Here is a 72,089-nt window from a genome sequence, read left to right on the forward strand (position 1 = left end):
CTATTTTACATCTGGTGGTGTATATGTCAGTGCTATGCGCTCACTTCGTCCCAGCTTACCCTTCCCCCTCCCCATGTCCTCAAGTCCATTCTCTACGCCTGCATCTTTATTCCTGTCCTGCCCTTAAGTTCAGAACCTTTTTTTAGCTTCCATATATATGTGTTAGCATACGGTGTTGTTTTTTTTTAACATCTTTTCTTTTTTTTTTTTTTTTTTGCCGTACGCGGGCCTCTCACTGCTGCGGCCTCTCCCGCTGCGGAGCACAGGCCCCGGACGCACAGGCCCAGCGGCCACGGCCCACAGGCCCAGCTGCTCCACGGCATGTGGGATCCCCCCAGGCCGGGGCACGAACCCACGTCCCCTGCATCGGCAGGCGGACTCCCAACCACCACGCCACCAGGGAAGGCCTAACATCTTTATTGGAGTATAAGTGCTTTACAATGGTCTGTTAGTCTCTGCTTTATAACAAAGTGAATCAGCTATACATATATATATATATATATATATATATCCCCATATCTCTTCCCTCTTGCATCTCCCTCCCTCCCAACTTTCCTATCCCACCACTCTAGGTGGTCACAAAGCACCAAGCTGATCTCCCTGTGTTATGCTGCTGCTTTCCACTAGCTATCTATTTTACATTTGGTAGTGTATATATGTCCATGCCATTCTCTCACTTGGTCTCAGCTTACCCTTCCCCCTCCCTGTGTCCTCAAGTCCATCCTCTAGTAGGTCTGCGTCTTTATTCCTGTCTTGCCCTTAGGTTCTTCATGACCACTTTTTTTTTTAGATTCCATATATATGTGTTAGTATACGGTATTTGTTTTTCTTTCTGACTTCACTCTGTATGACAGACTCTAGGTCCATCCACCTCACTACAAATAACTAGTTTTGTTTCTTTTTATGGCTGAGTAATATTCCATTGTATATATGTGCCACATCTTCTTTATCCATTCATCTGTCGATGGACACTTAGGTTACTTCCATCTCCTGGCTATTGTAAATAGTGCTGCAATGAACCTTGTGGTACATGACTCTTTTTGAATTATGGTTTTCTCATGGTATATGCCCAGTAGTGGGATTGCTGGGTCATACAGTAGTTCTATTTTTAGTTTTTTAAGGAATCCCCATAATGTTCTCCATAATAACTGTATCAATTTACATTCCCACCAACAGTGCAAGAGGGTTCCCTTTTCTCCACACCCTCTCCAGCATTTATTGTTTGTAGATTTTTTGATGATGACCATTCTGACCAGTGTGAGGTGATACCACATTGTAGTTTTGACTGGCATTTCTCTAATGATTAGTGATGCTGAGCATCTTTTCATGTGTTTTTTGGTAATCTGTATATCTTTTTTTGAGAAATGTCTATTTAGGTCTTCTGCCCATTTTTGGATTGAGTTGTTTGTTTTTTTGATATTGAGCTGCATGAGCTTCTTATATATATTGTAGATTAATCCTTTGTCAGTTGCTTCATTTGCAAATATTTTCTCCCATTCTGAGGGTTGTCTCTTCATCTTGTTTGTGTTTTCCTTTGCTGTGCAAATGCTTTTAAGTTTAATTAGGTCATATTTATTTATTTTTGTTTTTATTTTCATTACTCTAGGAGGTGAATCAAAAAAGATCTTGCTGCTATTTAGGTCAGAGAGTGTTCTCCTATTTTTCTCTAAGAGTTTATAGTATCTAGTCTTACATTTAAGTCTTTAATCCATTTTGAATTTATTTTTGTGTATGGTGTTAGGAAGTGTTCTAATTTCTTTCTTTTACATGTAGCTGTCCAGTTTTCCCAGCACCACTTATTGAAGAGGCTGTCTTTTCTCTGTTGTATATTCTTGCCTCCTTTATCAAAGATAAGGTGACCATATGTCTGTGGGTTCATCCTGGGCTTTCTATCCTGTTCCATTGATCTGTATTTCTGTTTTTGTGCCAGTACCATACTGTCTTGATTACTATAGCTTTATAGTATACTCTGAAGTTCGGGAGCCTGAGTCTTCCAGTTCCATTTTTCTGTCTCAAGACTGCTTTGAATATTCGGGGCCTTTTGTGTTTCCATACATATTGTGAAATTTTTTATCCTAGTTCTGTGAAAAATGCCATTGGTAGTTTGATAGGGATTGCTTTGAATCTGTAGATTGCTTTGGGTAGTATAGTCATTTTCACAATGTTGATTCCAATCCAAGTACATGGTATAGCTCTCCATCTGTTTGTATCATCTTTAAATTCTTTCATTAGTGTCTTATAGTTTTCTGCATACAGGTCTTTTGCCTCCTTAGGTAGGTTTATTACTATTTTATTCTTTTTGTTGCAATGGTAAGTGGGAGTGTTTCCTTAATATCTCTTTCAGATTTTTCATCGTTAGTGTATAGGAATGCAAGAGATTTCTGTGCATTAATTTTGTATCCTGCTACTTTACCACGTTCATTGATTAGCTCTAGTAGTTTTCTGGTAGCATCTTTAGGATTCTCTATGTGTAGTATCACATCATCTGCAAAGAGTGACAGTTCTACTTCTTCTTTTCCAATTTTGATTCCTATCACTTGTTTTTCTTCTCAATTTCTGTGGCTAAAACTTCCAAGACTATGTATAGGGAATAATAGTGGTGAGATCAGGAAACCTTGTCTTGCTTGTGATCTTAGAGGAAATGGTTTCAGTTTTTGACCATGAAATGATGTTGGCTGTGGGTTTGTCATATATGGCCTTTATTATATTGACGTAGGTCCCCTCTATGCCTACTTTCTTGAGAGTTTTTACCATAAATTGAATAAGTTGAATTTTGTCAAAAGTTTCTTCTGCATCTTTTGAGATTATCATATGGTTTTTATCATTCAGTTTGTTAATATGGTGTATCACATTGATTGATTTGCATATATTGAAGAAACCTTCCATTCCTGGAATAAACCCCACTTGATCATAGTTTATGATCCTTTTAATGTGCTGCTGGATTCTGTTTGTTAGTATTTTTTTATTAGTTTCTGCTTTATAACAAAGTGAATCAGTCATACATATACATCTGTTCCCACCACCCTTCCCTCTTGCGTCTCCCTCCCTTGCACCTTCCCTATCCCACCTCTCCAGGTGGTCACAAAGCACAGAGCTGATCTCCCTGTGCTATGCTGCTGCTTCCCACTATCTATCTACCTTACGTTCGGTACTGTATGTATGTCCGCCTCTCTCTCACTTTATCACAGTTTACCCTTCCCCCTCCCCATATCCTCAAGTCCATTCTCAAGTAGGTCTGTGTCTTTATTCCTGTTTTACCCCTGGGTTCTTCATGACATATATTTTTTCTTAAATTCCATATATATGTGTTAGCATACGGCATTTGTCTTTCTCTTTCTGACTTACTTCACTCTGTATGACAGACTCTAGGTCTATCTACCTCATTACAAATAGCTCAGTTTCGTTTCTTTTTATGGCTGAGTAATATTCCATTGTATATATGTGCCACATCTTCTTTACCCATTCATCCGATGATGGACACTTAGGTTGTTTCCATCTCCAGGCTATTGTGAATAGAGCGGCAATGAACATTTTGGTACATGTCTCTTTTTGAATTATGGTTTTCTCAGGGTATATGCCCAGTAGTGGGATTGCTGGGTCATATGGTAGTTCTATTTGTAGTTTTTTAAGGAACCTCCATACTGTTCTCCATAGCGGCTGTACCAATTCACATTCCCACGAGCAGTGCAAGAGTGTTTCCTTTTCTCCACACCCTCTCCAGAATTTATTCTTTCTAGATTTCTTGATGATGGCCATTCTGACTGGTGTGAGATGATATCTCATTGTAGTTTTGATTTGCATTTCTCTAATGATTAATGATGTTGAGAATTCTTTCATGTGTTTGTTGGCAGTCTGTATATCTTCTTTGGAGAAATGCCTATTTAAGTCTTCTGCCCATTTGTGGATTGGGTTGTCTGTTTTTTTTGCTATTGAGCTGCATGAGCTGCTTGTAAATTGTGGAGATTAATCCTTTGTCAGTTGCTTCATTTGCAAATATTTTCTCCCATTCTGAGGGTTGTCTTTTGGTGTTGTTTATGGTTTCCTTTGCTGTGCAAAAGCTTTGAAGTTTCTTTAGGTCCCATTTGTTTATCTTTGTTTTTATTTCCATTTCTCTAGGAGGTGGGTCCAAAAGGATCTTGCTGTGATTTATGTCATAGAGTGTTCTGCCTATGTTTTCCTCTAAGAGTTTGATAGTTTCTGGCCTTACATTTAGGTCTTTAATCCATTTTGAGCTTATTTTTGTGTATGGTGTTAGGGAATGATCTAATCTCATACTTTTACATGTAGCTGTCCAGTTTTCCCAGCACCACTTATTGAAGAGGCTGTCCTTTCTCCACTGTACATTCCTGCCTCCTTTATCAAAGATAAGTTGACCATACGTCCGTGGGTTTATCTCTGGGCTTTCTATCCTGTTCCATTGATCTATCTTTCTGTTTTTGTGCCAGTACCACACAGCCTTGACTGTAGCTTTGTAGTATAGTCTGAAGTCAGGGAGCCTGATTCCTCTAGCTCCGTTTTTCGTTCTCAAGATTGCTTTGGCTATTCGGGGTCTTTGGTTTTTCCAAACAAATTGTGACATTTTTTGCTCTAGTTCTGTGAAAAATGCCAGTGGTAGTTTGATAGGGATTGCATTGAATCTGTAGATTGCTTTGGGTAGTAGAGTCATTTTCACAATGTTGATTCTTCCAATCCAAGAACATGGTACATCTCTCCATCTATTTGTATCATCTTTAATTTCTTTCATCAGTGTCTTATAATTTTCTGCATACAGGTCTTTTGTCTCCTTAGGTAGGTTTATTCCTAGATATTTTATTCTTTTTGTTGCAATGGTAAATGGGAGTGTTTTCTTGATTTCACTTTCAGATTTTTCATCATTAGTGTACAGGAATGCCAGCGATTTCTGTGCATTAATTTTGTATCCTGCTCCTTTACCAAATTTATTGATTAACTCTAGTAGTTTTCTGGTAGCATCTTTAGGATTCTCTATGTGTAGTATCATGTCAGCTGCAAACAGTGACAGCTTTACTTCTTCTTTTCCAATGTGGATTCCTTTTATTTCCTTTTCTTCTCTGATTGCTGTGGCTAAAACTTCCAAAACTAAGTTGAATAAGAGTGGTGAGAGTGGGCAACCTTGTCTTGTTCCTGATCTTAGTGGAAATGGTTTCAGTTTTTCACCATTGAGGACGATGTTGGCTGTGGGTTTGTCATATATGGCCTTTATTATGTTGAGGAAAATTCCCTCTATGCCTACTTTCTGCAGGGTTTTTATCATAAATGGGTGTTGAATTTTTTTGAAAGCTTTATCTGCATCTATTGAGATGATCATATGTTTTTTCTCCTTCAGTTTTTTAGTATGGTGTATCACATTGATTGATTTGTGTATATTGAAGAATCCTTGCATTCCTGGAATAAACCCCACTTGATCATGGCGTATGATCCTTGTAATGTGCTGTTGGATTCTGTTTGCTAGTATTTTGTTGAGGATTTTTGCATCTATGTTCATCAGTGATATTGGCCTGTAGTTTTCTTTCTTTGTGACATCCTTGCCTGGTTTTGGTATCAGGGTGATGGTGGCCTGGTAGAATGAGGTTAGGAGTGGTCCTCCCTCTGCTATATTTTGGAAGAATTTGAGAAGGATAGGTGTTAGCTCTACTCTAAATGTTTGATAGAATTTGCCTGTGAAGACATCTGGTCCTCGGGTTTTTTTCTGTTGTAAGATTTTTATTTATTTTTTTATTTTTTTAATTTTTTTTTTTTTTGCGGTATGCGGGCCTCTCACTGTTGTGGCCTCCCCCGTCACGGAGCACAGGCTCCGGACGCGCAGGCTCCGGACGCGCAGGCTCAGCGGCCATGGCTCACGGGCCCAGCCGCTCCGCGGCATATGGGATCCTCCCAGACCGGGGCACGAACCCGTATCCCCTGTATCGGCAGGCGGACTCTCAACCACTTGCGCCACCAGGGAGGCCCTGTTGGAAGAGTTTTAATCACAGTCTCAATTTCAGTGCTTGTGATTGGTCTGTTTATATATTTATTTCTTCCTGGTTCAGTCTCACAAGGTTGTGCTTTTCTAAGAATTTGTCCATTTTTCCAGGTTGTCCATTTTATTGGAATAGAGTTGCTTGTAGTAATCTCTCATGATCCTTTGTATTGCTGCAGTGTTTGTTGTTACTTCTCCTTTTTCATTTCTAATTCTATTGATTTGAGTCTTCTCCTTTTTTTTCTTGATGAGTCTGGTTTATGGTTTATCAATTTTGTTTATCTTCTCAAAGAACCAGTTTTTAGTTTTATTGGTCTTTGCTATCATTTCCTTCAGTTCTTTTTCATTTCTTTCTGATTTGATTTTTATGATTTTTTTCCTTCTGCTAACTTTGGGGGGTTTTTGTTCTTCTTTCTCTAATTGCTTTAGGTGTAAGGTTACATCATTTATTTTAGATGTTTTTTGTCCCTTGAGTTAGGATTGTAGTGCTGTAAACTTCCCTCTTAGAATTGCTTTTGCTGCATCCCATATGTTTTAGGGCTTCGTGTTTTCATTGTCCTTTGTTTCTAGGTACTTTTTGTTCTCCTCTTTGATTTCTTCAGTGATATCTTGGTTATTTAGTAGTGTATTGTTTAACCTCCATGTGTTTTAATTTTTTACAGTTTTTTTTCCTGTAAGAAAGTGTATTCTGTTGTTTTTGGATGGAATGTTCTATAAATATCAATTAAGTCCATCTTGTTTAATGTGTCATTTAAAGCTTGTTTTTTTTATTTATTGTCATTTTGGTTGATCTGTCCATTGGTGATAGTGGTGTGTTAAAGTCCCCTGCTATGATTGTGTTATTGTTGATTTCCCCTTTTATAGCTGTTAGCATTTGCCTTATGTATTGAGGTGTTCCTATATTGGGTGCATAAATATTTACAATTGTTATATCTTCTTGGATTGATCCCTTGATCATTATGTAGTGTCCTTCTTTGTCTCTTGTAATAGTCTTTATTTTAAAGTCTATTTTGTCTGATATGAGAGTTGTTACTCCAGCTTTCTTTTCATTTCCATTTGCATGGAATATCTTTTTCCATCCTCTGACTTTCAGTCTGTACCTGTCCCTAGGTCTGAAGTGGGTCTCTTGTAGATAGCATATATACGGGTCTTGTTTTTGTATCCATTCAGCCAGTCTATGTCTTTTGGTTGGAGCATTTAATCCATTTTCATTTAAGGTAGTTATCAATGTTTATGTTCCTGTTACCATTTTCTTAATCGTTTTGGGTTTATTTTTGTAGGTCTTTTCCTTTTCTTGTGTTTCCTGCCTAGAGAAGTTCCTTTATCATTTGTTGTAAAGCTGGTTTGGTGGTGCTGAATTCTCTTAGCTTTTGCTTGTCTGTAAAGCTTTTAATTTCTCTGTCAGGTCTGAATGAGATCTTTGCTGGGTAGAGTAATCTTGGTTGTAGGTCTTTCTCTTTCATCACTTCAAATATATCCTGCCACGCTTGCAGAGTTCCTGCTGAAAGATCAGTTGTTATCCTTATGGGGATTCCCTTGTATGTTGTTTGTTGTTTTTCTCTTGCTGCTTTTAATATTTTTTCTTTGTATTTAATTTTTGAAAGTTTCATTAATATGTGTCTTGGTATGTTTCTCCTTGGATTTTATCCTGTATGGGACTCTGCACTTCCTAGATTTGATTGACTATTTCCTTTCCCATGTTAGGGAAGTTTTCAACTATAATCTCTTCAAATATTTTCTCAGTCCCTTTCTTTTTCTCTTCTGCTTTGAGACCCCTAGAATTCAAATGGTGGTGCATGTCATGTTGTCCCAGGAGTCTCTGAGACTGTCCTCAATTCTTTTCATTCTTTTTCTTTATTCTGCTCTGCAGTAGTTATTTCCACTATTTTATCTTCCAGGTCACTTATCTGTTCTTCTGCCTCTGTTATTCTGCTTTTGATTCCTTCTAGAGAATTTTAATTTCATTTATTGTGTTGTTCATCATTGTCTGTTTGCTGTTTAGTTCTTCTAGTTCCTTGTTAAACGTTTCTTGTATTTTCTCCATTCTATTTCCAAGATTTTGTATCATCTTTACTATCATTACTCTGAATTCTTTTTCAGGTAGACTGCCTATTTCCTCTTCATTTGTTTGGTCTGGCGGGTTTTTCCCTTGCTCCTTCACCTGCTGCATATTTCTCTGTCTTCTCATTTTGTTTAACTTACTGTTTTGGGGCTCTCCTTTTTGCAGGTTGCAGGTTCTTAGTTCCCCTTATTTTTGGTGTCTGCCCCCAGTGAGTGAGATTGGTTCAGTGGCTTGTATAGGCTTCCAGGTGGAGGGGATTGGTGCCTCTGTTCTGGTGGGTGGGGCTGGATCTTGTCTTTCTGGTGGGTAGGACCACATCTGGTGGTGTGTATGGGGTGTCTGTGAACTTAGTATGATTTTAGGCAGCCTCTCTGCTAATGGGTGGGGTTGTGTTCCTATCTTGCTACTTGTTTGACATGGGGCATCCAGCACTGGAGCTTGCTGGCTGTTGGGTGGAGCTGGGTCTTAAAGTTGAGATGGAGATCTCTGGGATAGCTCTCGCCAATTGATATTATGTGGGGACGTGAGGTTTCTCATGGTCCAATGTCCTGAACTCGACTCTCCCACCTCTGAGGCTTAGGCCTGACACCCGGCTAGAGTACCAAGACCCTGTCAGTCACACGGAAGTCCTAGAGAGGAGGTGCAGTAGGGCACGCCATGCAGGGCCATGTGGAAAATCACCCAGGTGGCCACAGGCAGAAGACAGGAGTTGAAGGAGAGCTTAGGCCTCTACCTTTATTGGGGTTTCTTTCTTTCACGGTCTCTCTCTCAGGGCGTTTTTGCCTTTGAGCTCCCTGGAGTTCAGGAGTAAAAGCACAGCCACTCTCAGAGCCCCCACCTTGCCTGATGATTTGCCTCTTTTTATAAATGAAGGTGAGTCTAGATTTTTGGAGGAACATGAAGAACATGTTTTTCACGAAGAATAAAACATGAACATGCAGAATAAAACTCAAGGAAGTTAAATCAAACATTCCACATATAGTCCATGCTAAGTTAAGCTACTTGTATTATTTTTCTTCAGTATAATTTTTTTCTTATAGATGTTCTTGATCTTAGCATTAATTTTCAACATATTTCTTGCACTATTTAATTCAATAATTTATAAAATTAATTTGTTTTAGTGACAACTTCTGAGATGCTCAGAACAATGATTAATCTCTCAGCAGTCTAAAATATATAGAGCAATTTTCTTACTAAGATTAAATTTACTACAGTAAAATTCACCCATTTTAGAGTATAGTTCTGTAAGTTTTGACAAATGCATCTATTCATGCAACCAGTGCCACAATCAAGATATAGAGCAGTTCTAAAAAGTCGTCCCTATATATATAGCAATTTAATAAGAGCTACTTTTTAAAAGCCTGATCCATGACAAAAATTTAATATCTCCCTTTGTCTACTTCAGCTCTGATTAATAGAGGGCATTCAACGATAGGATTATTAGACATAAAATCAAATATATTGGAAGACTCAACTCTCTTCTTTCAGAATACAGTACATGTATTATGCATCTCTCCCTCTCTCTCTCTCTCTCTCTCTCTCTCTCTCCTTCACTCCCTCCCTCCCTTTTAAACCACCACCACCACCAAAACATATACCTTCTCTAATTCTTTCCAATATAAATCAGGATGTTATATTTTTATTTTTGTTTTTCTTTGCTTTATACAAACACCCTTCTGATTTGTATTAGCAGGAAAAGAAATCTCTCCAAAACGACATTACCTCACATGAAAGAATGTAGCACTACATTAGTTTTTCAAGATTGGATAAAGCATGTTTAGGCTAGATGTGGACATCAGCAGTTTTAAAACCCAAATCTGAAGCATCTGGCACTCTTTATTGTCTTAGAGGTTTCATCATTGGATGATTAAAATCTTTCTCCTGGCAGCAAAACTCTCCAGTGAGGTTTTTATATGATTTGCTAAGAAATGGCTGGTTTCAGAAGTCATTCCTTTCAATCCCCAGGGAAGGATGGCTGCTAGAGTAACCCTGCCTTGAGCTACCTGCTAGATGATTTCGGAAAATCTTCTTATACAGGAGCAATATTTAAATTAAAAAAGACAGTTTGAAAACCTGTTTTTACTTTGTGCATGGTAAGAGTTCAAACTCCCTCAGTTTTGTTAGCCAATAACTGTTTTTTGGGGTTTTGGGGGTATTTTTTTAACTTTTTAAAATGAGGAATGGTGAAAGAAAGTTAGAGATCCCTTTTTGGAAGTAAAAAAGCATTGCCTTTACCATAATTAGCCTTAGCATGGTTGAAAAGCTGGTTTTCACATCCCCATGATCCCGCAGTGCAGGGTGCTTTTCTAGAGTTGAGGAAGGGTTAATGCAGGGAACTTACAGTGAATCAAACATAGAAGAGAAGGTGTCTGAAACTCTGCACTGTTGCTCAGGATGCATGAATATTGAAGAGGACCAGGGAACTGGACCAGCCATTCAGGTGGTTTGATCTGTATCATACCCCACACCCTATCCATTTTTACACAGAGTGGGTGTATAAAAACTAGAATCATTCACATTGGTTCCTTTTAATGTCTTTTTGTTGTGAGTGCCAACTCATTTTGAGTAACTCAGACACCAGTCTTCCTACTCTTATACTAATACTCCACAAAATGCAAAGTTCAGCTGGCTTGTTTCCTTTTAATTTCTCAGCTCTACCCAGATATTCTTGGACAGAATCTCAGTTATTTTAGCCTCTACTAAGGTTTATAAAGCTTCAAGCATTCTTTACCCTTCCTAGAATCGAAGTAATACTCATGGAATACTCTCTTCAGAAACTTCATACCAGTGGTTCTCAGAACTTAGTGTATTTCAGAAATAACTGGTGAGATTATTAAAACACAGATTTCAAGGTCCCATTCCCAGAGTTTCTGATTCAGTTTGTTTGGAGTGACCCAGGATTTTTCATTTCTAAAAATTCCCAGGTGATGTTGTTGCTGAGGAAGAAACCATACTTCAAGAACCAATTATTTATATGATCCTTTCTGATAATTGATTACACCAATTAGTGAAACAAGGAACATCATTTTTCTTTGTAATTTTTTCCCTTTCCTCCAACACTTAATGTACAGTAACTGCTCAATATAACTGACACTTTATATATTTCTACTTGTTACCTACATTTTGGGTATATTAGATTTTTTTTTTTTTTCCGGTACGCAGGCCTCTCACTGTTGTGGCCTCTCCTGTTGCGGAGCACAGGCTCTGGACGCGCAGGCTCAGCAGCCATGGCTCACGGGCTTAGCCACTCCACGGCATGTGGGACCTTCCTGGACTGGGGCACGAACCCGTGTCCCCTGCATCAGCAGGCAGACTCTCAACCACTGTGCCACCAGCGAAGCTCTATACTAGAAATTTTTTGTTGTTGTCATTCAGATTCTATCTCCATCCTTCCTTCTAAGCTCTCTCCTCGATTGTAGAGCCTTAAAGCCCACAAATATTTTACAGACTCACTTCCCAGCAGGTTTGCTTAGACTTGGCCAATAAGACATGATTTTAAAGACAAAAGACAAGAAAACACCATTATTTCCTGTGGCCATTGTGAAAAGTCACGTGGACACTGGAAGAAGGCAGATTCGCCAGTGCTTTGCCCTCAGTTTGGGGAAACTTCCCGCATAACTTTGGTGCGGGAGTAGCCCACTCTATAGCTGTGGCTTTCTGTTTTCTTTGCACTTGCAAAGACATTGCAGGCAACCTTCCTAACTTTTGCTCCCTTAGGACTCCTAAGGTTGGATATGTTGCTGCTAATTTCATTTTAGACTAATTCCTACTAGAATACCTAGGTGTCTGCTGCTTTACTGAGAAAAACCAGAGTGATACAGTAGAAGGTACTATACCTAGGGGTAAATTGAGATTATAAGAGAGACAGTCCTTGCTATGGCTTCTGTATCCCCTTCCACAAGAGTACAGAGTGTAGAGTAGTGAGACGTGGCCAGTTTTCCTCTCCACAAAAGAAAGATCAGACTTATCCCTGTGGTGCAATTCCTTTTTAAACACAACAGACCCTTAAAGAACTATTTAGATTACTCTAAAAATGAGGGTTAATATTGCCTGAGTATTTTGGAAACTAAAAGTTAATTTATTATCCTTGTAAGTATGAAATGTATTTTTTCAAGTAAATGAAAACTAAAAGTGTTTGTAGTATAATAATACTTTCAGTTGAAAATTTTAAAAACAAACAAAAATTAAAGCAAAAAGCAAGACCCTCCTGTAGTTTAGTCAGTTGGGAAAATGCTCAATACTCTTTTTCATCTTATAGAGTTTCCATGCATGTCAGCATACTAAAATCTCTGAAAATTCTATTAGTACCTGAGCTAGAGCATTTACCCAACTGAGATCCCCCGAGGAATCCTTCTTTCATTTAACACCCAGTAACATTCTTCAGATATATTGTTCAACAAAGTCCCCTGTGGAAGGTTTTAGTCCTTAAAAAAAAGTGTCACTAGGGTTGGACAGGGAGGATGGGGCAATAAAGGGAAGTCCCTAGCTTAATCAAAAGGAATTCTGCAGAAGTATTGATTAAGATCCTTAACAACAAAGATGTAGTAATTATGTGAAAATTATCAGAGCACAGTTTTATTTATTAATATATTTAATAAGTAATAGGGAGAAGTTTTATTAAAGTTCTTGAAAATCTTATCATCTATATCTTCATGTGCCCTGAGGATAAATTATTAGAATATCTACCAAGGAGTCTGCACTAATTTTATGATTAGAAGTGTGAGGATAAAACTGGATTCTATTTCACAGTAAAATGGGGTCGGGAGCTTTCAAAGGAAAATAATCAGTATTTTCCACAGAAAGAAAAGCAGGGAGTTCAGTAGTTGGAAAAAAAGGATATAGCCAAAAGGCTGATTAAAGAAGCAATCCAAGGATTTTATATGAAAGGAGATCTGGATATCCCAATAAATCCTTATTATGCCTCTACTTTTAGTGCCACATGAATTCTCCATGGTTTCTCCTCACCCCTTCTCCCCACCAGTACTGTCCCTGCTAGGAATTTTACCCCAATTATAATAGTACCAGTAGTGATTTGGAGCTGAGAGAATATGTGACTGTAGGATTTCTATATAGAACTCAGAATGACCTTTTAACTCTTTCTCTGAAATTAAGATATGGTTTCAATAAATTCTCTCTTAAAAGCCAAAATTCATAACACAAATCCTTAACCATTAATTAAATCTCTTAAACTTTAAACCTCATTTCTCATATCCCATCATTGTTTGATTTTTTTGTCTAGATTCCAGAAATTGTAAATCAATTTGCAAATCAATCCTGCAGACACTTTGCAAACAATTCAGGGGAGCAAAACACAACAACAAAAAAGAAATCCAAAGGCACTTCATGAAAGATCTTGTTGATTTTCCATAATGAAATACATATTAAAAGACAGCCTCCTGTCACAGTAAATTTAGGGAACGAAAATGAAAGGAACAAAAATGAAAGGAATTGGGTGGTCTACAGTGGTTGGATCCTGGGGGTCATAGTTTTATTACCATTCTTAATAAGAAGACTCTTCCTTTTGAGGCATGTTCCTCTTTGGGGCTAATTAAATTTGGAGGCTATAACCAAAAGTCAGGTAAACAGTTTTCTTTTAACAAATGGTTGGCTAGTTCATCTCTATGGATACCTATCTAAGTACAAAATCAATGTCAAGAGTTAGAAAATACAAAGTATATGTTAACACTAATGAAAGGTTTATGACAGAAGTGTCAAGATCACATATATTTTTGTTATTCTCTCCATCCTTCAGTCATTCATTTAATAAGTATTTACTAAAAACCTATAATGTGCCAGATACTAATTAAACAATAAAAACAGCAATAGTGAAGAGACTATCCCTGTCTTCAGTAAGACAGAGAAATTTAAAAAACAGCTATAAAATAGTGTGATAAGTACTTAGGAAAGAAGAGATTATATGTTGGTAAGAGAGTGAGTGAGGTCAGGGAATGTTTCCTCAGGAGATTTTCCCTAGGTTAGGTCTTGAAAAAGTATTATTGAAAGGAACAAAAAATAGGGTGAAAGACAATTAGACATTGGGAGAAAACTGCAGGACCCCAAGTGGAAGCAAAGATCAGGTGGCTTCTGCTACCGCTCCCAGAAGTCCGCGGCTCCCACTGCCTAACCCCGGTGGAGGAGGTGACCACACATGAAATGTGGAGCCCAGACACCGCACTCACTATCATCAGCCTTGCTTACTAGCTACCACTGCACAAGAAACATGGTCTCCCTCATTCCTATGTTCGGTCTCATGCTAAGACATCTCTGGGTCATATAAATTTATCCCTTCAAATTTGAAATCCAGGAAATATACAAAGAAAGATTGAGAATAAATGCCATGTTCCTAATGGGTTTCTCTGTCAAATGTGGTATCCATTATGTACATGTGGCTATTACACCTTGAAATATGGCTACTTTGAATTAAGATATGCTGTAAGTGTAGAATACACACCAGATTTCAAAGGCTTTGTATATAAAAAATATACAGTATTTTTGAAAATTATTTTTATATTATTATGTATTACATATGTAATCAATCTGTAATACATAATCTGTTAATGCATATAAAATGGTAATATTGAATATAATAGGTTAAATAAAATATTATTAACACTAATGTCAACCATTTCTTTTTACTTTTTTTTAAATGCAGCTACTAGAAAAATCTAAATTCTATATGGGGCTGACATTATATTTCTATTGGACAGGACTGTCATAAACTAATTTTAGCATAGTGGGGATATATGAAGGGTTAGGTTAGGAGTAAAGAGGTACAAGCATTATGGGTGACATTATGATGTGGCAAAAAAAAAATCAATGGTTAAAGGCTTACATTTTAGACATTGATGAAAACAGGGATTGGAAAAGAGTAGATTTAGTCTTAACAGTCTTAGAGGAGGGTGAACCCTAGTGGCAGAGAACTTGATGCACTTGGTTTATTGTTGAAGGGCGCGGAACTTGGAGTTCTGTCAAGCTCTGCAGGCTGATCAAACCCCGGGTTGATTGTGAGATGTGGTTCAGGCCTTACTCAGAGGAGGGACATAGGATTTTTTTGTCTTTTCAAATCAAGGTTTCCTATGCTATAAATGAAAACAAAATATTGTCTTCCTTTTAGTTAACCTTGAATAATTTCCTTCAAGGAAACACACATTAATTTCTGTACAACATGAAGTCCTGAATCTGGGTCTAAACCCTATAGAAACTTGCAAAGTTTAAAATGAGAAAACAGATGCCATTAGAAGAGAAACATAGTCCAGTTAGAATACTAAAGTTTGAATTAAGCCAGGCTCAGTAACTTGCATGGTAGAATTTTCTTCTGAGGAAAAATCTAGAGTCGTCAGAGCAAGCATAGTTTTTAAAAAGTCACAAATTCACTTATTATTTTTTGTTTGTTTGTTTATTTATTTATTTATTTGTTTTTGCTATGTTGGGTCTTCATTTCTGTGTGAGAGCTTTCTCTAGTTGTGGCAAGCAGGGGCCACTCTTCGCGGTGCGTGGGCCTCTCGTTGCGGAGCACAGGCTCCAGACGCGCAGGCTCAGTAGTTGTGGCTCAAGGGCCTAGCTGCTCTGTGGCATGTGGGATCCTCCCAGACCAGGGCTCAAACCCATGTCCCGTGCATTAGCAGGCAGATTCTCAACGACTGAGCCACCAGGGAAGCCCACAAATTCACTTATTCTTAGTCATAATCAGGGATCCAGAAACGTGACAGTTGTTCATGTGGATATATTTCAACACTATTTCTTTTTTTTTTTTAATAAATTTATTTATTTTTGGCTGCGTTGGGTCTTTGTTGCTGCGCGCAGGCTTTCTCTAGTTGCAGCGAGCTGGAGCTACTCTTCTTTGTGGTACACTGTCTTCTCATTGCGGTGGCTTCTCTTGTTGCGAAGCACAGGCTCTAGGTGTGCGGGCTTCAGTAGTTGTGGCACGCAGGCTCACGGGCTCTAGAGTACAGGCTCAGTAGTTGTGGCACACAGGCTTAGTTGCTCTGCCGCATGTAGGATCTTCCTGAACCAGCGCTTGAACCCATGTCCCCTGCATTGGCAGGTGGATTCTTAACCACTGCACCACCAGGGAAGTCCCTCAATACTATTTCAATAATAGTAAAATTGAATAATGTCTGTTTTACACCTGATTCACCCTGCCTCATCATTCTGTTGAAAAACCTAACCAAGAAAAAGCGAAGTTGGGAAAGAGCAAAGTAATTTCCATTAAGATTAACCATACAAGCAAAGATGGATAAAAAGCAAACAAGAGGCTTCCCTGGTGGTGCAGTGGTTGAGAGTCCGCCTGCTGATGCAGGGGACACGGGTTCATGCCCCAGTCTGGGAAGATCCCACATGCTGCAGAGCAGCTGGGCCCGTGAGCCATGGCCATTGAGCCTGCGCGTCCGGAGCCTGTGCTTCGCAACGGGAGAGGCCACAACAGTGAGAAGCCCATATACCACAAAAAAAAAAAAAAAAAAAGCAAACAAAATCTTGAGGGTGATTAAGAATACATACTTATTCCTTCAGATTCTGAACAATAACACTCAGTATGGCAACAAGGAAGTTGCCTCTAGAACGGATCATAGATCAAAGTGCTGACAATATTTGAGGAATATTGAAGGCTATTTTGAGCAAAAAGAGCAAAAAGAAATTGGATTTTGTAAAATTTTCTTTCTTTAATTAAGTCACCCTTACTTGATTGAATTTCCATACACTTTCCTGAATGGAAGAAAAAACAAAGTGGAGTTAAAAAGAAGGAATAATTCAGAATTTGGGGATTATACAAATTGTGCATTACACAATGTATGCTACAAAAATCTCAGTGTTAGATAAAATATATGCAACTATTTACACTGGACTTGAAATAAGAAATCTAAATGGAGCTAAGTATTTCAGAAAATCCCACTTAAAAAGGAAGGAAGGGAGACAGGGAGGGAGAGAGAGGGGAGGGAAGTAGGAGGGGAGGGGAGGGGAAGTGAGGGAGGTTAGGATGGAAAGAAAATATATGGGTGCATTATACTAATTATAACAAGTATAGAACATAGGATTTCCAGTCACACCTAAAAATAATCCCATGATAAAACTATGATAGTCAGGAGTTCTGTATCCCATCTTTAAAATGTGGTTCTACTTGACCCACCATAAATAAGTTTAACTGATTCTAAGTAAAAGTGAAAATAATGCATAACTTTGTAGGTTTCTAATACATAATATTTCTTAAGTAAAACAAGGAGTTTCAATCAAATATATAAGTTGCTTTTCCATAGCAAATAATAAAAGTGTTCACCAAATACTTTTTGTGTTCCAGTTATTAAATGTCATAAAAAATTAAAAATGTTTTATTCATAAACTGAACAATTAATTAATGAACTCTGAAACATTTGCTTAATGGTGTATTTTATATTCTAACATAAATTCTAAATAGACAAAGTAGACAAAAATATTCTAACATAACAAACACAAATGGTGTGTTTTATATTCTAACACAGATAAAGATGCTTTATTTTTTCAAGAAGTGGGGAGAAATATATATTTAAAAAACTAAAATTTTAATACTCTAAAGTATCTGTTTTAAAAAATGCAGTCTCTTAAATTTCCATTATAAACCACTATTCCAAAATTGAGCCTAGGTGTAATTTGAAATAATTTACAACATTTTACTTGAAGCAACATCTGTGTATTACTTTCCATATAAATAGACTATAAATTTTTTTCATTTAATCTCACCTTTCTACATTAACACGTCTGCTAAGTTTTGAATATTTTTACCCATGTCCAAAGAAAAATCTTTCTGTATTAATTATATTGATGTCTTTCCTATTTTTAAAAAGTTCAGCAGTTCATCTTTTCCAAGAGTAATATTTCACTTGCCATCCATAGTACTTAATTATGACTCAGATATTGTATTACTGGTGTCAATTTGCTGCCTCATCAGAATGATTTTGTGTAAAAAGTTTCCTCAGTAGTGGTCGGAGGTGTATGTGGAAGATATCCTACTGTAGGTGCTCTGTTTGTATACCCTCAGACCTCGTGTCTAGTACTTGTACCTGTGACTCTTCATCCAGGGCCTTCTCTCAGCAAGGGGCAGTTCTATAGTGCTAGGGAGTTAACTCCGTCCCAATCCTGGCAGTCTTAGCCATTGATGGTGGGAGTTGAAGAATAAATACCCCAGCTTCCACTCTCCTTGAGTGGGGGTGATTCCAGAAGCGTTCTTTACTGAATGGGCAGTCTCCAAGAGGTCAAAGCTTCATTTGCCCACAAGGGTAGTATCTCATTAATACACTCTATAGTGTATTCTTTCAGTTCTTTGTCTCATTCCCCTTTCTCCTGCTGGGGCTTCCTGGGTTAACTTTCAACAAACTACTTGCACTCACATTGCTGGAGAGAAAAGATGAAAGTTAAGATAAAGGGACTAAGGAATTTTCCTGTCCATCTATAGTGGAGAGCTGTTAGCATCAGAGAAATACTATAGATTCCCTCATACATATGATGATAAATATCAGAAAATATGCTATGAGGTACATGAAATCCAAAAGAGAATGATTTCCCTTATCTTCTGCTATACTGACAGAGAAAAAGACATTCAGGAGTTCAAACTTTTGCCTCTTTACTTCTTCCTCTCTGGTTTCAAGAATATATTAAGAAAATGTGGGTTTTGTTAATTTTTATATAGTTTTCTGATAATTAATTTTGTAATATAAAATATATAGTGTGTGTGCTATGGAAAAGAATTTTATTAAATATAATGTATATATTTCATTTATAATTCATATATATTCATTATTTTTTACTTTATCTCCTTTCTGATTAACAGTGTTTTATACTTTATTAAATGTTGATATTATGGCTTGGTTCAAATATTTCTGTTTTATGTTTACTTATAAAGGCATAAAGGATGTAATTTTTTAGAACCTGAATTCTGTAGATTTCTATTATATTCTTATAATTTTATTCAAAGTAATAGTATTACTTTGGAATTTATATATTAGTTCTTCTTGATCCAATAGCTGTAATTATTTTAACAGCTGGATTAATTCATTTAATTAATTTTTATTATATTTTCATCAGAAAATAGAACCCTAAATTTTTTTTCCTTGTTGTACTTATTGTGAATGTCCTTGTCAGTAAAGATCATCAACCTAAAATATTAAATGGACACCTGAATAGAAAGCATACTCTACACCTGCGAAGGGTGCAACATGATGCATTTTATTCTATCTGTACTCAAATTATCCATTTCTTTATTGATTCTGCTGACTACTTGGTCTGACATACTGATAATAATGTTTAAGATTTTCTAATTAAAATTCTATTGATTATGGTTGTTTAACAATATTTTTCCTGCTGCTATGTTTTTTATACAAAAGATGTAATAATATCACCTTAAATTTTAATATAATCAGTGATTTTCACATTAAATGAAATTTAGAGTTTTCTCAGCTTAAATTCAATGTTTTAAAATTAATATGAAAATCCCTACTTTTATTTGAGTTCAATTAATATATGGCTTTTTCTTATTAGTATTTTAAGTAATATGAATTTTTGCTGCCTCTTGTATTAGCAGATAAATGAATTCTATTTAATAATATTAGATTATTTCTATTTAAAGAAGAATTTAAGTCATTTTCCATCATTGCCAAATTTGCTAAAGTTTATGGGTACATTTTTAGCCTAGTCCCTCTAATTTGTCATACTTGATCTAGGTTTTGTAATATTGTATGCTTTCAAGTTTTTTTCACAAACATTTCTAAAAAGATTTATCTAATGATATCAATGTAACTTTTTAAAAATATATTTTCTACTTATAGTGCAAGATAAATATTTAGCCCTTTATTTAGCCCTTTGCTTCACCCATTTTTAGCCCTTTGCTTCACCTACTTTTCTGTCTTTCCTTTATGTCTTCTGTTTCTTTGACCTTTTAAAGGTCTTTTTTAATGTTTATATTTTGTATTATTTTATTTTCTTCATTACAACTATTTATAGTCATAAATAGCATCCTATTTCCTCCTAAGGAGTAATGTTTTTTATTCACCAGTGATTGCAGACTTTTTTTTAATATAACTTGCTAGTTTAGACTTTAAGTCATTTAGAATTTTTTTAAAGCCATGATTGCCGAAATGTTATATGAAGAGTATATTTTCTTAAATGTTACATATCTAAAAATATATGTACTTTTTCATATCTGTGTATCTTCATGGAAAAGTATGTAATCATTGAATTTCCTTTTCTACTTTAAAGAATTATATTGACAGGTATTTCCTTACTGTCTTTAGTGATTTATAATTAAGAATATCATTTTATAACATTCATAAATAATGTTTTACCTCTAATTCTTGTATAATTAATTTCTTATAGTAAATGTAATTTTCTGGGACCTCTGTTAGCAGCACCTTCATTCACTTTATTTGCTTATACATACTGACTCCTCTAAATCTTCCATCTCATGTCTTATTTTTCAAGTTTGGGAAGTTTCTTCTACTACACTTTTTCTGATCCATTTGTCCTGTATTTGGGAAATGATTACCATTTGTAGGCTGGAAATCTGTTGTTTGCTTCAAAGCCTGCTTTCTTTCTCTTTGTTGTTGCTTTTATTTAAGTGAACTGAATTCTTGGAGCACTTCTCCACATCAGTTCCACCTAACTGATTGAGTTTCCTGTGGTGCCAACTCTGCTTTTGACCACTCTAGTGAAGCTTTAATTCTGTGCATTCATTGTTCATGTCATCGCTCTCCACTGTTAACCACATATGGTTTTCTCTTAAATCGGAACATTCTTCCTGATGTACATAATGCCCTTTTATGGAGAAGCAAACTTTTTCTAAAAACTTCTTGATTCATGAAGTAATAAATTAATCTGTGAGACGTTCCCTCTTCGCTCATATACAGTATCATTGATCAGATCTGACGTTTTTCATTTACTAATTTTTCACAGTGATTTAAACTTTTTTTGCTGTCATTTTGATGTCTCCCCCAATTTTCCATATTTAGTGTAAGGATGAAGAGAAGGGAAATGAGGATATTTCACTCTTACTCTTCTACCTCTTTCCTAGTATTGGCAGATGGCTCTTTCCCAGACCTGAAGGTAAAGTCTGGCATTGTCTGGTATTGCATTAAGCACCCCAGGCTCCAGCTCATAGCTGGTATTCAACAAGTGCAAACCCACTTATACATCCAGTTCTCATTCAAAATCCCTGGGCATTTGATGAGAGACCCACAAACTTGGCAAGATCAAAGTTCAGAAAATCAAAGAAAAATAGAGGAGATTTACAGGATTGAAATTTGACCAGAACATAGCAGTATTAGGCTAGATAGGCCAATAAGCATCTTTTCATTGTGTATCAGAAAAGTCAGTGTGACATTAAACCAGAGAGTGTTACAAAACTTATTAATTAGCAAAAAACCAAAGGTATCATAGTTGGTTAATTATGTTACCTGAGATATCAGGTTGGGAGATACTATTATAAGGTACCAGGAAAAATAAAAAGGTACCAGCCTTCTGAGATAAACAGACAAGAAGACTGTATGGTATATAGTTCTTTCAGAATGTGGACTATGCCCTTTTATAACTTTCTGTTCAAGTTACACTAACATCCTTGTCTTACAGACTTTTCCCTCTCTTCCATGCTTTAACAAAGTTGGATGCCACACATGGAAAACTCTACAAATTAGAAACCATTATAAATGGAAAGTGAAATCAGTTTTCCATTTCTCAGAAACGGATTTTCTTTTAAAGATAAGATGCACAAGGTGAGGAAAGAGAGAATTTAAAAAGGAAATGAACAATCCAAATCCTATGCTTTAGTTTCCACCTGATAAAAAGGGATAGCACATATTGCAGTTCAGGGTGATAAGTAAAAGATTTTCAAAGGGAAAAGAACCCTACGTTTTTAATGTGTTCTTTTGCTCAGTTATTTTTGGAAATTCATGTTGATGTGTTATCTTCATCTTTAGGCTAGCCTAATCTTAAAACCCTCAGCTATCTGTTTAAGATTTTCTATTTATGGTTCACATGAAAAGCAGCTTGAGGAACAAGAACGTGTTTTCCATCATCTAGCTGTTAATTTTGTAGGCTAAGATAATCATGTGGGACTGATGATAAAGCATTGTTTTGACTACTAATGATAAGTCACAAAATTAATAAATGATTATTACTTAATATCAAAATAATATACATGCTCCCAACATATACATTTAACCACATAATAAATACATTTTATACTATCTTATCTGTTTTAAAGTAAAATGTTTTCAGATGGGACAATTCAACTTGAAAGTACTTTAAGCATAAATGACTAAAGACATAAAGATTAAAAGATGGTCAGCTAATAGTATCTTATAATTAAGTTTCCATTGGGTATGCATGCAGCAGTTAATTCAGTCCAGACTAACTAGTCTTAGAGAAAGTAAAAGCAACTTTCATTTTAGTGTGAGTAACATAAATTTTCTTTGCTTTTTTTCTCTAACTGAGCTCTTTTGGATTGCCTACCACTTTGGAAATGCTATTTTTATTCTATGCAAAATTATTGAACAGGATACCTTCTAAGTGTAACTTCTACAGAGATAATTTTCTTAAAATTTAAACTTGCCAGTTCAAGGTAGAATAAGTATTAAGAAGCAAAAACCTTCTCCATACTATCATGCCATTTCCCACCAATCATAAATAATTTTCTCTTTTCTTCTACTCAAGCAGTGCTCACTGTTGTACCATTAAGACCCATACTGGATCACTGTTGGTACAGTGACATATCCAGTTAACCAGACACGCACACAGGTCCAAAAGTGCAAACATAAAAATAATAAAACTTTAACTGTTGAAAGTACTTCTTAGGTCAAAAATGCAAAATAATGGAGAGATTTTTTAAAAATACAGTAAGGAATAATTTCCCTATTTACCCACCTAAAAATAAAATTCTATGTCAGTGAATTTCTGAAACAAATATAGTTTATGGGATATTGATGAATAAGTATTTTAGAAATAGGAAGGTGGTAGGAACTCAAATTTAGATATCTACTCTCTGACTCACTAGTACAGCTCCAGACTGTATGCTTCCAACATATGAATCTGTATTAACCTCATTTCCTTGGTGAGATCATGGTGGCCTGTCTCAAGTCTGTAACCCATTACGATAATTCATGTAGACATTATAACACTCTCCTGTCATCTGACATCATCTCCTGTGTGGTTAAAGGACACAAATAAATCCCGGATCAAAAAATAAGTAAAAGAGAGAGAGATGGAATCTTTAATGATTTTTAAAAATGTTTTAGTACAAAATTCATTTTTTAGAGCTTCTTAATCATTCTGCACCTCTTGCTCTATAATGGCCCCTTTAATTTGGCTTTCCTGCTGTGCATTCTAAATTCAGAGTAAACGATTATTGAAAAAAATAATGAAGTTCAGATTAAAAGTCTACAAACAACAGCATAATTAACTACCTTAATAAAATCTTGGAAATAAGCACCAACCCAGATGCCAAGAAGCATAAGGTAAATCTAATGAAGACCTGAGGAAAATCAGGCATCAGCTCATGGGAAATACAAAACTACCCTGCCTCCCTTCTATTATCCTTGTTTAATCTTCTTCAGAATTAGGTCCCTAGGGTAATTTCAAGTATGTATTCTAAAGTTAACTGCTTTTTTTTTTTAAAGACGATGATTGGAGGGTAGTGGAAAAAATAGAACATTTTAAAATGTGTAGAAAGTATTCAAATTATACACATTTAAAGGTTGTTTTCATGCACATTTAATGGTTTTAGTAAAACCACATTTGAATGACTAAAGTAATCTATAGAATTCAATTTTACTTCCAGAGTCATTACCCGCTACAGTGATAACATTCGAGTTATGGTACATGCTTCTAAATTATAGAATGTTCTAAATTTTTTACAGAATGTTCTAAATTAATACTTAATTTTATCCATGTTAATAATGCAAAACTAGAGAAAGTCCTGGAGAGTGTAATGCATACTGTAAATACTAAAATTTCAATTCAATGAATAAATAATTTAATTGCACAAAGACATACAATCAGGTTAGAGAACAATTTTAATATTGATAGTTTGAAAGAATTTGCTGATCTAAATCATAAATACCAACTTCTATTTTTCTGAATATTTTCTCAGACAAATAACTCAAATTAAAATTAGCACTGAACAATTTGAAAAATGTTTAATTTAGATACACTGAATGAAGCAATTTAGATAGATAAGATCACTGATCACTGTTTGTATCGTATTAGAATGGGAACAAAACTGGATGGAAGTCAAGTGCTGGATTCCAACAGACTCATTTGTCCATTTGAAAATGAAGATTTGAAATAGGTGATTTTGAAGGCCCTTTCTAGCATTGAAAATGTTTAGGTATTAAAGAAAAATTTCCACACCACACCTACCAGATTGCAGACAACAAAACTGCCAAGTGTTTGGAGAAGACTTTAGGAAATAGCTCTAACACACTGCTTATGAAAATGCCAATTTTTAAGACCATGCTGGAGAGAAATTTCTTCATATCTAGTGTATAAATACTGTAGGTATGTTATACATTTTATTTGTGTATATAATTAGTATATATACTATATGTGAATAAATATGTTACATAATTAATACAGTATTAGACTAAATAGACCAAATTATTTATTAAAACTGGGTCCTCTGGAATAGAATTTACTTTGTTAGCAATGAGAAAACTTTCTCTAAATTTAAAAGTATTTTCATAATTATCTACCACTTTGTGACTAAATTTCTTCATCTGTAAAACAGATATTCTTATGCCTGATATAAAAGGTAACACATGTAAAGTGCCTAGCAAACTTGGCTCTCTACAAAAAGAGGCAGCAACTTGTGTGGAAGAAAAAGTACTTTCATGGAAAAAACGTAGGTTCAGAACCACATAGAGTTATCAACAAAGATCTTAAAGCTATCTAACCAGCTAAATCTCATCCATTCTTTTATCTTTATTCTTATCTTTTATCTTACCCTTAAAGATAAGATGTTTCTTATTATTTTCTTCAAAGTAGGAATATCATAGCTAACTTTCCACCAGTGCACACCAGGTCAGCTCACTGTATCACTGGACATCTGGCTCCTGATCTCACAGGTCAGCCAGATGAACACAACCCAGTAAGTGTCTGTTGTGTGATTGGTCAGTGCCTGAGCCCTACTGGTTGTTAAGTATTTAGATATTTTAAATATCATCCATTCTTAATTAATACTGGTATAATCAACTTTTTATTATCTTGGGCAGACTGGTTTATGAATAAGTCAGGTTAAAAAGAAAAATAATAAACCATGCAGATAAACAAAAATTTCTATAAATCTGTGAAAAACATCTACACATTTAAAGGTCTTCACTTGGGGGGCCCACATAATAAAACATAGACATCACATATGGGAATAAGTTACAAAAAGATAAAAATGACAAAATGAATATCATATACCCTTTTGCTATATTCACCTATGGTTAATATTTTACCTCATTTGCTTTTTCATCATCCACCTACCTACCCATGTAAACATATATCTACATGTTATGTGTGTGTGCATGCATGTGTACATTAACATAACTTTTTGAATAATTTTAGAGTAATTTCCATACCGCTGTCCTTTACCCCTGAATATTTCAATGTGTATTCCCTAAGAATAATGATATTATCTTACATAGCCACAGTACCAAACTGCATTTATTTTTGCAATTTAAATTTTATTTAACAATACCAATATAATACTTAGTCTGTATTAGGCACCACAATACAGGCCTGATTCCACCAAATATGACTGTATGACCTTGTGCAAATGACTTAATTCTCTATACCTCACTCGGTTTACTCATGTGTGAAATTAGGATCATGGTACCCACTTCAAGTGGTGCCTAGAGTAGAGTATTATATAAGTTTTGCTAAACACAATTTAAATTCTAAGAATAAATACAGTTTTTACTGTGCTTGCAATTAATAGTTATTTGGGGTTGTCCATGATCTCCTTCACCTGATTATCAGATTCCAAAACTCCTCTCTACTCTCATATTCCATGTCATAAAGTATCACTGGAGAAAATATTCAATATCTCATGTTCCAGGGCTCATTCCACCCACTATGCTTCTGCCTCTAAATTCTGACAGTATTTTTATACTCTTCTGGCATTCATCCCCATGTTTTTATAATGACATGCAATGAATCACATGTCCCTTTTTGAGCAACTTTGGCATAAAACTATATACGTTTGTTAAATATGCATATCATTATAAATAGAGATTGAAATTGGGAAGTCAGCAAGATATGAGGGTTGAGGAAGGCATCCAAAACTTTGATTTTGACTTCTAATGTGTCAAAATATCATTTAACTCATTTAACATTTTAATCATTATTATTTCTATTATTATTATTAGTGCATATGATTTATAGACCCTACTTGCTAGCAAGTGTCCTGAAGGTAAGAAGGGCACCTTATTTACTTGTTAAATCTATCTGAGGTACCAGGTACAACATTCTGTCAGACAAAGATGAGAAAGATATAAGATAGCCTGAAGAATGAACCCAGGCTCAGAGTGACCTTCAAGTAAAGGGATAGATTTGAAGTTTTCTAGAATCTGGAATGCATGGGGTAAGGTGGGGAGTAAGAAATGGAATGAAAGACTTTCATGTCATCTGGCCAGGGTTACTGATGATGTCCCTGAGGTCAGGAAAACAAGTCAGAAATGACATTGCTTGACTAACCTGTGGCTCTTCCAAATGGGCAAGTCCAACAAGGAGTTGGATGTAGATGGAGAAACCAATCATAGTTATATAGATTTAGGAGTCCTCAATATGAAAGAATAATATGAAACCAGGAAGAATAGAAATATCTCAAGGCAAATCTAAAAGAAAAATATCAGTTATTCATATCTGAACACAAGTTAATAAGGAAGTGTCTTAGTTAGAGAAAAGAAGCAAGAAAGAAAGGCAGACTAAAAGGAACAAAGATAAGTTCAAAGACCATTTGGGAGAAAAGTGAGCCAGGGAGAAAAGCTGGCAAGCTGTCAAGGCAGAGGCCACAGTGTCAGGGCCATGGAGGAATAGATCTACCCAGAGACTAGGGCTCCATTGAAAAGAGGTATGCCACACAGGAAACGTGTTTGTGTTTTTATAGTTTAGAGTGTCTGTAAAACATTTCTCATTACATAAATTTCCAGTGGAAAAAGTAATATACCTTTCAAAACACTAGATTTGTAAATGCCCAGGAAAGTCTAATTTCTGCCATCCTCATAATGACCTGTAATAAAAGATGAAAAAGAGGTCTTTACAAGATATTTAGAAGTAGAATAAGCAGTGAGGAGAAAATTTCCTTTTCCTTTTAAACAAATTTGAAAATGGGCACACTTCCAACTAATAAAAGAATGTTTACTTCCATCAGGCCTATCCAGATGACCATGGTTGCAGCCCTTGTCAAGCTTACCAAGCAATCTTTTGTCTTAGAATTATTTCATTTCAACCCATGCTACTGATAAGATACACAGGAAAACAGGCATGCATATAAGCACACAACACTCAAAAATATGACCAAATATGGGTACGCATCCTATATCCATTATTATCCCAAGAAGAGCCATTTCTACTTATAAGAAGTAAATCTATCACAAGCAGCCTGATTAGTATCAGTGATTCATCCACAAATAAGAATTAAGTATGCCATAAAAGAAAAGGGCTAGGCTTACTTTTAATTCATCACCAAATGCATTATAGGTCATCCACCGTATCGCTTAGCATTACCCATGAATTTAGGAAATTAAAAGAGAGATGTGATTGAGTAAGCATAAATGATTGAGCTGTGGTCTAACACATTTTGTTAATTAAAAAGTGGATACCCAAGTGTATTGACTGTATTGTAGGACTAGTTGGGGGAGTTTAAATGACAGGGGACTAGAAAACCAGCCCTCCAGTTCACAGCCTGGTTTTGCTCTAACCTGTGTATAACCCTGAGCTAAACCCTCTTTGGTATACAGTGTTTTTAATGGTGAAGTGAGAAGAATGGAATCATTCATTTTTCTTCTTCTTTAAAAAAACATAGCATTTTTTCCCAAGGAAATCTTATATGGAACCCTAATTACTAAAACAGTGACTCTGCCCTCTTCAGCTTGAGAGGAGGGGGCCCACACACGAGATTTCCTCTCCCTCTCCTTCCCCAAAAGCTCCTCCCAGAATGCAAGTGTTCCTCAAAAAGCAATTCGTACATTTGCTCATTTATTCAAGAAATACTTATGAGCAAACAATTCATTAATCTCAGGGATCATAGTGATAGTGATAACACTCACATTGACCTTAGACATCACTGAGTTATATGATCTCTGAATTCCAGTCGGCTGTTGACTTCTCAGAGTCATTCAGGTACCAGAACAGTCAGAGGCTGGTGTGTGTGATAGGCTCGAAGCATTGTTAACTTCTTCTTCAATATGGGGTAAAACTGCTGTTTAGACAAGTAAGCATTGCTTCTATGAACTTTAATTCTAAATCTCATTCCATTACAGCTAATTCTAAAGTATTGTCCAGATAGTTGTAACTGCGTTAAAATTCTGTTGATTAAATTTGCACTTAGAACTAGTACGCAATTAGCAGTTTCAAGATGCAGGTTTTTCTTCAATTGCCCTTTAACATACTTCTAAATTTTGAGAACCCAGTCCCCAGACAGTGAGACTGCTATTATCGCTCCCCACCTAAGCCTGCCTTTTTGAAATCTTCAATTTTCCTAAACCTGCTTCTAACATGTAGAATGTATGTGTTCTGATTCCTGTTTCCTCTCAACTCTATCATCTCTTTGACAACAGCCAACTAGGCTGACAGACTAATCTAGGCTAATGAATTCATATATAACTCTTCCATGGAAATATGAAAGTATTTTAAAGTGATCTTCAAGAGTCAGATCCTACTCAAAGAGGTGAATAAGAATGACAATTCCAGGAATCTTGAAACTCCAGTTGCAAAGGTACTTTGGGTCCTCAACAACTTTGGGACCTCCTCTAAATTTTGTCACATATTTAATCATCCTTTCTCCTTAAGATCCCCCCCACAAGGGGCATGATTATGTTTATAATATGAAGATTTTTTCTTGGTAATTTTTCTGTAAGAAAATTTGACCTGTCCCATAACAGGCTTTCTTGTTTTCTTGATACTCCAAAATGCATAGAATATGAATTTTCCTCCATAAGTGGACTTTTACATGTCTATAATTCTCTCTTATCTTCTTTATGACAACATACTATTAACAAGGTTTGCCTAATTGCTATTTATAATAAACTATGAGAGGAAACGATTAAGAAGAAATGATATTAATATGGTTTCTAACCAGTGATAAAACATTCATAGTGAAGTCAACCAGGAATTTTAAGTGATCTTCACTATCACATATTATATAATTTATAGGATAAAACAAGATCAGCCATGTTGGTATCTAACTATTGCAAACCTACATAGACTTAGCAAAAATGATTCAGAGCTATTAAATATTAATTATGTTTTAAAATTCCTTGATGGCTATATTATACTAAGATTTCCAATCTCATTGTCATGTAGCTCTTTGCTATATGCTCAAATGTGATCATCTCGTTCTCCTACTTAAAACTCATTAACACAAGTTACAAGAATCTTCATGATCTAGACCCTTCCTATTTCTCCACATTTATGCCCTCCTTCTGCTTCCTTTAGTGACTTGGTCTCTTGTCTCTTGGCCCTCATATATGCTGCCCCTCCTGCTCTGCTTTGCTTCCTCACCTCCTCCTCATCACCAATGTCTTTTGTCAAGTAAGGACGATTCAACCTTGCAGGCCTCAGAGAAGTCTTCTCTGTCTGTGACCTCCGCTGTAGTATAAGTAGCTTGAAAGCAACACCTAGTTTTAATATGCCACTTTGTATCTCAGACAGAGTATCATGACTTAGCATGCATTAGAGAATCAAAAACAAATGTTGAATAAATGAGACAAATTATATTCTACTTATCTGTCTCTGAATTTTAGCCATTTTCATGTATTGATACATACATACCTACACATAGTTACATATATACCTACATATATACACACACATATACACATATAAATAGGTACACACAGAAACATATATATTGATATAAAATATACATCCATAAATATATATGTATATATACACATGCATATGCAATCAAGACATATATATATAGGCACTGATGAGTAATCTGTATATTTATAAGTATGCATAAACACACACTATGAGAAATATCATCTTCTTACCCTAAGTTTTATAAAAGCTTTGGTTTACTTTGCATGTAGCTCTAGACTTTCTGTTTTATAACATATTATAACCAAAGTAAAATGAAACTATAAAACAGGCTTGGATGTATTTTTAAAGGGGAAACATTTTAATTACAAAGCACAAGTTGCCTCAAAGAATGGAAATACAATTTTGTTAACATTTGTCTCCCCAAAATGTATTTTAAATTAAAAATTAGTTTGCATGCACCCATTTAAAAATGGTTAGATTATCCTAAGCTAGAAAAAGAGATGGCACAGAGATGTCTAAAGGGCAGAGGAGAAAATGAACCAAGTCTGTCCAAAGTGCCTTAGTTTGGAGCTCTTCATGAAGAAGTTGAAGAAAAAGGCACCACCTGCAAAGCAGGCAGAGTGATGGTTTCCAATCATATTATGTTGTTTCTGTGTGTAGATCACTAGCTCACAAGAAAGCCAGCTTTGGAAATTACTCATCAGTGCCAAAAGAGCACTGTTCTAAAATTAATTTTAAAAATGCTTTAATATTTCTCCCTTCTATAAATTTACATTCATGCTGTAAGTTTGGACCTATTTTTGAAATACTCCCACAAAGGAACCTTACCAACCCCACAAACTGTTTGTGAGAGTATTAGAAGGGCCAGTTGAAAGAGGACTGCAATAACATTGTGAAATCACATTATCTGTCAAGTTCTAAAGCTTATTCAGGTGCTTATTTAAACCCCCAAAGGAAAATGAACATGGGATGACTTTTCATTCAAGGTGCCATAACATTTCAGTAGTGAAACTCCATAGTGGTCTACCAGACACCAAAAATAAAGTTTCAGCAGTAAAACAAGTGTCAACAAACCTCATGCTTCTGTGCAGAAATAGCAGCTACTAATATGGTAACATCAGTACATTATAAATAATCCCTGGAAAAGTCTCAAAAGGGGTCTACAGTATCAAACACGTGCAGAAGAAACAGAATAAAGGCACCTTCAAGGCCATCCAGAAATGGTAAAACAGAGTAGTTTATAGCACAGGTTGCCTGAAATATGCCTGTCAGCTCCAAGTGCCAACATCCACACTTAGGAGGAAATCCCCAAGACCTTTCATTATTTGATGGAACAAGCAGACAACAGACATGTCTCAGTGTCAGAGCTTTTAGTAAAAGAAATTAATATTCATCAACACATCTTAACTCAGTCGACAGTTTAAAAGTTGGAATGAAGCATGTCATACAGGCTACTGGGTCCTTGGTCCAAGTTAAACAAACTCAAGGAGAATGTCTGGTTATAAGAATCCTTCTTCTATGCCTTAATAGGACTGTGCTTTCAACATTAGAAATATCCAGGTGCTAAATGAACCTTGTTACTTTATTTTGAATGGCTTATTTTATGGGTAAATTTATTCAGATTAGAAAAATGTGATGTCAATAATTAATGGCAAAAATTTATAAATAATCATAGTATTTAGATGTTTATTTGCCCTACTAGACTTTGAGTTCCTTAACTGTTGGACAAACATATTTATAAAGCTTATCATCAGAATAGCTAATAAAACAAAATAGACTGTCAAAAAGAGAATTTTCATCAAATAACCAAAAATTAAGAAAATAAGACTATCAATTTGTCAATCAATAAAAAGGGTAAAGACTTTTTAGTACAAATTAGAATAAAATGATGTCCGCATATCAGCAAAAATTGCAGAATACGGAATTTAAAATTCTGCCCCTCCATAAAACGATTTTTAAATGGGCAAAAATCATCAGAATCAACTGTTTCAGAACTCAAAATTAACCAAAGGCTTGAAGCAATTCAGGGAACACTTATTCAAAAAAAGAAAGGAGGAAGGAAAGAAGGAAGGAAGGAAGGAAGGAAGAAAGAAAGAAAGAGAAAGAAGAAGGAAGGAAGGAAGGAAGGGAAGAAAGAAAGAAAGAAAAAAGGGAGGGAGGGAGGAAGGAAAAAAGAAAGGAAGGAAGGAAGAAAGAGAGAGAGAAAGAAAAAGGAAAGAAAGAAAGAAGGAAAGAAAGAAAGGAGGGAGGTAGGGAGGAAACCATAATGGATTCTTGACAGGAATGGTGACATTGTGGCTTACCACAGTCCTATCTCCCACACACCAGCTCAGTGGCATCAGTGAAAGTCACAGCCTACATTCCCAGTACCAGAGGGAGCAGAATGGAACTCATTCACAAAGAATTATAATTAACAATTTGCTGTGAACTATGCCTTACAAGACTACCATAAAAGGTATAGTTGGAACTGACTGGCTTATTTCTAAAGCCTATGGCTACTTCCAAGGGAATTTGTTTAAAATATTTACAGAGAGAGACCTTCAAGATGGCAGAGGAGTAAGACATGGAGATCACCTTCCTCCCCACAAAATACATCAGAAATGCATCTACATGTGGAACAATTCTTACAGAACACCTACTGAATGCTGGCAGAAGACCTCAGACTTCCCAAAAGGCAAGAAACTCCCCATGTACCTGGGTAGGGCAAAAGAAAAAAAGAAAAAACAGAGACAAAAGAATAGGGATAGGACTTGAACCTCTGGGAGGAAGGTGGAAGGAGGAAAAGTTTCCAAACACTAGGAAGCCCCTTCACTGACTGAGACATGAGGTGGCAGGGGGGAAGCTTTGGAACCGCAGAGGAGAATGCAGCAGTAGGGGAGCAGAAGGCAAAGTGGAGAGATTCCTGCACAGAGGATTGGTGCCAACCAGGACTCACCAGCCTGAGAGGCTTGTATGCTCACCTGCCGGGGCGGGTGTGGGCTGGGAGCTGAGGCTTGGGCTTCAGAGGTCAGATCCCAAGGAAAGGACTCGGGTTGGTTGCGTGAACACAGCCTGAAGGGGGCTGGTGCACCACAGCTAGCCAAGAAAAGGTCTGTACCTACCTAAGAGGCAAGACATCATTGTTTCAGGGTGCGCGAGGAGAGGGGATTCAGAGCACCACCTAAACGAGCTCCAGAGACGGGCGTGAGGCATGGCTATCAGTGCAGACACCAGAGACGGGCATGAAATACTAAGGCTGCTGCTGCTGCCACCAAGAATCCTGTGAGCAAGCACAGGTCACTATCCACACTTCCCATCCCGGGAGTCTGTGCAGCCCACCACTGCCAGGGTCCCAGGATCCAGGGAAAACTTCCCCAGGAGAACCCATGGCATGCCTCAGGCTGGTGCAATGGCACACCAGCCTCTGCCGCCGCAGGTTCACCCACAACTCCGTATCTCTCCCTCCCCCCGGGCAGAGTGAGCCTGAGCCCCCGAATCAGCTGTTCCTTTAACCCCGTACTGTCTGAGCAAAGAACAGACACTCTAGGGGACCTACACTAAGAGGCGGGGCCAATCCAAAGCTGAACCCCAGGAGCTGTGCCAACAAAGAAGAGAAAGGGAAATCTCTCCCATCAGACATCCCAAAACACACCACCAGACAAGGCCTGCCCGCCAGAAAGACAAGATCCAGGCTCATCCACCAGAAAATAGGCACCAGTCCACTCCACCAGGAAGCCTACACAACACACTGAACCAACCACAGCCACTGGGGGCAGACACAAAAAACAACAGGAACTAGAAACCTGCAGCCTGTGAAAAGACAACATCAAACACACTAAGTCCAGCAAAGTGAGAGGACAAAGAAACACAGCAGGTGAAGGAGCAAGGTAAAAACCCACCAGACCAAACTTGAAAAAGAAATCAGAGTTATGATACTAAAGATAATCCAAAATCTTGGAAATACAATGGAGAAAATACGAGAAATGATTAACAAGGACCTAGAAGAAATAAAGAGGAAAGAAACAATGATGAACAACACAATAAATGAAAATAAAAATTCTCTAGAAGGGATCAATAGCAGAATAACTGAGGCAGAAGAACGGACAAGTGACCTGGAAGATAAAATAGTGGAAATAACTACTGCAGAGAAGAATAAAGAAAAAAGAATGAAAAGAATTGAGGACAGTCATAGAGACCTCTGGGTAAACATTAAACACACCAACATTCAAATTATAAGGATCCCAAAAGAAGAAGAGAAATAAAAAAGGACTGAGAAAATATTTGAAGAGAATATAGTTGAAAAATTTCCTAATATGGGAAAGGAAATAGTCAATCAACTCCAGAAAGTACAGAGAGTCCCATACAGGATAAATCCAAGGAGAAACACCTCAAGACATATATTAATCAAACTATCAAAAATAAATACAAACAAAACATATTAAAAGTAGCAAGGGAAAAGCAACAAATAACATACAAGGGAATCCCCATAAGTTTAACAGCAGGACATTCAGCAGAAACTCTGCAAGACAGAAGGGAGTGGCAGGACATATTTAAAGTGATGAAAGGGAAAAACCTACAACAAAGATTACACCGCAAGGACCTCACTCAGATTTGAAGGAGAAATTAAAACTTACACAGACAAACAAAAGCTAAGAGAATTCATCACTACCGAACCAGCTTTACAACAAGGGCTAAAGGAACTTCTCTAGGCAGGAAACACAAGAGAAGGAAAAGACCTACAAAAAACAAACCCAAAACAATTAAGGAAATGGTAATAGGAACATACATATTGTTAATTACCTTCAATGTAAATGGATTAACTGCTCCAACCAAAAGACATAGACTGGTTGAATGGATACAAAAACAAGACCCATATATATGCTGTCTACAAGAGACCCACTTCAGACCTAGGGACGCATACAGACTGAAGGTGCAGGGATGGAAAAAGATATTCCATGAATATGGAAATCAAAAGAAAGCTAGAGTAGCAATTCTCATATCAGACAAAAAAGACTTTAAAATAAAGACTATTACAAGAGACAAAGAAAGACACTACATAATGATGAAGGGATCAATCCAAGAAGAAGATATAACAATTGTAAATATTTATGCACCCAACACAGGAGCATCTCAAATTCTAACAGCCATAAGGGGGAACCGACAGTAACACAATCATAGTAGGGGACTTTAACACCCCACTTTCATCAATGGATAGATCATCCAAAATGAAAATAAATAGGGAAACACAAACTTTAAATGATACATGAAATAAGATGGACTTCATTGATATTTATACAACATTCCATACAAAAACAACAAAATACACTTTCTTCTCAAGAGCTCATGGAACATTCTGCAGGATAGATCATGTCTTGGGTCACAAAATAAGCCTCAGTAAATTTAAGAAAATTCAAATCATATCAAGTATCTTTTCTGAACACAACACTATGAGACTAGATATCAATTACAGGAAAAATTCTGTAAGACATACAAACACATGTAGGCTAAACAGTACCCTACTAAATAACCAAGAGATCACTGAAGAAATCAAAGAGGAAATCAAAAAATACCTAGAAAGAAAAGACAATGAAAACACAATGACCCAAATACTATGGGATGCAGCAAAAGCAGTTCTAAGAGGGAAGTTTATAGCAATAAAATCCTACCTCAAGAAACAAGAAACACCTCAAATAAACAATCTAATCTTACACCTAAAGCAATTAGAGAAAGAGAAACAAAAAATCTCAAAGTTAGCAGAAGGAAAGAAATCATAAATATCAGACCAGAAATAAATGAAAAAGAAATGAAGGAAATGATAGCAAAGATCAATAAAACTAAAAGATGGCTCTATGAGAAGATACACAAAATTGATAAACCATTAGCCAGACTCATCAAGAAAAAAAGGGAGAAGACTCAAATCAATAGAATCAGAAAAGAAAAAGGAGAAGTAACAACTGACACTGCAGAAATACAAAGGATCATGAGAGATTACTATAATCAACTATATGCCAATAAAATGGACAACCTGGAAGAAATGGACAAATTCTTAGAAAAGCACAACCTTCCAAGAATGAACCAGGAGGAATAGAAAATATAAACAGACGAATCACAAGCACTGAAGCTGAGAATGTGATTCAGAATCTTCCAACAGACAAAAGCCCAGGATCAGATGGCTTCACAGGCGAATTATATCAAACATTTAGAGAAGAGCTAACACCTATCCTTCTCAAAGTCTTCCAAATATAACGGAGGGAGGAACACTCCCAAACTCATTCTACAAGCCCACTGTCATGCTGATAGGAAAACCAGGCCAAGATGTTGTAAGAAGGAATACTACAGGCCAATATCACTGATGAACATAGATGCCAAAATCCTTGCAAAATTCCTAAATTAAATACTAGCAAATAAACTCCAGCAGTACATTAAAAGGATCATACACCATGATCAAGTGGGGTTTATCCAAGGAATGCAAGGATTCTTCAATATATGCATATCTATCAATGTGATACACCATATAAAAAAACTAAAGCATAAAAACCATATGATAATCTCAGTAGATGCAGAAACAGCTTTTGACAAATCCAACACCCATTTATGATAAGACCTTTCCAGAAAGTAGGCATAGAGGGAACTTACCCCAACATAATAAATGCCACATATGACAAACCCACAGCAAACATCATTCTCAATGGTGAAAAACTGAAATCTTTTACACTAATATCAGGAAGAAGACCAATTTTGCCATCACTATTATTTAACATACTTTTGGAAGTTTTAGCCACAGCAATCAGAGAAGAAAAAGAAATAAAAGGAAGCCAAACCAGAAAAGAAGAAGTAAACCTTTCACATTTTGTAGATGACATGATACTATATATAGAGAACCCTAAAGATGCTACCAGAAATCTACTAGAGCTAATCAATGAACTTGATAAAGTAACAGGATACAAAATTAAGGCACATAAATCTATTGCATTCCTATAAACTAATGATGAAAAATCTGAAAGAGAAATTAAGGAAACACTCCCATTTACCATTCCAACAAAAAGAAAAAAATACATAGGAATAAACCTACCTAAGGATACAAAAGACCTGTATGCAGAAAACTATAAGACACTGATGAAAGAAATTAAAGATGATACAAACCGATGGAGAGATATACCATGTTCTTGGATTGGAAGAATCAACATTGTGAAAATGACTATATTACCCAAAGCAATCTACAGATTCAGTGCAATCCCTATCAGTCTACCAATGGCATTTTTCACAGGACTAGAACAAAAAATTTCACAATTTGTATGGAAACACAAAAGGCCCCGAATACCCAAAGCAATCTTGAGAAAGAAAAATGGAGATGGAGGAATCAGGCTCCCAAACTTCAGACTATACTATCACTATTTATAGAACATAAAAATATAATTTTTCTTTACATGCCATATTATAATATTGTGTATATTAACAGGAATATTTCTTTTTTAACATATTTTTTGGACTATAATTGTTTTACATTGTTGTGTTAGTTGCTGCTGTATAACAAAGTGAATCAGCTATACATATACATATATCCCCAAATCCCCTTCCTCTTGCATATCCTTCCCACCCTCCATATTCCACCCCTCTAGGTGGTCACAAAGCAGGAGCTGATCTCCCTGTGCTATGTGGCTGTTTCCCACTACCTATCTATTTTACATTTGGTAGTGTATATATGTCCATGCCACTCTCTCACTTCGTCTCAGCTTATGCTTCCCCATCCCCATATCCTCAGGTCCATTCTCTACATTTCCATCTTTATTCCTGTCCTGCCCCTAGGTGCTTCCAGAACTTTTTTTTTTTTTTTAGATTTCATATATATGTGTTAACATAAGTATTTGTTTTTCTATTTCTGACTTCACCCTGTATGAGAGACTCTAGATCCATCCACCTCACTACAAATAACTCAGTTTCATTTTCTTAAGGCTGAGTAATATTCCATTGTATATATGTGCTGCATCTTCTTTATCCATTCATCTGTCAATGGATGCTTAGATTGCTTCTATGTCCTGGCTATTGTAAATAGTACTTCAACTAATATTGTGGTGCATGACTCTTTCTGAATTATGGTTTTCTCATGGTATATGCCCAATAGTGGGATTGCTGGATCATATGGTAGTTCTATTTTTAGTTTTTTAAGGAACCTCCATACTGCACTCCATAGTGGCTGTATCAATTTACATTCCCACCAACAGTGTAGGAGGGTTTCCTTTTCTCCACACCCTCTCAAGCATTTATTGTTTGTAGTTTTTTGATGATGGCCATTCTGACCAGTGTGAGGTGATGCATCATTGCAGTTTTGATGTGCATTTCTCTGATGATTAGTGATGTTAAACATCCTTTCATGTATTTGTTGGCAATCTGTGTATCTTCTATGGATAAATGTCTATTTAGGTCTTCTGCCCATTTTTGGATAGGGTTATTTGGTTTTTTTGATATTGAGCTTCATGAGTTTCTTGTATATTTTGGGGATTATTCCTTTGTCAGTTGCTTCATTGGCAAATATTTTCTCCTATCCTGAGGGTTATCTTTTCATCTTGTTTATGGCTTCCTTTGCTGTGCAAAAGCTTTTAAGTTTCATTAGGTCCCAAATGTTTATTTTTGTTTTTATTACCAATTCTCTAGGAGGTGGTCAAAAAGGATCTTGCTGTGATTTGTGCCACAGAGTGTTCTGCCTATGCTTCCCTCTAAGAGTTCTATAGTATCTAGCCTTACATTTAGGTCTTTAATCCATTTTGAGTTTATTTTTGCATATGGTGTTAGGGAGTGTACTAATTTCATTCTTTTACATGTAGCAGTACAGTTTTCCCAGCACCACTTATTGAAGAGACTGTCTTTTTTCCATTGTATATTCTTGCCTCCTTTATCCAAGATAAGGTGACCATATGTGTGTGGGTTTTTCTCTGGGTTTTCTATTCTGTTCTATTGATCTATATTTCTGGTTTTGTGCCAGTACCATACTGTCTATATTACTGTAGCTTTGTACTATAATCTGAAATCTGGTAGCCTGATTCTCTAGCTCCATTTTTCTGTCTCAAGACTGCTTTGAATATGTGGGGTCTTTTGTGTTTCCATACAAATTGTAAAATTTTTTGTTCTGGTTCTGTGAAAAATGTCATTGATAGTTTGATAAGGATTACACTGAATCTATAGATAGCTTTGTGTAGTATAGTCAATTTCACAATGTTGATTCTTCCAATCCAAGAACATGGTATATCTCTCCATCAGTTTGTATCATCTTTAATTTCTTTCATCAGTGTCTTATACTTTTCTGCATAAAGGTCTTTTGTCTCACTAGGTAGGTTTATTCCTATGTATTTTATTCTTTTTGTTGGAATGGTAAATGGGAGTGTTTCCATAATTTCTTTTTCAGATTTTTCATCATTAGTGTATAGGAATGCAATAGATTTATGTGCATTAATTTTGTATCCTGCTACTTTACCACATTCATTGATTAGCTCTAGTAGTTTTCTGGTAGCATCTTTAGGGTTCTCTATATATAGTATCATGTCATCTGCAGTGACAGGTTTACTTCTTCTTTTCTTATTTGGATTCCTTTCATTTCTTTTCCTTCTCTGATTGCTGTGGCTAAAACTTACAAATCCATGTTAGATAATAATGGTGAGAGTGGGCAACCTTGTCTTGTTCCTGATCTTAGTGGAAATAATTTTAGTTTTTCACCTTTGAGAATGATGTTGACTGTGGGTTTGTCATATATGGCCTTTATTATGTTGAGGTAAGTTCCCTCTATGCCTACATTCTGGAGAGTTTTTACCATAAATGGGTGCTGAATTTTGTTGAAAGCTGTTTCTCCATTTATTGAGATTATCATATGGTTTTTATCCTTTAATTTGTTAATATGGTGTATCATACTGTTTGATAAGCATATATTAAAGAATCCTTGCATTCCTGGGATAAACCCCACTTAATCATGGTGTATGATCATTTTAATATGCAGCTGGATTCAGTTTGCTAGTATTTTATTGAGGATTTTGGCATCTATGTTCATCAGTGATATTGGCCTGTAGTTTTCTCTCTTATAACATCTTTGTCTGGTTTTGTTATCAGGGTGTTAATGGCCTCATAGAATTGGGAGTGTTCTTCCTTCTGCTATATTTTGGAAGACTTTGAGAAGGATAGGTGCTAGCTCCTCTCTAAATTTTTGATAGAATTCACCTGTGGATCCATCGGGTCCTGGGCTTTTGTTTGTTCAAAGATTTTTAAGCACAATTTCAATTTCAGTGCTTTTCATTGGTCTGTTTATATTTTCTATTTCTTCCTGGTTCAGTCTCAGAAGGTTGTGCTTTTCTAAAAAATTTTCATTTCTTCCAGGTCATCCATTTTATTGGCTTATAGTTGCTTATAGTAATCTTTCATGATCCTTTGTATTTCTGCAGTGTCAATTGTTACTTCTCCTTCATTTCTACTTCTGTTGATTTGAGTCTTCACCCTTTTTTACTTGATGAGTGTAACTAATGGTTTATCAATTTTGTTTCTCTTCTCAAAGAAGCAGATTTTAGTTTTATTGATCTTTGCTAACGTTTTCTTCCTTTCTTTTTCATTTATTTCTTATCTGATCTTTATGATTTCTATCCTTCTGCTAACTTTGGGGATTTTTCTTCTTGTTTTTCTAATTGCTTTAGGTGTAAGGTTACATTGTTTAGTTGAGATGTTTCTACTTCCTTGAGGCAGGATCGTACTGCTATAAGCTTCCCTCTTAGAACTGCTTTTGCTTCATCCCATAGGTTTGGGGCCGTCGTATTTTCATTGTCATTTGTTTCTAGGTATTTTTTGATTTCCTATTTGATTTCGCCAGTGATCTCTTGGTTATTTAGTAACATACTGTTTAACCTCCATGTGTTTTTATTTTTTACAGTTTTTTTCCTGTAAGTGATATCTAGTCTCATAGCATTGTGGTAGTAAAAGATACTGGATACGACTTGAATTCTGTTAAATTTATGAAGGCTTGATTTGTGACCGAAGATATTATTTATCCTGGAGAATGTTCCATGAGCACTTGAGAAGAACGTGTATTCTGTTGTTTTTGGATGGCATGTTATATAAGTATCAATGAAGTCCATCTTGTTTAATGTATCATTTAAAGCTTGTGTTTCCTTATTTATTTTCATTTTGGTTGATCTCTCCATTGGTGAAAGTAGGGTATTAAAGTCCCATACTATGATTGTGTGACTGTTGATTTCCCCTTTTATGGCTATTATCATTTTCCTTATGTATTGAGTTGCTCCTATGTTGGCTGCATAAATATTTACAATTGTTATATCTTCTTCTTGGATTGATCCCTACATCATTATGTAGTGTCCTTTTGTCTCTTGTAATAGTCTTTATTTTAAAGTCTATTTTGTCTGATCTGAGAATTGCTACTCCAACTTTCTTTTAATTTCCATTTGCATGGAATATCTTTTTCCATCCCATGACTTTCAGTCTCTATGTGTCCCTAGGTCTGAAGTGGGTCTCTTGGAGACAGCATATATACGGGTCTTGTTTTCGTATCCATTCAGCCAGTCTATGTCTTTTGCTTGTATCATATAATCCATTTACATTTAAGGTAATTATTGATATGTATGTCCCTATTACCATTTTTTAATTGACTTGGATTTGTTTTTGTAGGTCTTTTCCTTCTCTTGTGTTTCCTGCCTAGAGAAGTTCCTTTAGCATTTGTTGTAAAGCTGGTTTGGTGGTGCAGAATTCTCTTAGATTTTGCTTGTCTTTAAAGGTTTTAATTGCTCTCTCAGATCTGAATGAGATCCTTGCTGGGTAAAGTAATGGTTGTAGGTTTTGCCCTTTCATCACTTTAAATATGTCCTGCCACTCCCTTCTGGCTTGCAGACTTTCTGATGAAAGATCATCTGTTAACCTTATAGGGATTCCCTTGTATAATATTTGTTGCTTTTCCCTTGCTGCTTCTAATATTTTTTCTTTGTATTTAATTTTTGATAGTTTGATTAATATGTGTCTTGGAGTACTTCTCCTTGGATTTATCCTGTATGGGACTCTCTGCACTTCCTGGACTTGATTGACTATTATCTTTCCCATGTTAGGGAAGTTTTCAAATATAGTCCCTTAAATGATTTTCTTGGATGCTTTATTTTTCTCTTCTTCTTTGGGAATGTATAATTTGAATTTTGGTGTGTTTAATAATGTCCCAAATGTCTCTCACACTGTCCTCAATTCTTTTCATTCTGTCTTCTATATTCTGCTCTGTGGTAGTTATTTCCACTCTTTTATCTTCCAGGTCACTTTTCCGTTCTTCTGCCTCAGTTATTCTGTTATTGATTCCTTCTAAAGAATATTTATTTTCATTTATTGTATTGTTCATCACTGTTTGTTTGCTCTTTAGTTCTTCCAAGTCCTTGTTAATCATTTCTTGTATTTTCTCCATTGCATTTCCAAGATTTTGGATCATCTTTACTATCATTACTCTGAATTATTTTTCAGGTAGACTTCCTATTTCCTTTTCATTTGTTTGGTCTAGTGGGTTTTTACCTTTACCTTGCTGGTCGTTGAATGCGCCTGGGTCTTAGCCTTGAGAAGGTGATCTCTGAGAGATCTCTTGCTCATTGATATTACATGGGACCAGGAAGTCTCTGGTGGTCCATTGTCCTGAACTCAGCTCTTGCACCTCAGAGGCTCAGCTCTGACCCCCAGCCACATCACCAAGACACTGTCAGCCACACGGCCAGGTACATGGGGCATTTCTTGCCTTTTGGGAAGTCTGAGTCTTTGGTCAGCATTCAGTAGGTGTTCTGTAGGAGTTTTCCAACATGTTGATGTATTTTTTGATGTATTCATGGGGAGGAAGATGATCTCCACGTCTTACTCATCTGCTATCTTGAGGGTCCTCCCAGAGTTATTGTCTTAAAGCTTTAATTCCAGTTGTCAGTGAGAAAAGCTACAATAGAAGGAGGAACCAAGATGGTGGAGTAGAAGCACGTACTCTCACTCCCTCTTGTGAGAACACCAGAATCACAAGTAGCTGCTGGACAATCATCAACAGCAAGACACTGGAACTCACCAATAAGATACCCCACATCCAAAGACAACACAGAAGCCACAATGAGATGGTAGGTGGGGTGCAATCACAGTAAAATCAAAACCCATAACTGCTGGGTGGGTGACTCACAGACTGGAGAGCACTTATACCACAGAAGTCCACCCACTGGAGTGAAGTTTCTGAGCCTTACGTCAGGCTTCCCAACCTGGGGGTCTGGCAGTGGGAGAAGGAATTCTTAGAGAATCAGACCTTGAAGCCTAGGGGGAACCGAGTGCAAGACTTTGACAGGACTGGGGAAAACAGAGACTACACTCTTGGATGACACACACAAAGTAGTGTGCGCATTGGGACACAGGGGAAGGAGCAGTGACCCAAGGGTAGACTGAACCAGACCTACCTGCTAGTTTTGGAGGGTCTCCTGCAGAGGAGGGGTGTGGCTGTGGCTTACTGTGGGGACAAGGAACTGGCAGCAGAAGTTCTGGGAAGTACTCCTTGGCATGAGCCCTCCCAGAGTCTGTCATTAGCCCCAACAAACAGCCCAGGTAGGCTCCAGTGTTTGGTCACCTCAGGCCAAACAACCAACAGGGAGGGAACCCAGCCCCACCCATCAGCAGTCAAGTGGATTAAAGTTTTACTGAGCTCTGCCCACCAGAGAAACAATGAGCTCTACCAACCACCAGTCCCTCCCATCAGGAAACTTACATAAGCTACTTAGATAGCCTCATCCACCAGAGGGCAGACAGCAGAAGCAAGAATAATTACAATCCTGCAGCCACATTCACAGAAAGATAGACAAGATGAAAAGGCAGAGGGCTATGTACCAGATTAAGGAACAAGATAAAACCCCAGAAAAACAACTAAGTGAAGTAGAGATAGGCAACCTTCCAGAAAAAGAATTCAGAGTAATGACAGTGAAGATGATCCACGACCTTGGAAAATGAATGCAGGCAAAGATCAAGAAGATGCAAGAAATGTTTAACAAAGACCTAGAAGAAGTAATGAGCAAACAAACAGAGATGAACAGTACAATAACTGAAATGAAAACTACACTAGAAGGAATCAAGTAGAATAACTGAGGCAGAAGAACGGATAAGTGACCTGGAAGACAGAATGGTGGAATTCACTGCCACACAACAGAATAATAAAAAAAAAAGAAGGAAAAGAAATGAAGACAGCCTAAGAGACCTCTGGGACAACATTAAATGCAACAATATTCACATTATAGGGGACCCAGAGGGAGAAGAGAGAGAGAACGGACCAGAGAATATATTTGAAGAGATTATAGTTGAAAATTTCCCTAACATGGGAAGGAAATAGCCACCCAAGTCTAGGAAGCATAGCGAGTCACATACAGGATAAATCCAAGGAGAAACATGCAGAGACACATAGTAATCAAATTGGCAAAATTAAAGACAAAGGAAAATTATTGAAAGTAGCAAGGGAAAAATGACAAATAACATACAAGGGAACTCCCATAAGGTTAACAGCTGATTTCTTAGCAGAAACTCCACAAGCCAGAAGGGAGTGGCATGATATATCTAAAGTGATAAAAGGGAAGAACGTATAACCAAGATTACTCTACCTGGAAAGGATCTCATTCAAATTCAATGGCGAAATCAAAAGCTTTACAGAAAAGAAAAAGTGAAGAGAATTCAGCACCACCAAACCAGCTCTATAACAAATGCTAAAGGAACTAAAGTGGGAAACACAAGAGAAGAAACGGATCTCCAAAACCAAAGCCAAAACAATTAGGAAAATGGTCATAGGAACATACATATCAATAATTACCTAAAACGTGAATGGGTTAAATGCTCCAACCAAAAGAAACAGGCTTGCTGAATGGATACAAAAACAAGACCTATATATATGCTGTCTACAAGAGACCCACTTCAGACCTAGGGACACATACAGGCTGCAAGTGAGGGGATGGAAAAAGATATTCCACGCAAATGAAAATCAAAAGAAAGCTGGAGTAGCAATACTCATATCAGATAAAATAGACTTTAAAATAAAGAATGCTATAAGAGACAAGGAAGGACACTACATAATGATCAAGGGATCAATCCAAGAAGAAGATATAACAATTATAAACATATATGCACCCAACATAGGAGTACTTCAATACATAAGGCAACTGCTAACAGCTATAAAAGAGGAAATTGACAGTAACACAATAATAGTGGGGCATTTTAACACCTCACTTACACCAAAGGACAGATCATCCAAAATGAAAATAAATAAGGAAACAGAAGCTCTAAATGACAATAGAACAGATACATTTAATTGATATTTATAGGAAATTCTATCCAAAAACAGCAGGTTACACTTTCTTCTCAAGTGGGCATGGAACATTCTCCAGGATAGATCATACCTTGGGTCACAAATCAAGACTCAGTAAATTTAAGAAAATAGAAATCATATCAAGCACCTTTTCTGACCACTATGCTATGAGATTAGAAGTTAATTACAGGGGAAAAAAAGTAAACAACACAAACACATGGAGGCTAAACAATATGTTACTAAACAACCAAGAGATCACTGAAGAAATCAAAGAGGAAATCAAAAAATACCTAGAGACAAATGATAATGAAAACATGACAATCCAAAACCTATGCAATGCAGCAAAAGCAGTTCTACGAGGGAAGTTGATAGCTATATAAGCCTCCCTCAAGAAACAAGAAAAATCTCAAGTTAACAATCTAGCCTTACACCTAAAGGAACTAGAGAAAGAAGAACAAATAAAACCCAAAGTTAGCAGAAGGAAAAAAATCATAAAGATCAGAGCAGAAATAAATGAAATAGGAACAAAGAAAACAATAACAAAGATCAATAAAACTAAAAGCTGGTTCGTTGAGAAGATAAACAAAATCGATAAACCATTAGCCAGACTCATCAAGCAAAAGTGGAAGAGGACTCAAATCAACAAAATTAGAAATTAAAAGGGAGAAGTTACAACAGACACCACAGAAATACAAAGCATCCTAAGAGACTACTACAAGCAACTCTATGCCAATAAAATGGACAAACTGAAAGAAATGGACAAATTCTTAGAAAGGTATAACCTTCCAAGACTGAACCAGGAAGAAAAAGAAATTATGAAGATACCAATCACAAGTAATGAAATTGAAACTGTGATTAAAAACCTTCCAAAAAACAAAAGTCCAGGACCAGACAGCTTCACAGGTGAATTCTATCAAACATTTAGAGAAGAGCTAACACCCATCTTTCTCAAACTCTTCCAAAAAATTGCAGAGGAAGGAACACTCACAAACTCATTCTATGAGGCCACCATCACCATGATACCAAAACCAGATGAAGATACTATAAAAAAAGAAAATTACAGACCAATATCACCGATGAATATAGATGCAAAAATCCTCAACAAAATACTAGCAAACAGAATCCACCAACCCATTAAAAGGATCATACACCATGACCAGTGGGATTTACCCCAGGGATGCAAGCATTCTTCATTATACGCAAATTCATCAATGTGATACATCATATTAACAAACTGAAGAATCAAAACCATATGATCATCTCAATAGATGCAGAAAAATCTTGTGACAAAATTCAACACCCATTTATAATAAAAACTCTCCAGAAAGTGGGTATAGAGGGAACCTACCTCAACATAATAAAGGCCATATAGGACAAACTCACAGCAAATATCATTTTCAATGGTGAAAAACTGAAAGCATTTCCTCAAAGATCAGGATTGAGACAAGGATATGCACTCTTACCACTATTATTCAACATAGGTTTGGAAGTCCTAGCCATGCCAATCAGAGTAGAAAAAGAAATAAAAGGGATACAAATTGGAAAAGATAAGTAAAATTGTCACTGTTTGCAGATGACATGATACTATACATAGAGGATCTTAAAGGTGCTGCCAGAAAACTACTAGAGCTAATCAGTGAATTTGGTAATGCCCAGAAGTCTCTTGCATTCCTATATACTAATGATGAAAATTCTGAAAGAGAAATTATTGAAACACTCCCATTTACCACTGCAACAAAAAGAATAAAATGCCTAGGAATAAACCTACCTAGGGAGACAAAATACCTGTATGCAGAAAACTATAAGACACTGATGAAAGAAATTAAAGATGATACCAACCGATGGGTAGATATACCATGTTCTTGGATTGGAAGAATCAACATTGTGAAGACGACTCTACTATCCAAAACGATCTACAGATTCAATGCAATCCCTATCAAATTACCAATGGCATTTTTTAGGAAACTAGAACAAATCACCTTAAAATTTGTATGGACACATAAAAGACCCCAAATAGCCAAAGCTGTCTTGAGGGAAAAAAACAGAGCTGGAGGAATCAGACTCCCTGAGTTCAGACTATGCTACAAAGCTACAGTAATCAAGAAAATAAGGTAGACTTCCGGGTAAGATGGCGGAAGAGTAAGACGCGGAGATCACCTTCCTCCCCACAGATACACCAGAAATACAGCTACACGTGGAACAACTCCTACAGAACACCTACCGAACGCTGGCAGAAGACCCCAGACTTCCCAAAAGGCAAGAAACTCCCCACATACCTGGGTAGGGCAAAGCGCAGAGATTCCCACACAGAGGAGCGGTGCCGAGCGGCACTCACCAGCCCGAGAGGCTTGTCTGCTCCCCCGCCGGGGCGGGCGGCGCTGGAGCTGAGGCTCGGGCTTCGGTCAGAGCGCAGCGAAAGGACAGGGGCTGGCGGCGAGAACTCAGCCTGAAGGGGGCTAATGTGCCACAGCTAGCTGGGAGGGAGTCCGGGAAAACTCTGGAGCTGCCGAAGAGGCAGGAGACTTTTTCTTCCCTCTTGGTTTCCTGGTGCGCGAGGAGAGGGGATTAAGAGCGCCGCGTAAAGGAGCTCCAGAGACGGGCGCGAGTCGCGGCTGAAAGTGCGGAGCCCAGAGACGGGCGTGGGATGCTGGGGCTGCAGCTGCCGCCGCCAAGAAGCCTGTGTGCGAGCGCAGGTCACTGTCCACACCGCCCTTCCGGGAGCCTGTGCAGCCTGCCACTGCCGGGGTCCCGGGATCCAGGGGCGGCTTCCCTGAGAAAACACACGGCGCGCCTCGGGCTGGTGCAACGTCACGCCGACCTCTGCCGCTGCAGGCTCGCCACGCACACCGTGCCCCTCCCTCCCGCCCGGCCTGAGTGAGCCAGAGCCCCCGAAGAGGCTGCTCCTTTAACCCTGTCCTGTCTGAGTGAAGAACAGACGCCCTCCGGCGACCTACACGCAGAGGCGGGGCCAAATCCAAAGCTGAGACCCAGGAGCTGTGAGAACAAAGAAGAGAAAGGGAAACCTCTCCCAGCAGCCTCAGAAGCAGCGGATTAAAGCTCCACAATCAACTTCATGTACCCTGCATCTGTGGAATACATGAATAGACAACAAATCATCCCAAATTGAGGAGCCAGGAGTCAGTGCTGTGCCTCTGAGGTGGGAGAGCGAACTTCAGGACACTGGTCCACAAGAGACCTCCCAGCTCCACATAATATCAAACGGCGAAAATCTTCCAGAGATCTCCATCTCAACACCAGCACCCAGCTTCACTCAACGACCAGCAAGCTACAGTGCTGGACACCCTAGGCCAAACAACTAGCAAGACAGGAACACAACACCACCCATTAGCAGAGAGGTGGCCTAAAATCATAAAAAGTCCGCAGACACCCCAAAACACACCACCAGACGTGGACCTGCCCACCAGAAAGACAAGATCCAGCCTCATCCACCAGAACACAGGCAGTAGTCCCCTCCACCAAGAAGCCTACACAACCCACTAAACCAACCTTAACCACTGGGGACAGACACCAAAAACAACGGGAACTACAAACCTGCAGGCTGCAAAAAGGAGACCCCAAACACAGTAACATAAGCAAAATGAGAAGATAGAAAAACACACAGCAGGAGAAGGAGCAAGATAAAAACCCACCAGACCTAACAAATGAAGAGGTAATAGGCAGTCTACCTGAAAAAGAATTCAGAATAATGATGGTAAAGATGATACAAAATCTTGGAAATAGAATAGACAAAATGCAAGAAACAGTTAACAAGGACCTAGAAGAACTAAAGATGAATCAAGCATCGATTAAAAACACAATAAATGAAATAAAAAATACTCTAGATGGGATCAATAGCAGAATAACTGAGGCAGAAGAACGGATAAGTGAGGTGGAAGATAAAATAGTGGAAATAACTGCTGCAGAGCAAAATAAAGAAAAAAGAATGAAAAGAACAGAGGACAGTCTCAGAGACCTCTGGGACAACATTAAACGCACCAACATTTGAATTATAGGGGTTCCAGAAGAAGAAGAGAAAAAGAAAGGGACTGAGAAAATATTTGAAGAGATTATAGTTGAAAACTTCCCTAATATGGGAAAGGAAATAGTTAATCAAGTCCAGGAGGCACAGAGAGTCCCATACAGAATAAATCCAAGGAGAAATACACCAAGACACATATTAATCAAACTGTCAAAAATTAAACACAAAGAAATCATATTAAAAGCAGCAAGGCAAAAACAACAAATAACACACAAGGGAATCCCCATCAGGATAACAGCTGATCTCTCAGCAGAAACTCTACAAGCCAGAAGGGAGTGGCAGGACATACTTAAAGTGATGAAGGAGAAAAACCTGCAACCAAGATTACTCTACCCAGCAAGGATCTCATTCAGATTTGATGGAGAAATTAAAACCTTTACAGACAAGCAAAAGCTGAGAGAGTTCAGCACCACCAAACCAGCTTTACAACAAATGCTAAAGGAACTTCTCTAGGCAAGAAACACAACAGAAGGAAAAGAACTACAATAACGAACCCAAAACAATTAAGAAAATGGGAATAGGAACATACATATCAATAATTACCTTAAATGTAAATGGACTAAATGCTCCCACCAAAAGACACAGACTGGCTGAATGGATACAAAAACAAGACCCATATATAGGCTGTCTACAAGAGACCCACTTCAGACCTAGAGACACATACAGACTGAAAGTAAGGGGATGGAAAAAGATATTCCATGCAAATGGAAACCAAAAGAAAGCTGGAGTAGCAATTCTCATATCAGACAAAATAGACTTTAAAATAAAGACTACTAGAAGAGACAAAGAAGGACACTACATAATGATCAAGGGATCGATCCAAGAAGATATAACAATTGTAAATATTTATGCACCAAACATAGGAGCACCTCAATACATAAGGGAAATATTAACAGCCATAAAAGGAGAAATCGACAGTAAAACAATCATAGTAGGGGACTTTAACACCCCACTTTCACCAATGGACAGGTCATCCAAAATGAAAATAAATAAGGAAACACAAGCTTTAAATGATACATTAAACAAGATGGACTTAATTGATATTTATAGGACATTCCATCCAAAAACAACAGAATACACATTTTTCTCAAGTGCTCATGGAACATTCTCCAGGATAGATCATATCTTGGGTCACAAATCAAGCCTTGGTAAATTTAAGAAAATTGATATTGTATCAAGTATCTTTTCCGACCACAATGCTATGAGACTAGATATCAATTACAGGAAAAGAGCTGTAAAACATACAAACACATGGAGGCTAAACAATACACTACTTAATAACGAAGTGATCACTGAAGAAATCAAAGAGGAAATTAAAAAATACCTAGAAACAAATGACAATGGAGACACGACGACCCAAAACCTATGGGATGCAGCAAAAGCAGTTCTAAGAGGGAAGTTTATGGCAATACAATCCCACCTTAAGAAACAGGAAACATCTCGAATAAACAACCTAACCTTGCAACTAAAGCAATTAGAGAAAGAAGACCAAAAACATCCCAAAGTTAGCAGAAGGAAAGAAATCATAAAAATCAGATAAGAAATAAATGAAAAAGAAATGAAGGAAACGATAGCAAAGATCAATAAAAGTAAAAGCTGGTTCTTTGAGAAGATAAACAAAATTGATAAACCATTAGCCAGACTCATCAAGAAAAAAAGGGAGAAGACTCAAATCAATAGAATAAGAAATGAAAAAGGAGAAGTAACAACTGACACTGCAGAAATACAAAAGATCATGAGAGATTACTATAAGCAACTCTATGCCAATAAAATGGACAACGTGGAAGAAATGGACAAATTCTTAGAAATGCACAACCTGCCAAGACTGAATCAGGAAGAAATAGAAAATATGAACAGACCAATCACAAGCACTGAAATTGAAACTGTGATAAAAAATCTTCCGACAAACAAAAGCCCAGGACCAGATAGCTTCACAGGCGAATTCTATCAAGCATTTAGAGAAGAGCTAACACCTATCCTTCTCAAACTCTTCCAAAATATAGCAGAGGGAGGAACACTCCCAAACTCATTCTATGAGGCCACCATCACCTTGATACCAAAACCAGACAAGGATGTCACAAAGAAAGAAAACTACAGGCCAATATCACTAATGAACATAGATGCAAAAATCCTCAACAAAACTAGCAAACAGAATCCAACAGCACATTAAAAGGATCATACACCATGATCAAGTGGGGTTTATTCCAGGAATGCAAGGATTCTTCAATATACGCAAATCAATCAACGTGATACACCATATTAACAAACTGAAGGAGAAAAAGCATATGATCACCTCAATAGATGCAGAGAAAACTTTTGACAAAATTCAACACCCATTTATGATAAAAACCCTGCAGAAAGTAGGCATAGAGGGAACTTTCCTCAACATAATAAAGGCCATATATGACAAACCCACAGCCAGCATCGTCCTCAATGGTGAAAAACTGAAACCATTTCCACTAAGATCAGGAACAAGACAAGGTTGCCCACTCTCACCACTCTTATTCAACTTAGTTTTGGAAGTTTTAGCCACAGCAATCAGAGAAGAAAAGGAAATAAAAGGAATCCAAATGGGAAAAGAAGAAGTAAAGCTGTCACTGTTTGCAGATGACATGATACTATACATAGAGAATCCTAAAGATGCTACCAGAAAACTACTAGAGCTAATCAATGAATTTGGTAAAGTTGCAGGATACAAAATTAATGCACAGAAATCTCTGGCATTCCTATATAATAATGATGATAAATATGAAAGTGAAATCAAGAAAACACTCCCATTTACCATTGCAACAAAAAGAATAAAATATCTAGGAATAAACCTACCTAATGAGACAAAAGACCTGTATGCAGAAAATTATAAGACACTGATGAAAGAAATTAAAGATGATACAAATAGATGGAGAGATATACCATGTTCTTGGATTGGAAGAATCAACATTGTGAAAATGACTCTACTACCCAAAGCAATCTACAGATTCAATGCAATCCCTATCAAACTACCAATGGCATTTTTCACAGAACTAGAACAAAAAATTTCACAATTTGTATGGAAACACAAAAGACCCCGAATAGCCAAAGCAATCTTGAGAACGAAAAATGGAGCTGGAGGAATCAGGCTCCCTGACTTCAGACTATACTACAAAGCTACAGTAATCAAGACAGTATGGTACTGGCACAAAAACAGAAATATAGATCAATGGAACAGGATAGAAAGCCCAGAGATAAACCCACGGACATATGGTCACCTTATCTTTGATAAAGGAGGCAGGAATGTACAGTGGAGAAAGGACAGTCTCTTCAATAAGTGGTGCTGGGAAAACTGGACAGGGACATGTAAAAGTATGATATTAGATCACTCCCTAACACCATACACAAAAATAAGCTCAAAATGGATTAAAGACCTAAATGTAAGGCCAGACACTATCAAACTCCTAGAGGAAAACATAGGCAGAACACTCTATGACATAAATCACAGCAAGATCCTTTTGGACCCACCTCCTAGAGAAATGGAAATAAAGACAAAAATAAACACATGGGACCTAATGAAACTTCAAAGCTCTTGCACAGCAAAGGAAACCATAAACAAGACGAAAAGACAACCCTCAGAATGGGAGAAAATATTTGCAAATGAAGCAACTGACAAAGGATTAATCTCCAAAATTTATAAGCAGCTCATGCAGCTCAATAGCAAAAAAACAAACAACCCAATCCAAAAATGGGCAGAAGACCTAAATAGACATTTCTCCACAGAAGATATACAGACTGCCAACAAACACATGAAAGGATGCTCAACATCTTTACTCATTAGAGAAATGCAAATCAAAACTACAATGAGATATCATCTCACACCAGTCAGAATGGCCATCATCAAAAAATCTAGAAACAATAAATGCTGGAGAGGGTGTGGAAAAAAGGGAACACTCTTGCACTGCTGGTGGGAATGTGAATTGGTACAGCCACTATGGAGAACGGTATGGAGGTTCCTTAAAAAATTACAAATAGAACTACCATATGACCCAGCAATCCCACTACTGGGCATATACCCTGAGAAAACCATAATTCAAAAAGAGACATGTACCAAAATGTTCATAGCAGCCCTATTTACAATAACCCGGAGATGGAAACAACCTAAGTGTCCATCATCGGATGAATGGGTAAAGAAGATGTGGCACATATATACAATGGAATATTACTCAGCCATAAAAAGAAATGAAATTGAGCTATTTGTAATGAGGTGGATGGACCTAGAGTCTGTCATACAGAGTGAAGTAAGTCAGAAAGAGAAAGACAAATACTGTATGCTGACACATATATATGGAATTTAAGAAAAAAAAATGTCATGAAAAACATAGGGGTAAGACAGGAATAAAGACACAGACCTACTAGAGCATGGACTTGAGGATATGGGGAGGGGGAAGGGTAAGTTGTGACAAAGTTAAAGAGCGGCATGGACATATATACACTACCAAACGTAAGGTAGATAGCTAGTGGGAAGCAGCTGCATAGCACAGGGAGATCAGCTCGGTTCTTTGTGACCGCCTGGAGGGGTGGGATAGGGAGGGTGGGAGGGAGACGCAAAAGTGAGGGGATATGGGAACATATGTATATGTATAACTGATTAAATTTGTAAAATAAAATTTAAAAAAAATCTAAAAAAAAAAAAGAAAAAAAAGAAACTCTGATGCACATATGCACTCACATTTCTACTCCTAAAAAAAAAAAAAAAAAAAGAAAAAGAAAATAAGGTACTGGCACAAAAACAGAAACATAGATCAATGGAACAAGATAGAAAGCCCAGAGATAAACTCACGCACCTATGGTCAACTAATCTATGACAACAGAGGCAAAGATATACAATGGAGAAAAGACAGTCTCTTCAATAAATCGTGGTGGGAAAACTGGACAGCTCCATGTAAAAGAATTAAATTAGAACACTCCCTATCAATATACACAAAAATAAAGTCAAAATTGATTTGAGACCTAAATGTAAGACTGGACATTATAAAACTCTTAGAGGAAAACTTAGGAAGAACACTCTTTGACATAAATCACAGCAAGATCTTTTTTGATCCACCTCCTAGAGTAATGGAAATAAAAACAAAAATAAACAAATGGGACCTAATGAAACTTCCAAGCTTTTGCACAGTAAAGGAAACCATAAACAAGACAAAAAGACAACCCTCAGAATGGGAGAAAATATTTGTAAATGAATCAACGGACAAAGGATTAATCTCCAAAATATATAAATAGCTCATGCAGCTCAATATTAAAGAAACAAACAACCCAATCCAAAAATGGGCAGAAGACCTAAATAGACATTTCTCCAAAGAAGACATACAGATGGCCAAGAAGCACATGAAAACCTGCTCAACATCACTAATTTTTAGAGAAATTCAAGTCAAAACTATAATGAGGTATCACCTCACACCTGTTAGAATGGGCATTATCAGAAAGCCTACAAACAACAAATGCTGGAGAGGATGTGGAGAAAAGGAAACCCTCTTGCACTGTTCATGGGAACGTAAATTGATACAGCCACTATGGAGAACAGTATGGATGTTCCTTAAAAAACTAAAAATAGAATTACCATATGATCCATCCATCCCACTACTGGGCATATACCCAGAGAAAACTATAATTCAAAAAGACACATGCACCCCAATGTTCATTGCAGCACTATTTACAATAGCCAGGTCATGGAAGCAACCTAAATGCCCATCAACAGATGAATGGATAAAGAAGTTGTGGTACATTTATACAATGGAATATTACTCAGCCATAAGAAGGAATGAAATTGAATCATTTGTTGAGACGTGGCTGGACCTTGAGACTGTCTTACAGAGTGAAGTAAGTCAGAAGGAGAAAAACAAATATTGTATATTAATGCATGTATGTTTACCCTAGAAAAATGGGTTGAACTGGTTTGCAGGGCAGAAGTTGTGACACAGATGTAGAGAACAAACGTATGGACACCAAGGGGGGAAAACTGCAGTGGGGTGTGGATGATGGTGTGCTGAATTGGTTGATTGGGATTGACATGTATACACTGATGTGTATAAAATTGATAACTAATAAGAACCTGCAGTATAAAAAAACAAACAAAAAACAACTAATACTAAACTTTCTATGGGTTATTTGCATTGAAATATGTTAATATAAATGTTTCAGACATTACATGAAATTTCTAAAAATCTTATATGTTCTGGTATAATGTTATAAGTCATAATTCTAGTTATTACTTTAAACTGTATATCTCAGAAATAACTAAATTTCTTTGTCAATTGCATTATTATGAACTTTCATCAAATCTTTAACTGTGGTCATTTTTAAGTCTTTTGTCATTTACAGACAGTTCTGGGTGTACTCTGATGCTTTTGAAAAAATGTTCCTATAAAACAGTTTCATCTTCAAGGAATTCATGGAAAGACTCTGACAAGTACAGGTTTCTGGTAACTGACTATACTGCTGAACTGAATGAATAACATTTTCAGAACTCTAATGGAAAACTGATGAATTCATTAAAATGCTAACAAAAGATCAAGATAAAAAAATTAATTACATGGGACTGAGTGAACTGATGAGGATGATTATAATTTTTGTGACTTTCTGTTTGAATAAAAAAGAAAATCCCACAAGGACTCAGAGGCAAAAAATATACAATCAATTGTCACTGCAAAGTAAAGGAGCTGTTACAGTGGAGGATTACTGGACTGAATGTCAATATTATGACATAGAATGAGTGTGTTTCGTGTTTGGTAATTGCAATCATTGTTGCTTTTTTTGTGGTCATCCATTTACAATGTTTGGTGTCAGTTTATTTATCTCTTGTAAAAATAAAATACAGTGTGTGTGTGTGGAAAAAAAAGGGTTTGGATGAAAATACTCTGTAAAACTTCTCAGATGGACAACATGGTCGAGTGCCAAGATCATATAAAGGGTGTGGGTTTACCACCTAATTATTCCTGATAGCTGCCATTAAATCAAGAGAGCTCTTTGGAAATAGAGACACAGACGTGGAGAACAAACGTATGGATACCAAGGGGGTAAGGGCGGGGGTGGTGGTGGGATGAACTGGGAGATTGGGATTGACACTATGTATGAAATAGATAACTAATGAGAACCTACTGTATAGCACAGGGAACTCTACTCAGTGCTCTGTGGTGACTTAAATGAGCAGGAAATCAAAAAAAGAGGGGATATATGTACACATATAGCTGATTCACTTTGTTGTACAGTATAAACTAACACAATATTGTAAAGCAACTATACTCCAATAAAAATTTAAAAATATATATTAATGGGCTTCCCTGGTGGCGCAGTGGTTGAGAGTCTGCCTGCCCATGCAGGGGACATGGGTTCGTGCCCCGGTCCGGGGGGATCCCACATGCCATGGAGCTGTTGGGACCGTGAGCCATGGCCACTGAGCCTGCGCGTCCGGAACCTGTGCTCCGTAACGGGAGAGGCCACAACAGTGAGAGGCCCATGTACAGCAAAATAAATAAATAAATAAATAAAAATAAATAAAAATATATATTAATAATAATAAAGTTACAATAATTGAGGAAAATTCAAATACACATTGCATCAATTTTTGAAATAAATATTTTAGTCTTCACTGAATCCTTTTAAAACATCATTTGTTTTTAAGACATCTGGTAAATGCAGTCAAGTATCCTGTAGATTTTATATAATTACACAAATTGGATAAATTGAAATGGGAAAGTTTGGTTCAGTGTGCTATTTTTCCTCTCAAAATGTGACTATAAATTATGGCTATCGTGTAATGATTAATTATCAATTAACATATCAAAGCTTGCCAGCTTGTCTGTCTGTTGTTCAGAATTTCTCATTGCCTGACTTGCTCTCCCTGAATCACAGGTCTGTACACCTTGGATTCATGTTTACCAGTCAGTCCTTGCTGGAGGAGCTCTGATTTAGCTACAGCTAATGAGAAGAACGTGAGTAGGATTTTGAAAGTTGAATGGAAGCCAAAGCTCTTACTTCCTCATTTTCTGCCTACAGCACAGCTGGCCTTCAGCACACCTGGATTGTGCAATATCTCAAAATGTAACTGTACTTGGAGGTCATCCAGGTAGACTTATAAGAAGAGATTTGACCACAGACACACGGAGAGGGAAGACCATGTCAAAGGAGAAGGAGACAGCCATCTACAATCAATGATAGAAACCTCGGAAGACACCTACCCTGCCAAAACCTTGATTCTGGCCTTCAGAATGATGAGAAAATAAATTTCTGTCATTTAAGCCATCCAATGTGTGGCACTTTGTTATGGCAGCCCTAGGAAACTAATTCAGTCTTCAGCTGAATAATACTATTTTGGGTATGAAAACATGTGTGACGATATGATGTTAAACTTCATTCTTAGAAAATTCTCATAAAATTTATCTAAGGATAATTCTATAGGTAGGTAACAAAGAAAGATCGTAATATATATGTAAACCTCCCAAGGTCGACTAGTTTGGCAGAAATAACATTCATTTAAATTTAAATTATACAAAATGTATTTTAAGGTCCTATTATATCACTGTAAGTTTGTATGAAGAATATATCCATGTAGAAATGTTTACATATATGTCAATATATGTATAATTTAAATTACCATATCAACATTCATGAAATACAGGGACAAGACATAAACCTACAGTTTAAAATTAGCTAACCACATTAGAGAACTGGAAAAAGGAATGAACAGAAGCCTAACTGAGAGCTTCTCTGCAATTGCAAAAATTTAATGTGAAGGGTCATAGCAATCTTTGTTCTTTATTTCATGATGCAAAAAGTGTGCAGTGTTGTCCTCCAATATATCATTTTGTACTACACTAAGGACAGACTATCAAAAATACAGTGTTCTAACTATGTCTGTTCTTGTAAAGAAAAATCTCAGAGAACGTGATCTTTGTAAGGTATGGGATTCTGTCAGCACTGTGATTTCTGAGATACGAATATATCTTTAAGACAAAATAGATAATCTAGGAAATCCATCAAATAAGAAAGAGTGAAAAATAGCTAAGACTTTGGCACAACTCAGAATCAAAGTATTGCTGCTAGATTTCTTATTCACAAATTATAGTTGGTCTTCCCTTTGTGACTGCAATTTAAATATTATTTTTGGAATAAGTGCTATGTTTTCATGATTCAAAAAGAAAGTATAGAAAGGTATGCCAAGCCTCTCTCCCATCCCTCTACCACCTGACCCTTGTCCCCACCTCCATGGGAAGTTCTGAGTTTCTAGCTCTCTTTCCATAGTTTCTCTATACACAAATGAACAGATATACATACAGAATGTTTAACATACATAAGAGAGCATGTTATAGACATTTTAAGATAGTTAGTTCTCAGTACATTATAATCTCCCTTTTTATATATCTAATATATACCATATTTAATCAATGAACTATTTCTGGACATGTGTACTTTCTCTATTATCAATAAAGCTTCAGTGAATAATTTTTATAACTGTCATTTTTAGAGTAGATAAGAATATCTGTAGATTAAATTCCAAAAGATGAAACTGCTGAATATATAAACACATATATCATTTTGTTTTAAACACAATGAACTCCTATAACAGCATAATTGGGTTCAAAAATTCAACTATATAAAATATAGTGTTGTGTTTTTACAAGTTAACGAAAATCAATATTTTTCACTCAATCATTCAGTTAGCAACTATAAACAAAAGCAAAAAAAAATGTGTTCCCACATAATTGTTTTGTACATGTGGGAAATGGAATAATTACTACAAAAGCATGCACTTATGCTTCAATGTCATAGTCCCACATGACCAACAGACTTTCAATTCCTAACTTCACCCTATTCCTCATGCAGATGATAAGGTCATTTAGTCCACTTCCACTTGAAAACAGAGCCAGTGGGCAATAGCATTATGTTTTATTCCACATAATGTCCCAGATGTTATAGGGGGTAGGTTACTTCATTGTCAAATTGCTATTTGTTTGGTTGTACAACTTTATTCTTCAACCAGCCACACCTGAGAGTATCTATTTCCCCAGTTTTGCCAACTGAGTTGCAACTACATTTTAACACACTCTTAGTATTGTACCAAAGAGAAGAACAGAGAATTTGATTAATTTATTTGTACCTAAGTTTTAGTGTAAGAGGTCTTCCTAGAGGTACACCATGATTAGCCTTTATTTTAGATCACTGTTGGCCTACATTGCAACTCTCCTCCTTCCCTTTGTAAAGCACTGCTTGATGAAATAAATTTGTGACCTTATACCTCACCAGACACAAGAATTTTCAAAGAGGACAGCTTATATCTCTGCTCCAATGCAGTTAATCTTAAAGTCCCTCAAGTCTTAGGTGTTAGTGATGGCAAAGCCCCATATTAGGTCATCCAGACCATCCCTTAGCAAGGCTCATTTCTGCAGTATTTGATGTTTGCTTTTCTATACTTAGTCCAGTCCTATTCACTTACTTCAACATTTTAAAATTTAAAAGGTACCCTGGGGAATCCCAAAATTTTCTTCTCACAGCAAATCAGCAGATTATAAAAACTTGAAAAATGTAAGAACCTTATTTTTCAAAATCTTAAGAGACAAAAATGTTCTGTTTTAAGGAAAGAAGAATGCTTATTTATATTTCTCCTAGAGACTTCAATCTAATATGTTTAATTGGTGAATTTTTTGGTACTAATTGTAATACTTGTTACTTGGTACATGTATTAATTAACATCAGTATTCTGATAATTACAATGCTTAAAAACCTATCTGAATGGCCCTTTTGATGTCACATGGAGAAAATGGTCAAGAGCTAGATATGAACAATGAGACCACAGCTATTGCACTTAAGGCAGAGCACTGCACTTCCTTAAGAGTGGACACACAATAGCAGTAACACTCTCAAGGATCACAAACCTACCATTAAGTGGAAGTTGTAACAGAATCAGACTGGATAGAAATTGACTTGGAATCCCTGAGAAAGCTGAAAATTCTGACCACACAGTTTATACTAATGCTGATATTATACAAAAGGCACATGTAAATTAAGTTGGAATTCAGAGATTCTACGTTTATATCTGTAGACTTACAACAATAAAACCTACTTTATTTCTGATTTTAAGTTAATGATCCCATTTAACAAGTTAGGGCTAGATATGTGAAAAAATATATATAATATCACTTTAAGATTTTGGCTTCTGATAATGGCCGAGTACTGTGTTGCAGACTAATCCTCTGCCAAGAGTAATTAAAAACACTGAAAAATATACTTTACATTTATTTGGAAGTATCAGACCACTACTAACACAGCAGCTATCTGAGGGGCCATGACTATAGAAACAAAAGGAAAGCTCAGAGAAGTGAGGCTGACATTTTGGGTCACTCTAAACAGTTTTCGTATGCACTTTGGTAAAAATATATATGCATTTCTCTTGAATTTATACCTAGGATTAGAATGATGTGTCACAGAGTATTTATATCTGTCTTTGGTAAAGAGTGCCAAAGTTTTCAAAAATGGTTATATAAATTTACACTCTCACCAGCAATGTAAGAGAGCTCTGTTTGCTCTATGTTCAGCTAACACTTGGCATTTATAAACTTTTATTTATCAAGAGACACCAATCATAGAGTAAATAAAGTCAAACCAAAGAATGGGAGAAGATAGCTGCAATACATATATGTGACAAAAGAATCACACCCAAAATGTATAAGGAATTCCTACAAATCAATAAGAAAAAAAGATAATAGAAAAGTATACAAAAGACTAGTCACTTCACAAAATAGACCATCCAAATTGATATTTTACATATTAAAATGTGCTCTATTTCATTACCCATCAGAGAAATGCAAATTAAATGCACAAGATACTTTCACACATCTATCAGAATCCTTAATATTAGAAAAATATAAAAATTATCAAGCTTTTATCAAAATAGTATTATCTTCAAAATGGGGATATATACATATGAGTATTATATCTATATGTGTGTATGTGTATATATATATATTTTTTTTCTGTAATCCAAATATGGGACATTTGCTGGCCAAATATGGGACATTTTTGAGCATCAGAAAGGAATATGGACAATAACACATCATATTTTTTTAAAATCCATGAATCTATTAAGTGACAGAAATGTTAAGAATGACTTTAATCAAGGATCATCCTGGGGAATGGAACATAATTCCAATGTATCATCTTACATATTACTTAATGAGTTACTTTTACCATTCAAAGAGCTGGTAGGTACTACTTTAACCAAGTAATCACACTGAGTATCACCAAAAAATGGAGTAAACTAAGGTTGATGTGACAGAACAGAGTACAGAGCATCACATATGAAAATTCTTTACAAAACCCTTTAATCTGAATCTAATTATTAGCATACAATTCATCAAGTCCAAAATATAAGACTTTTTATAAAAAGAAATCTAACTTTTTAAACGACAAGTTCACGAAAGACATAAAATGGTAGATCACTGTTCCAAAGTAAAGGAAACCAGGGACATGAAAAACAAATGCAGTGTATCAACTCTGATTACATTTCAGATAGGACATTCTTGGAAAAGTTGCAGAAACTATAGTATAGACTATATTTTAAACCATTATGACTGAATCAATAATAAACATTGACTTAATATTTTTGGTTCTACCAATGCTGTAGTTAGTTATGTAGGAGAATGTGATTGTTCTTAGGATATGCAGGCTGAAATGTTTGAAGAGAAATGTCATGGTACCTGAAAATTAATTTCAAATGGTTTAGCAGAACAAAAGGATAGAGACAGAGATAGAGAGATAGACAGATGTGGATCAGTAAAGAAAGAAAGCAAATGTGGCAAAATGTTAAAAGTAGACAAGGCTGGTTGAAAGATACATTTCATTGTATTATTCTCTCAAATTTTCTGTAGGTTTGAATTTTTTCAAACTAAAAGATGGAGAAGAAATGAGGAAGGAAAAATATTTAGACTAACAGCAACAAAAATCAGCTGAGATGTATCAGCAGATAAAATAAATGTTAAAAGAAGTTATTTGATTAGAAGGAAAATAAATCATATTGGGAAGGACAGAGATGAAGAAAGGAATGAGAAAAAACAAAAAGGGTAAATATTTGGTAATTATAATGAATACCATGTAAAACAACAATAGTAATGAGTTGTGGGGTTTGAATTACTAGAGATAATTAAAATACATGAAAAGAAAGACACAAAAGGCAGGAGGTGAAAATGGATTTCAAGTATTCCAAAGTCTTTTCATTGTCCCAGAAAGTAGTAACATCCTTAATTTATATATGTTAAGGATATTTCTTGTTAAGGTAACCACAGAAAGAGTATCTAGAGACTGCGATGCTAAGCTAAATAAAGGGGAAAGAATGAAATAAAAATAACACTTGATCCAAAAAGATGGGGAAAAAAGAGAGAAAAAATTATATAGACCAGATGGGACAAATAGAAAACTAATAATTACATGGTAGGTTTAAACACAAATATTTTAAATGTAAAGAGACCAAGTCGTCCAAATAAAAGTTAAGATTGTCAGTCTGGATAACATCAGTGTTAGGAAATCCTATATGGAAAACCAAAACTTAATTTACAGACTTTTCCCATAGTACTCCCAACACCAAAGACATAGGATGGCCAGAAGAGAGAGTGATCATGTGTCATTTAATATTTCTTGTAATAGATTTTGCAATGACATTTTTACAGTTTTATAACTTTCTGGAATAATCAATATGTCTGCTCATATGCCATAAGTTGTAATGAAAAACAGAATGACAATTTATTTTAATCATTTTTTTTTTGTGAATTTGGAAACTGCACACATTCCTCTGTAGAAAGTCTGAGGTCTTCAGATAGGAATCTAGGAAGATTTTCTTTTTTTAAATATGAGATAAGCAACAAGTTTCATTTGAAATGCTCAATAATTTTCATGACTTTAGACTAACATTCCAGTTGTATGTAAACAGTACAAAAATGGTAAAGTTTAATAGAATATCCCTTAAAATATATTCTGTTCTTTTAAAATAAATATCACAGATAATTTACAAAGGGGAATTATATACATAAACATTTTTGACATGGAGAGTTTTGTGACTATTAGCTAAGTCACAGTCAATAATCTATATATTTGTCACTAGAAAATAAATCAAATATTTTTCATAATAACAAAGTTTCCCCTATTAAAAATGTAATAATATTCCAGATGGACTGCTTAAAATTACAGTGGTATTATTTAGAGAAAATATTAATATTTTTCACCTTAACATCCAAGCATAGAAAATTCTACCTTGTTAATCTAAGACCAAGAACCCAAAAACAAATTTAAAGTAGTAAGTCTTTTTGTTTAGTCAATAATCTTTAACCAAATTTTCCATTTTCCTCCTATTTCCCTTGATTCCCTTGTGGCAATTCAGTATAAGTTTTATGAGCACCACTCATCTAGAAAATTGCTCTTAAAATAGAATAGAAATAATACAATGAAATTGTTATTGACTACAATTCCTATTTTTTGCTGTTACAGATATATGTAAAATTAAGTTTTAAAACTACTGTTATAAACTGTGATCTTTGGGCTATATAATGAAGAATTATTTTGTTTATCTTAAGCCTTTCTCTGTTACCCTAAAATTCATGTTATAAAGTATCTCTTTTATTTCAAACCATTTTTCTTAAAAATTTTAAAACTTTCCATTTAAATCACTGCACATAAGCAGTCATCAGGAATTAAAATACAAATTTTTGGTCTTGCTTTCAAATTAGGCAAACTATGACCTACTCAGGTACACACGGGTCTACAATGAGTAGAAGTAAATTTTTTTTCTTATAATAATGATATTAATAATAGTGAGTTTTACATAACACTAGGTAATTTTCAAAATGTTTCTCACTATTTTATTTGGTCCTCACAACACCCTTGTGATTTAGAAGAAAAAAAGAAAAAAGACAATTCTTACCATTTTATAGATAAGGAAATACAGCTCCAAAAAGCTTAAGTAAACCCAGTTGGTGGTTATTGATAGATTAGCTAGAAGTACGGCCAATTGTTTACTTATTATCCAACATATATTATGTACCTCCAACGTCCAAGCCGCCTCTATACATTGTTTGGAAATATTTTTTATAGCCCCTGTGTTTTGCTGTTGCTAAAAGGAAGAGAAAGGAGGGGACTAGAGATTAGATAGGGATGATAAAACTAAAGATTATTAAAGAAAGAATTTCAGAAGAGAAAAAACCCAATTATTGCATTCAAGAATAGCTAGGTCTCCTTGAAGAAATTTTTTTAAAATGGAAATCCAATAAAATTAGAAGGAAGTCCTCTTATGTTTTTGCTACTGGGTATACTTTGCTGAATTATGAAAAAATATTTGAAAAAAACAGAGAATTTTGCTACCAATAAAAATATTTTTGTAGATAATCAATTATTATTAATGGGGAATACATAACCAAGGATTTTAAGTGGAATATTATGTTGGGTCTTTGAGGTAGATATGAAAATATGAAAAGCTGTTACAATAATTTTACATCAAATAAAAAACAGAGTTAAGCAGCATGCTACATAATGTCAAAGAGCAAACACTTACAATTGAAGTTAAACTCAATTTTCTTACCTTCCATTGTTCCTGCAAAGTTTTCTGATCTCCCCCTTAGAAGTTTCAAGGTGATGCCTAAAAATTCATTTTGCTCTGTTGCAGATAACATACATAAGGAAGTATTTTTTGTGAGTGTATGGACTTGTATCTAAATATTCAAAACCTTTATTACTTTTTGACTCAGAAGTTGCTGACTCCAACTTTCCACATCTCACTTTCTTAATTCCTAGCATCCTTCTTTCAATCCCTTAGTCTTTGCCCTTATAAATTGTATTTAGATATGACTTAGTTCCTTCCTTATCACAAACTGGAACTTACACTCCCTCATTCATTATATTTCATAAGGTTTGTTTCCCAATAACCCTCTACTCTTCTACCACTTCATTTGTACTTCCAAGTCCTAGTTTCCTCTTTTGCTAATTATTTCCAATGTAAAGGGCTCCTATAATGTGATTATTTCAATGAAATATGGAAGTGGTGAAACCAAACTTAAAGCAGATGAGGGACTATTGCAGAGCTTAGTAGGAGCAACAAATGATTACTGAGCTTAGGAAAGGAAAGATGGAGTAGGGGAAAAACAGGACGGCATACTAAGCATTACCAAAATGTAGCTTCCTTATTTTAGTGGTATCATAAACTGATTTGACAACGTGTCCAACTCAGGGAGTGACTTGGCTAGAGAGAGAAAAATCAGTGTATAGCCAACTGCTGTGAAGAAAGAAAAAAGTGAAGAGATGAAAACACTATAGAGAATGTGACCAAACTGGACCAGTTCTAGGCTGAAAGAAGAGATGGTAGCTTGACAGAGGTCTTTTTTTTTTCTTTTTTTGTGGTACACGGGCCTCTCACCATTGTGGCCTCTACCTTTGTGGAGCACAGGTTCCGGACGTGCAGGCTCAGTAACCATGGCTCACGGGCCCAGCTGCTCCACGGCATGTGGGATCCTCCTGGACCGGGGCACGAACCTGTTACCCCTGCATCGGCAGGCAGACTCTCAACCACTGCGCCACCAGGGAAGCCCCTTGACAGAGGTCTTTAAACCTCTACATATTCAAGGTGTGCCAGAAAAGCCATGAAGGTGATCACAGAAGCAAATACTGCAAGCAAAACTTTCTCACGTTGAAGCCTAGTTCTAATAATTACAAGTGAAGTTAATGAGTATTGCACAAGAATCCTGTATTTTTTTACAGACTATTGATTTGATTGTTTACATATAAACTATAAATACTTTATGTTACATAAAAACTTAACTACAATTCTATGGCAAAAATATACCTGCCATGTTCCCTCTATTCCCAAATGTACAAAGAAGGGGTGGACAGTGGCAGAAATTCATGAGAAATTCCAGTGAAAGGATTACATTTATAACTGTACTTATAATCCATATTATTTATTTGTGGTAGAAATAAATATTCACATGTAAAAACATAGACAGAAAAAAATTTACATATAGTTATATTTTGTAATGCTTATAGTATGGGGAAAATGCTACTGTGTGCTTATATAGAAACAGCAAAGAAATATAACAGTTCTAAGATTTAACTCCTTTCTGGGATTATTTGGTTTCAATTTTTGCTCTATTATCTGTGTGCTTGTACCACTCAAATTTTATAATATTGTGTTTTAAAGAGGAAATTGTTACTAAAGTACTTACCCTAAATTAGAGAAAAAGTTTGAGATTGGGGCTTTCACATATAAAATTTAAATTATCATTTGAGAAAAGCTACACATAAATACTAAAGAGAAGAAGTTTTTCAATTTTTCTTGAGAGCAGATCTTTTTTTTTTTTTTTTTTTTTTTTTTTTGCGGTATGCGGGCCTGTCACTGATGTGGCCCCTCCCACTGTGGAGCACAGGCTTGGGACGCGCAGGCCCAGTGGCCATGGCTTACGGGCCCATCCGCTCCACAGCATGTGGGATCTTCCCAGACCGGGGCACGAACCCGCCTCCCCTGCATCAGCAGGCGGACTCTCAACCACTGTGCCACTAGGGAAAACCTAGATCAGATAATTTTTATTGCTTTATTTTCAAGTTCATTTACCTTTGTTTTTTCCATCTTGCTTTTATGACCATCCCTTAAAAATATTTATTTTAGATAAATATTTTTAATGTATTATATAATATTTATAATATATAATATTTAATATAATTAGTATTATATTTTTGTTATAAATTTTCATTTGGTCTCTTTTCATATCTCTATACGTCTTCTATTTCCTATCTTTTCATCATTTTGACTGTACTTTTTTTCCTCAACACTTGTAAGCAAACTTATAATACCAGGTTTAAAGTCTTCATCTAACAATTCCAACTCTGGGTGTCTCTTGGAGTTGGCCTTTCTGGATTATATTTTCCCTTGATAATGGGGCACATTTTCCTGGTTCTTTGAATGTCTACTAATTTTGGATTGAGTCCTGGACACTATCAATATTCTATATGGAGAGTGAATTCTGTTACATGTCTCTGAAGAGCATTGATGTTTATATTTTAGCAGGTACGTAACTAAGTTAGTCTCAAATTACAGACTCTTTTCCCTTATGAGTAGCAATTCAAATCTCAGTTCAGGTGTTTTAGCCTATGCTGAAAGCTATATTGAATCATTTCCTTGTATCCATGGTTGTTCAAGAGAGTTGGGCAAAGCTTACACACCAAAAATTGGGGCGCTCCTTTTCTGATCCTATCCTTCCTGGATTCCACCCTCATTTTCTGGTGATGACTGCCTCACACTTATTCTATGCAAGCCAAAAAGATAGTATGCTTCTATTAGTGATTTGACAACCCATGGTACTCTGTGACATATCCCACCTGCAGTTCAAAGCTCAAAAAATGCCATGCTGGTCTCTCCAGCCAAGTTTCAGTCCCCTTCCCTTGTTTCTGTTCACTCTCCAGAGTTTTCAGGAGGCTTTTTTTAAAAAAAAAATTTGTCCAGAATTTATAGTTTTTATCTTCAGAATAATCTATTAGGACCTTAATCTGCCATAATTAAAATGGAATTAGCTCTATATTTTTAAAATCAATTCTTCAGTTAATATTACTTTGAACGACATTTGCATCTCTTAAGTCAGATAAATAATACAGCTAACAATGCCTTAAAGTTTAGAAACACAGGACTTCCGTAAAACACACTTTTAAAAACATTTTGGAACTAAGAGTGCAAGGGTTAGCTTCTAGTATCTCATTTCTTATATAGTACATTAAATATAAAAATAAATCAGGAACTGAAACTACTGATAGTTTGTCAGATAATTCTATCTGAGAAACAAAACAAAAAACACGGAAAAGAAGTTTGGAATACATTTCTACAGTAAAATACTGTTTTCCATACAACATATTTCATTCCCTAACATAATAACATAAATAGATAGGTATAGGTATATAAATCTTAGATACAGATAGTCCTTTTAATTATAATTCACTGATAGTCTTTCAGTATCCTTAATATGTTTCAGTCCCATGATAATCTCAGAAAGCAATTCAGGAAATTTGTAATATTTCTAATTATCTCTGTGAAATTACCCCCAATAACATTCCATGTGGGTCAATGAAGTTATGCCAAGAAAATATTACTGAGTCTACTGATGTATTTAGTCTCTGTTTTATAGATTCTTATTGTTAAAATGGATTGTCACCAGGAGCCAAGTTCAATTTTGGAAGAGCCAGTTAATGGATTATATAATGTAATGGTAGTTGAGGAATCATTTTGATGTAGTGGTAACATAAAAAAAGGACATGCTTCATTTACAGAAAAATTCAAATGCATGGATAAAAATAAGGATGGAGATAATATTAAAAATAGCAGCTACTTTATTTCAGTGTTTTTAGGCACTATCAGGTCATCATAGCAACTCTGAGAATCTCTTACCAGAAGGCTAACTACCCTCTCATATCTTACTGAATTTTTCTTTACTTGGTTTCTCCATCTCATGATCCTAGGCATTACCAAGGTTCTCATTGGTTGTGACTTTGTTCTTCTATTATTACTAGATTCACATAAGCTATATAAATTTCCAGATATCTATCAAAGAGTTATATAATTATTGATACCAATGAGATAACTGTGCCTAAGCATTGTGTCTATATTACATATCATTCTAGATTTATATCTAAAGTTGCGGTATAAGCAGATGTCATGTTAATAGATGATTTTTAATCAGGTTAAGTTTCTCTTTTAAACACAGGGTCTTTGTACAAAAGAAAAAGTAAGAGTGTAAGGAGGGATACATATAGTAAGAAAGAGAGGGAAAAGTCAAACAGGAATTATCCAGTTTAGATAGAAAATAAGAAATAATGGAAAGTTCATAAATTAGAGTGCCAGATCTAGGGTTTTACATTTTAGCATCTTGACTGTCTGTTCTTTGTGTGTATGTGTTAAAAGAATGCCAAATGGTATGTCTTATCAAGAAACAACAGGCATAATGTTATATGTCAGTCATACCTCAGTAAAAAATAAACAATAGTGACTATTATTGAAAGATATATGAAAAATAGAAAAATTATATAGATTTCATTTATTTTATATTAGCATCAGTTAAGTTTATCTATGTCAATGATGAATCTAATTTCAAAATTTCATAGTTATATATATTATTACATATATCATTAAAATGCATATACTTCACTTCACTTATTACCAAAATGTGTCCTATATTGATACCTATGTAGCATAATCTACAATTGTAACTTTTTGCTTTAATATGAACATTGCCAATGTCCATAATTAATTTGTTGACACTCTTGAGTTTTGGACTTCTTTTTTCGTTGGTTGTTTTTGAGAAGTTTTCATCAGACGGCATTTTTAATCTACTTAAATCTAAGTAATTTTCATTTTTTGTTTTGTTTCCTTTTCAAGGATCCTCTTATAGAATATAAAATAAGTGTACTCATTAAAGTTTAAAATATAACTGTCCCTTTTAATCATTGACTTCAAAAATTTTGAAACTATATTATCAAGCCTTACACTAAAAGGGAGAGGCATATCAATCACAGAATATAAGAAACAGTAGAATGCTAACTAATCAAAGTAGAAAGAGTGAACAAAGTAGATCTTCATCATTTGGTAGCTATCACAGGAGTAGCTGATATACATAAGAACCATTAATGGATGCTAAAGCCAGTGGGTAAAAGTTTATGAGGTACAGCATATTAGAAAATATTGAAATATCACCCCACAAAATATTAGTGAAATACAAAAGGGAAAATAGGAATTTTATATTGGAGAAAAGGGATGGACAGCAACTAGATTAGGTAATAAAAGTTAATATCACAAGTAGTGAGACAGTGACGTCATGTGCCTCATGGTGGGATACACTGAGAAGAGCCCTGCGTCATTTCTGTGATATTCCTGCCAAGAAAGCATGGCCTGAGTCTGTTCATGAAGAAGCATCAGATAATCCCATGTTGAAAGCACTTGATAGAACAAAATAATTACATTCCTCAAGACTATCAAGGACATGAAAGACAAGGAAAGATTTAGGAACAAATCAAAGATAATTTATGAGCCCTGATAGCTAAGTGCAACATATGTTTCTGGATAGGATCCTGGGCAAGAAAGGAAAAAGAGATACTGCTGAGACAGTTGGTAAAATTTGAATGATAATATATCAACGTTGATTTCTTGATTGGGAGAACTGTATGAAGATGATGTAGGAGATTTTGTTTGGGAGAGAGAGAACAAATGCAGTACTGTGTTAGTTTGAGACTCTAAAGCATGGTATTACTTTTGCAGGAGAATTTTTTGTACTCAGGACTTCCTTGTACTTAGAACTTATAAGTTTTTTCGTACCATATGGCAAATTGTATGCAAATTTTAAACTATTTCAAGACATAGATAAAAATAAAGAAGGAAATTAAAAATAATAAACAAAAAATAATGAGAAATTCAACCATTCATTCTGTCCCATGAGATTTAGAATACGATTACAACATTATTGATCCGTATACTTGGCAAACAGAATATCTTTGAACTTTGCTTCATATTTTTATCTTTCCCATGCAGATGAAAAGGACGTAATTTTTTGCCACATATGTAATGCCCTTCAGAATTTGGCTGTAGAGCATAGTGATTAGCTGGAAGGTCCACTGGAATTTAAGGAAGAGTCAGGTCATCTCTCTCCCAAGATAGAACTCAGTAAAATGAGGCTGACTGAAGCTCAGTAGCTGAGTTCATTTGTTTATCAAATATTGGCTGACTGATGCCTGACCTCTTGGAACTAGCTGAGTACCCTGGCTGACTGGTTGGCTGAACTCCTGGTCTCTCTTCCCTCAACCCTTCCCACCAACTCCTGCTTCTGCCTTTGCTCGTTTTGCTGGTTGGCTGCCCTTCCTGAGGCTACAGAGATGTTGCCAAAAGATTGAGAGCACCAGTAATGATAATAAAATTGACTCAATACAGGCAGAGATCTCAGAAAAAAACAAGAAAAGCTCAAAGTAAAAAAGCAATACTGGACACGGAAATGTGTAGCAGCAAATCATTTTGACTGTTTAAACTAGTTGACCATGTTCCAATTACTATGAAGTAGGAGAGCAGTGGCATAATTTCATATATAAGCCTTTTTTGGCCAATGACTTATTGCTTTAAACTCAGTAGAAAATTAACAAACTGTAGTAAGAGTAGAATAGAGAGGTAAGAAAAGATTTAAAATGTAAGAGGTAGTTTGTAGGTCTAGGAACTATGCGAGGCTTTTGAAATAGTCTTAGCCTTAGATATCCTTTATATAGTGAGGGGACTAAGGGCCATAAGAAAAGAGCCCATGGGACTTCCCTGGTGGTGCAGTGGTTAAGAATCCGCCTGCCAATGCAGGGGACATGGGTTTGAGCCCTGGTCCAGGAAGATCCCACATGCTGGGGAGCAACTAAGCCCGCGCGCCACAACTACTGAAGCCTGAGCACCTAGAGCCCATGCTCTGCAACAAGAGAAGCCACTGCAATGAGAAGTCCACACACCACAATGAAGAGTAGCCCCCACTTGCCACAACTAGAGAAAGCCCGCACGCAGCAATAAAGACCCAGCACAGCCAAAACTAAAATAATTAGTTAATTTAAAAAAATAAAATAAAAGAGGCCAAATTGTGCTTGGGGTGTGTCAGACTGCACACAGACACACAACTTGGCAAAATGAATTCTCCTGAAAAAAATCTATTTATGATACAGTTCATAATGGACC

The sequence above is a fragment of the Mesoplodon densirostris genome, chromosome 1 (genome assembly GCF_025265405.1).
Source record: "Mesoplodon densirostris isolate mMesDen1 chromosome 1, mMesDen1 primary haplotype, whole genome shotgun sequence".
Taxonomy (NCBI): domain Eukaryota; kingdom Metazoa; phylum Chordata; class Mammalia; order Artiodactyla; family Ziphiidae; genus Mesoplodon; species Mesoplodon densirostris.